Source organism: Patagioenas fasciata, chromosome 1 (assembly GCF_037038585.1).
Source record: "Patagioenas fasciata isolate bPatFas1 chromosome 1, bPatFas1.hap1, whole genome shotgun sequence".
Lineage (NCBI taxonomy): Eukaryota > Metazoa > Chordata > Aves > Columbiformes > Columbidae > Patagioenas > Patagioenas fasciata.
In genome coordinates, this window is record NC_092520.1 from 89,739,170 (window position 1) to 89,811,258 (window position 72,089).

General features: G+C 37.7%; 2 long non-coding RNA genes across 2 annotated transcripts; one reads left to right on the top strand and one right to left on the bottom strand.

Moving 5' to 3' along the window:
• Positions 1-9,394: 9,394 nt before the first annotated feature.
• LOC139828286 (uncharacterized) lies at positions 9,395-44,660 on the bottom strand. Its single transcript, XR_011739728.1, has 3 exons — positions 44,574-44,660; positions 22,691-22,884; positions 9,395-9,712 (listed from the first exon to the last, which is right to left on the bottom strand). It is a non-coding gene; the product is annotated as an uncharacterized lncRNA (long non-coding RNA).
• Positions 32,255-54,791, top strand: LOC139827010 (uncharacterized). The gene is made up of 4 exons (XR_011737187.1): positions 32,255-32,337; positions 32,621-32,766; positions 52,499-52,636; positions 53,558-54,791. It is a non-coding gene; the product is annotated as an uncharacterized lncRNA (long non-coding RNA).
• Positions 54,792-72,089: the final 17,298 nt, after the last annotated feature.

The following is a 72,089-nucleotide window of genomic DNA, read 5'->3' on the forward strand; positions in this document are numbered from 1 at the left end:
AGTTCACATTATAGGATTCAAAACCAGCATCTAGAACAAATTCAGTTAGAAAGATCTCAGATTTCAAACGGACTTGCCATACGTGGACCCTTACTGCACTCACTTGGATTCATTTCTTGAGATTTGTATTTGTAACCAAAACTTTCTTAGTTAATGAATTGCAATCTTGAAAACCACTTAGAAAATGACAATACATTTCAGACAACAAAAAGACGGCTCATATTATTTTTTGGAAAGGCATAAAGAGAATTTAGGAAGATTTAATGCAGATTCAATAATGAAAAGGCATGTCAGATTAAAAAAAAACCTTAATCATGTTAACTCCCTAGAATACAAAAGGATAAATACACTTCATGTATGTCAACTTATAGAAATCCTATGACTTCACAGTAGTGTTCTTGTAACTTAATACATGCTGTATCCCATTTGTAGTTCCTGGAATATGCTTTCTGATACTAATTTTTATTTTGCAGCATACTATGTAAAATCTAAGTAAAAGCTGTAAAAAAGACAATTCATCAAATACAAAAACCACAAGTGTCTAACCTAGCTAAGTCTTGGAAATGGCTGCAATTAGCTGTCTGAATAATGTATAAAATAGTTGAGCTGATTTAGGAATGAAGTGGATATCCAACAGAGGTGATTTTTATTCCCATTTCAAACTTTGACTGTAGAGGTTATGACTAAAAGAGAGAAAAGAAAATTAGAGTGCGAGACTCTCTTTTTACCGGCATCTTCTCTTCTGAGCTGATATTACATTTCTCTCTGATTGTGTCACTTCATACCCTCTTGTGCTCACTTCCACCCACTTAGACAGCTTGCTTATGGGCATTTGACAGCAATAAGAGCAAGTGAACAGGCCACAGAATGAAAAGGAAAGCTGGTCAGAGAGTAGCAGATGGCACAGTTCTGCTTGGTACTGGTATCTCTAAAAAGGGTCATTTAAATACCAGCCTAGAAACAAGGAATCCGATATGATTTTTAGTTCGTTGTCTCTCAATGTTACCAAAAAAGTTGCTTATTACTTTAAAGGAACTGTATTAGAAAACTGAATTTTGTGAAATCAGCCAATTATAAAATGTAGTAGAGGATGGGAAAGTGGTCAATTTACTTGATTTAAACATTTTCCTCTCATGCAAATGCTCACCATTTGGAGAAGTTCTCTTACATTTGCCATCCTAGATGATAGCAAAGCTTTGTCCAAAATTCTTTCTTTTATTCTGACCAATGCATAGGAAAGAACATAGAATGGGTGCACAGGGGTATTTCCTCCCCAGGACTCTCATTCTCTGGCAATTTGTAGCTGGGAGATCACCTAGCACTTCTTTTGCTTAACGACCTCCAGTGGCTTTTTATTCTATTATTCAGTTGCTCTCTGAATCCATTTAAAGTCTTCAGATCCACAAAGAATTCTATAGTTCAGCTAGATAATTTATGAAGACATGTAATATTTTTATTTTGTTTTGATTTGTTTTGTTTGCATTTGAATTGGCCACTTATTAATTTAGGCCAGTTCTCCTATGACAGGCACCTGAACTAAAGCAAGCGGAGTTTTCCACTGAAGACCCTCAAAAGGCAAGTCTGTTGATGGTATAGTGAACTTAATTTGGAACTGATGCTTTACTTTCATGACCAAAACTGAGATACAAACTTATGTCGATGCTTATGTCAGGGAGCCACTGTAGCAGTCGGAATAATTTACCACTTGTTTGCAGTATTCTGGAGCCTGTTAGGGCTGAGAGAAGGGTTTTTATGTGCTACACATTTTCCATATGTGCCAAAGTAAAAAGTAATGTCTGAGCTGCTGATGTACAGTGGCTGAGCAGCCGCCGCAGCATAAAGAGTGGCAGTTTCCTGAAGAACATGTATGCTGATTGCAATGTGTTGTGCTCAAGGAAAGCCAGAATTAATGTAGTTGAAGCATCAGGACTGGTTTTGTGAGGCAACACACATACTGTAATTCCTGGGAGCCTGTCATTGTTAGATTTAATCTCCTGTTCTGTTTTTAGTTTCCTTAAAACTGTCTGGAGAGAGGACTTTCTCAAAACGAATGTCTCTTTACACTTCAGTCAATGTAGAATTCATTTGAACTAGGGCTTATGAGATGATGCTTTAACAGGATTAATGAGCAGTAACTGAATACATGACAGTCACATGCAGAGATATTTTGGGAAAGACTTCGGAAGGACAAGTGTCTCTATTGTCTCTGATTTGAGTGGGGGAAGAGCACAGAAGAGTCAGGTCTATTCCTTTCCTCTCCCTTTTGTACTTTGAGTTTTTGGCAAGTATTCTGGGTTTGGACTTCACACAGGAGAATGGAGTGTTTTCCATACTGATGAAAACACAGAAGGGAAAATTGGTATAGTTCTTCAGGACTGATGGGAAAATGAAGATCAAGAATGTTGTTAAATTATAATATAGACCTAGCAGAAAATGGGGCATGATGGAAAATACTGAGTCTAGCTGAGCTTTCATGAAGGATAACATTTTCTATTATAGGAAATGTAAATCACTGGAAAACATTTTGAAGAACTATCATTTAACATTTTGGGTAGTGGGAAATATCTCTGCTCAAATTATATTCATGATACAATCTCATAAATATGGGAACATAAGTTCCCTTTAAAGTTCTAGCCTTTCTTCAGTGTATCTTTTTTTATTCCCTTATATTGTATTAACTTTTTGTTTGCTTTGAAGAGAAAAACACACTTCTCTTTGTGTTTCCATTCCCCTCCCAATTTTCTTCTTTCAATGAGAAGTTTGACTCAAATATCATCCTCTGTTTTACTCTCCTAAATTTTTCTTCTCTCTCCGTTCTTGTTTCTGGAAACATCAGAGCCTGCTTTCTCACTTCATACAGCCAAATGGCTTTCTTAAACTCAACAGTTCTCAAATCAGCACCTGAACTGTCATTTCTGTTGCTTTTAAATCTCTTGAGCATATATTCTTTTTCATTTATATTGCCTTAGTTTTTGTCAGTCCTTTCCTGCTTGTCCAATATAATTTAGTCTATTATTCTGCTGTTTCCGTCCGTAGATGCAAGGGTTATTGTAACCAAATACCATTAAGCATTTCACACGATCAGCCTGTATGTGCTTTTAGAATGTTTCTTTCACACAGCCAGACTCTACCAAAGACCCTTTATTAGAGGTACTTCAGGCTGTATTTGGTCTAATTTTAGGCAAATACCTGTTCCTTGTATTGGACATACAGAGAATGCAGGCTCCTAAATGTGGGCACATCTCATTTCAAGATCTCAGTGAAGGCAGTGTTACTGTCATACCTACTTTTTTTATTTCCATTTTGATTCTTTCTCATTCTCTCTAGATATTTCTTCAGAATATACACCCGTATGTCCCAATCTTCCATCTCTAATTTATTTTTCTAATTTATTTTCAGCAACAACACTGTCTTCTCAAGTTGTGATCCCATCATTACCCTTGCTGGGTCAATTTTCTATTCCTGAAGTTGGTTTCCTTTTACAGCCTGAAGGCTATATTCAGCTTTGGCAAATTTTATTTCTTTTGACTTTCCAGAGTGGACAGATACTGCCTTCTGTACATGATCTGCTAAGAAATGAGCCATATTTTAGGCTGTTATAGAAATGCAGCTTTCCTGTCAGAGGTGTAAACTTTCGATATGATAGCTCAGTTTATGAAGAAATCTGCTTTCCAAAAAAATGTTCTTCAAAGAAAATTAAAAAGACTAACATTTGTCCTAAATGGAGACATATGGTTCAGATATTCTGATTTAATTCCAATTCAGCTACCGAATGTAGATATCTTTTGTGAGTATACACATTTCTAAATAAGATTCTTTATGAAAAAATTAAACTCTTCTGATGCACTACTTCTCAATTAAAAGGAAAATTTTGTGTACCATTGAAGATACATTTTGATCTGAAAATTAACTAAAAAGAAGACAGGAACCACTAAAATTATAACACTGAGAAATTTGGCAGCAGCAGTTATTGATTCAATTTGTTAGTTTCCTGTCAAACTCATGTTAAGAGAAAGATGAGGTGAAGATGAATAAAACAGATTACCAAAGCAACTCAAATTTCTGTGATCGTTGATGAGAGTAAATGCACAGATCTCTAGTGAAAAGTGACTTTTGAGTCACCTCTTGAGAATGTATACTTTACAATTACATTATTTAGATCAAATTGTTACCATCAAATTAGGTGAAGGTGCTGTTAATGTGGATGTGAGGTTCACACAACACACTACATATCCTAGTCATGAAATATAAGGAGTTTTGTTTTGTTTCCTTTTTCTATAGCTGAAAGCTCTGTGGCTCTATCAGCAAACTAGTTTTCTATTCCCAGCTCTAACCAGTGACTTCTATGAGATTCTGGAAAACTTATTGCTGTTTTTCTAGAATTTCACTACTTGGGAAGAAGGAAGAAAATATTTGCTGCCTTACTACAAAACATAGAATTATCTATGCAGAATGGCAGACAGCTCTGCAAAGATCCTTGAACTAGTGGAAATCTGAGCCAGTAATTCCATGTGATATACTGAATAGCCCTGTGTTACTGGGAGCAGTCTAACTGCTATTATATGGCAATTTGCCAGAGGCTGGCTCTGGACCCCTAACAATCGCGATTTTTATCTTAGATTAAGCATTTTGGTCATGTAGACATTGCATTGTCCCAACATACATGGGCTGTACAAAGCTGTGCTGTAAATTTGGTCTCAGTCTATTACAGGCAAACTCCAAAACTTACACAAAGTCAGTGCATATAGCCTATATATCTGATCCTCCTCTCCCACCCACCCCAGCTGAAACATGTTTTACACTATCCCTGTTACTCCTAATCTTGTCATAGTAACTACTATTATTATATCTTTTAAAAGACAAAACTTACATAATCTCAATTATATGAAACCTACACAGGCTCAGTGGGACCAAATGTTAATCCTCTCAGATCAGAATTACCTGTACATGTTATATGTTTTCAAGGTGAAAAACAAACTTCCAATTGCCTGTTCAGATTTAAATGTATCTCATATAAGACTCCAAATTGCCTGAAATTTTCTCACTAAAAGTTGGGAACATTGTCACCCCACTGTGAGCACAGTTAGATGAAAAAAGCTTAGCTAAAAGCTTAGTAATTACTGTTTCTTTTCCTTTTTTTTTTTTTTTTTTTTTTAATGAAGGCAGTTTTTGCACAAACATGAGCTTAGTGGGACTTACAAATTCATTTAAAACGAGAAAATAAATTTCTAATCGACAAAATGCTGTAGAGTGTGCTTGCTTTTTCTTAGCAGTCACAAAAGTGCACAAGCATTTCAGGCAGCTTGACATCTGTATTACATAAGCAGAGAACAATTCAGCTGCTTGGAGAATATAAAAAACAACTTTGACCTTACACTGGAGTCATGCTTCAAAAGACTGATTATTCATACGAGGAAAATTGCTCAAAACCAACTGCTTGAAAAAATTCTCAGAAAGAAAATACATAGATTGTTCCAAGGCAATAATATAATTATGATACGACAAACTGGATTTTTTTTTTTATTCCTAAGGCTTTTTATTTTTTCACAATAACTGCTAATATTTGAAATATTTTATCTTTCAAAATGTTTCCTTTGTTTATTCAGCATATTTTTTAACTTGCTTGAATGAAGTTCTTCAGGAAGACTGATTGTTGCAAGCCATTGCTGTCTAGCTGCTAATGAAAGAGTTTCAAGCAATGTTACCCCTTGTTACATTAGATCAGAAACCACGAAACTGCAGGGTTGAAGAAGCTTTCTGTTGGTAGAAAATAGTGTAAAAGTGTCCATATGAAAAAAAAAATTGACTCAACAAATTTTCAAAATATTCTTGACATAATGGTAGATGACCTGAAATTCTGAGTTTATTTTCAAGTAACGTTTTGCATCTGAAGGAGGAGGATTAGTTATCTGGTTGAGGAGCTGAGTGGAAGTTCAGGAAATCTGTGTTGAATTCGTAGCACTGCTACTTATTTCCTCCATGATGCTGGGTAGATAGTTCAGGCCCCGTTCCTGAAAACACTTATGCAAAGCCTTAACTTCGCTGCTGTGAGCAGCCCTGGGATTTTTGAGCCTTAGCTAGATAAATCTCTGGATCCAGAACTGTGCTTGGGCTTCTCTACATGAACAAATTGAGCTGTCCTAGCCTTACCAAAGCACTTGAAGCAGCACATCTCCCTAAGTGGATTTGATTGTTAGAGCACACACAAATGAAGAGGGCTTCAGCCTTCCCTTTATTCTCCAAAATGAACCGTGGTGAAAAGCCAGCCTCACATTTCCATAGATCTTTTGTGGACTTTCAGTAAGTGTTTGTTCAGGGCCTAACATGGCAGAACATGCGCTGTCAGCATGGTGTCTGTGCATTAATACAAATAAATGCTGGTTTTTTTTGCTGTAATCAATAGATTAATAAAAACAAGTTTCTTTTTTTGTTTATATCTGCTGATACAAATACCTTGGCACAAATGTAAATGTGGAAGTGAAAGGTCAGATATTCCACCTGACTTTCAAGCCAGCAGACCTAGTGTAACCCTAGTGTAACTATTATGTATGTGCTGAGTTTCTTGCACCTGTTTTGATCTGGATTACTTTATCTAATATGAAGTATATGTATATAAATGCTACTTTTTTTTTTTTTTTTTCCCTCCAGATTGCTACTTCAATAACAGAATCCAGTTCTATATTTTGGGAGTTGCAAGACCCAAGGACTGTCCATCTTCAAGTGGAAGACACATCAAATGGCAAGAATACTTGAGGCCAGGGAATCAACAAACTATAACAGGCCGAGCTCTTTTCAGTAGTGCCCAATGACAGGATAAGGGACAACAGGCACAAACTGTAACATGGAAAGTTCTGTCTCAATATGAAGAGAAACTTCTTTACTCTGAGGGTGCCAGAGCACTGGAACAGGCTGCCCAGAGAGGTTGTGGAGTCTCCTTCTCTGGAGACATTCGAAACCCACCTGAACACATTCCTGTGTGATCTGCTCTGGGTGAACCTGCCTTAGCAGCTGAGTTGGACTGGATGATCTCCAGAGGTCTCTTCCAACTCCAACCATTCTGTGATTCTGTAATACTCCTGAAGTCCATATTTATCTTAACTGTTCTGACCTGTGTCAATGAACTCCTGTAAATCAGTTGAAAATTTTCTGTGATATTTGCTGATAAAAGAAAAAAAAAAGAGAAAACATGTCTGTTGCTTTATCTTATGGTCTTTTTAGTAGCTTTTCTGCTTTATAAGTTCAGCATAATTCCTGTTTTTTGCTGTTTCACGAGTGCCTGCTGAGGTCCTGGGATACAGAGAGGACCATCTTTTTTTTTTAGAGGGCAGCTTCTAGGAACCTGCTGATCATCAAGCTAAGGTTCAGTCCACGAGCAAATCCTGTAATTTGGGTCACAGAATCTAGTTCATAGCCAAGTATTGGGGTTCAATTTTTCTTTAAATACTCATTCATGGTACTATATGGTGGTCTTAATTCCTTCCTAGGAGTATTGTTTTTACATAGTTTATTAACCAAGTCAAACTAAAAAGTTGCTCTCTGTTTGAAATGAGAGGTTCTCAAATTTTTTAGTATTCATTGTGAAGCCAGATACTTCAATTTAAACAGAGTAATAATAATAATAATAATAATAGTAGTAATAATAAAAATCAGTTTTCTCCAAGCTAGCTGTAATTCACCTCAGTGAAAGCATTTCAGACAAAGGTTTTGTCTCAGGCTCCAGCAATCTGGTCACATAGCTCTCGACAGTGACATGCAATTCTCTCACACTCTAAACTGCTTTTAAAAGGTTTGCGCTTTTGATGCGTATCCTAATTTTACAGCATCACAGTTGAATGGGCTTCTCTCCTGACAATGTCAAAGTCTGAGCTATTCTTTTTCTACCTTACATTTTTCAAATAGTTTTTAAAACCAGGGAAGGAATTTCACACCTCCAATCAAAATAAGCCAATCAGCAGAATTGTTTCAATTTCCAGCTCTTAATAAATCACACAGAGTTAAATCAGATTCATGAATTCCAGAGTAGTTATGCATTTATGTTCTCAACTTCCATAACAGAAGTTGCAATCCAATGGGAAAATCTGAACTCTCTAATAGTCATCTGCTGAATTTCATTTCAGGCAGAATTAATTTGTTTATGTCTGCTAGTCTCTCAGTGGAAAAAAGTTAATCTTGATACAATATTAAAAAAGTTAATCTTGATACAATATTAACATAAGCTTATTTCCTCGTTCACTCCCCTTTGTTTTGAGCTAAACAAACAAAAACCTTTAAATTTCCCACCTCTAAACTCACCGCTGTTCTCTATTTATTACGCATCATATCTCCCTATTAACAGAGTTCAAGCAAAGACCATTTAAATATCACAACTATTGACTTATGAAAACAAAATGTAGGACTGTAAATCTTGAGAACTTCTCTCCACCAAGAGAGACTCAGTGTCACCTTGTATGTAAGATCTGTAGCTTGATCACCTGTTTGTGACAGTGATTGTCTCCCCAGTCTGTGTTAGCCCTGCTTCTCATTAACTTGATTATTTAACTTACGCATTTTGATGAGCACTGCTCCTCCTCTCTAAAGGCTGATACTGCTAGGGCCTTTTCCCGAGAGCCAAGAGGAAGGCTGCTCCAGGAGCTCTTTGCCAGGGATGCTGAAAGTGAAGCAATGGGGTCCCACCCTTCCCCTGTGTGGAGTAGGGGGCTGAGGAATCCAGATTGATTTATTCCACAGCTGAGGTCTCCAAGTTCACAGCATAATGTGCTGCAGCCATGTCCCTAAACTGGCTTCCTATCAGACTTTAAAATGAAACATTATGCTTTTTCTCTTCAGTCCTAACTTTGCCAGAAAGGAGTTTTTATTTTAAAAACAAAAGTGTGCGTGTGGGAAGAAATACTGGGGGGAAAAAAAGTCCGTGACCTGATACCTGTGTGTCAGGGACGATTAGAGTCACTGAGGGTTCATAAACATATGTAGAAATTAATTCGACTCCTTCTTGGTTACAAATACCACATTTTCTTTTTCTTCTCTTGATTACAAATGTTGCGTGATTACTTTTAATCCAAAAGCAATAAATTTGTACTGACTGCTTAATCTGATCTGTAAGTTGAGCTTTTGGTTTCATCAATCACAGATTTATTGCATTTTTGAGAGAAAACAGGCAATGTTAAATTCTGCTTGGTTTTAATGTACTGCATCTTTTTCAATTCTTACTTTTACAGTGTTTCTGTTTACTTAAAATTCCTTCTGCAAACAAATTAAAACCAGTAATGATCATCTTTGAAGTTCCAAATCTATTTCTTCAAAATTTCTTTCTTCCCCTCCACCCATTTTTCCACTTGGGGTGCATATATACTACTGAAGACATTTCAAATTCTGCAGCATTAGTTGAATCTCTGAATGTGTTTAAACTCTCTCTGTGCAGTTCTTATATTGGCCAAATTCAACATTTTACTCTGCCAGAAAATGCCAGGTGGTAACAGAATAATTTTAGGTACTTTCTTAACTGTACACCAGATAGCGATAACACAGATAATATCAAACAAGTTTTAACTTGTTTCTAACCCCTGATTCCACATGCTATAGATGCAAAAGGCCATTCATATGAAGTACTTGCCATGTATTGTACAGTATAGAATAGACATCCCCACAAAACCTGGTCCCTGGAGTATCCAGAAAGCACCCTGGTTGAAATTCCCCAATGACAATGGAAAAGTCACTGGAAAAAAAAAAAAAAAAAAAATCTATTGTTAATGTTTTGTGGTTATGATTTGAAGTGAACCATGTCAAGAACTTCACAGTTTTCTTTCACTCAGTAGCCTTAACAGAGCCTCTTTGTTCTCATGTAGGCTACATTTTCAGCTGTGTTCTCCTGCATTTCCAGATGCTAAACCACAATGACCACATTAGATCGTGATACTGAGAAATCCCCTCCTCAGATGTTTAGCTAGAGTTTGCCATGAAACTGGTGTAAGAATGAATACGGAGAATTGAGAAGAGTGCTAACAATCTTCTAGTCATATTTGATGGCTGTTCTCTCATCTAGTGCAGACTCATTAGTAAACAAAGTTGTGGTAGTTTAGGTCATTTCAGCATATGGTCCAGTATCTCCCTCTACATACATCTCCTGTCTAAGGTACCAGTTCTCTGAAGGAAATTAAAGCAGTGAGTGAGATTTCAAGGGATTGTTCTATACTCTTTCAAATGAGTGTGCCATATAATAATATTGTAATTACAGGCTGTATCTTTACTCAAGACTTACATGGCTAGAGGGGTATTTGCAATTTACTTAGCTGTGAAACATCATAGAAAACCATTAAAAACAAACCCATGAAAGCAATCACCTAAAAATAAAGAAAAACAAATCTTTCCTTTCTGCACCCTCCAATAAAAGGAGTGGTTGGAGCTTTCTGCTTCCTGTGGAAATGGATAAAACACAGGTTCCTTCTGTTATAATTTTTCTTGCACATTTCTGGGTCCCGAATTTTTCTTTCCTCAGCAAAATAAGACCTGGAATTATGGCCTCCATGCTGCATTACATGTCTTAAGAAAGAATATTGGAGTGCCTTAGAAACTGTGCTGGAATAAGGTCATCCAAATTGCAATGTCAGAGGGGCTTGCTTATAGCTTGAATATGAGAGTTATCCATTCCAAATGCTCTGGAGAAATATTTTGTTGTTCAGCCCACACTTCCTTCCCCCTCAGCTCCTCCTCCAGCCTTCCTCAGGTTATTTCCAGTTTTCTTTTAATGGAAATTCCTTCTGACCCCAATCTGGTGCTTGAGGAATTCAACCTCTTGCATGTATCAATCATACTAGCCTTTAATCTAGCTTGTGGAGGGCTGGGGAGAGTGGAAAGGAACAAATATGTGGGAGTCAGTAGAATCACAACAGGATCAAAATCCATCCCCAAATGGGAGTAGTTAAAGAGTCTTCTGACTCTGGCAACGGAGACAACTTTTAATATCTTACTGCTTCTTACCTGAGTTGGAGCCAATATTCAGGATCTTCTAGACTCATCAAGTTATGGGTTATAGTTCTGCTTCCAAAGTCTGCCTGGCAATTTCTCCTCAGTGCTCATGTGGTCAAGGTCTCATAGCTAATAAAGGCCTCTGGCTGATCTCTTCTTGAGTATGCATAGTTTGCATGCCTGACTGCATAAGAACTCCTCATGTCTGATCTCCAGCATAGCCAAATAACGTGTCCAGACAGCCAGCCATCAGCACCATCTTGTGGTGCTGGCATCACCAAATCTTTTAGTACTGTCATGGCACAAAAGCTGGATGATGAGTTCTTGAAAAGTCAAACAGGCAATGTCTAAAAATCACACTCTGAATTAAAAACTAACTTTGACCTACAGCCCTATAAATGCTATGTCTCATGATTTCTTTATATAAAACCTCTGATGTATTTCAAAATAATACAAGTTTAGTTATACCAACAAAAAAATACAGTTGGCATTTTTTTGCTTATGGCCATCTAAGCCCTCGTTACATTTAGTTCTGCTGTAACACACTCATTTTTTATTTTTGTGTAATTCCATTATGTGGTTCAGAGGATGTGTATACTACTTGTCATTGTTTTGCATTTAGAAGTCAAAAGCATTGGCCTCACATCAGACCAAGCATGGGATTTGTGAAGTCTTCTGGGATATCAGGTGTTCTGTAGGATATGTATTCTCTAAGCTTAACAGTTTTGTCAGTAAAAAATATTGTGACATTGATGAAGTTTATTCCAATCTTTCAGATCAGCCTCAGGGCATGGAATTGTGAAAATGAAGTACTAAAGAAAAATAATTTGTACCTGTGCTTAGAAGAGGTTTTGTGACACCCCTTCCACAACTTCATACTGATAGCTCCTTTTAGAGGAGGGGATATAGTAGAAAACACATACCAGCACATCACCGAAATCAGACAACAATTTGAGGAGTGGGATTTAACACAAACTTTTTTTTTTTTTAATAGGATAATAGGATTCCTTTTCCTCAAACTACTCAGTATGCCATATGGCAGCTTTGCATTATCATCAGTGCTTAACTAAGTATTCTTGCCAGTTGAGAAGGTGTTAAGATTTTGTAGAGGATTTCCCTACCCAGAGTCATTTGCAAAGAAGCACAATCTTCCGTCTTGCTCTCTGGACCAGCAGTTCACCTGGCCAACTAATTCCCTCACTCTTGCACCTGCTTTGCTCTGTCATAAGGAACTAATATTTATTGAGAAAATAAAAATACCCTTCAAGCTGTTGATTGAGGCGAATTCATAATACCCACTTTAATGAGATATAACTCACAAAACTAGAAATTATATTCATAGAATACACATTACTTTATTCCAGAATAATTAGTGTACTTTCAAAGCAAAGTAATTCTTCTTGGGAAGAATAAGGGAGAGAGAGGTAGTGCAAGCCACTTTTATCCTGTGTTAGAATTCCCCAGCAGCCATTACATGCTGCTCAACAGAGAAAAGAATCTTGGACAAAACCATGCTTTTCTGGGACTCAGAATGAATAAAGTCTTACTGTTAAAGAATCTGGATAAGAACCAGTTAAAAATGAAAAGAAATAAACCACCCAGCCTCCAAATAAATCATACATTGCCCTTACACAAAGACTTCTTATCAACATAGCTGAGCCCCAGCTGTTGCCCAAAATAAGTGCTATTCCTTTATCAATAATCCCAAACCGTAAAACCAACTCCAAACCCTTTTGGAAAAGAAACACATGCATTATGTACAGCTCAGATAATGTACCAGTGCTTAATTTGAGCCAATGCAAGTTTTTGAAGTGTGCACAAAACTAGAGATGCTAACAAAATATGTTGAAGCACTTTCTGTTAGTTTTGAACTGAGTCCATTACCACAGATGTTTCTGCAAGATATTGTTTAATTTTAGTTAAAAATGTAGACAAAAATTTTAATAAACATAGTGACATTAATAAAAACTTTGTGAAAAGTTTTGAGGAAAATTTGTTCTCCCCCTTGTCTCCTCCCACTAAAAGTTGCAATCAAAACAACACTCAACCTATAAATGCATGAAAAAGGCTTGTGTGAAAAGGTTTGATGAATTTTATCAAGGGAGTAAAGTTTGCAGATATATTTTAAGAAATATATTTTCTGTGCAAGGCTAAGACTTGAAGGTAATGGTTCCTCAATGGTATTTTCTCACTCTTCTTGATTCATTGGTAACTTTGCAACTAAAAACTGGTTTCAGTTCTGTCCCACTGAAGAGATTAATTTTCATGGTGTCTCATAGAAATACCTTATTAACTACAGGTTAACATTTAAGGCATGGTAAAACAATATCTCTCAAGAGCTTCTGTCCTCTTCAGGAGTAAGGAGACTGCACAGACACTCAGATTTTAAGAGAAATACCATAATTAATCTCTGGGATACAGGGTACTAACCAGATTGTATTATCTGATCCCATTTTCTAATCACAAGAAGTTGTGATGGGAAGACACAGAAGTTGCTGTGGAAGATACCGAAACAGAACAAAACATGACAAGATATAAAAATAAACTACAATTAAAGGGCTGATGTTAAGTATGAGAAATATATAGAGAATATATATAGTGGAAACACTTCAAGCATTTTATTACCAGAACTGTCCTCTCTTCTTTGGATGGAAGAAAGTAGTGGTTGTGATGGTGGTGAGAGGAAAGAAAATGAAAAATGGAAAGAGAACCTTCTGCAGTAGAATTTATTCATCAAATATTTAAATAACCTATTTGTTCTAACCTTTACCAAGTTATGTTTGAGAGGTGATATTTTTTCTATTGATTATCTTGCGTGTGCTCTTAAAAAATAGATGGATTTTGTATGAGTTACATATTGTTTTGTGAAAATTGCAATTTTTATCGAAGAAATGTCTTTCTTCAAATATATTACTTAATAAAATATCTCAGCTTTCTATAACTCAAAGACCATTGAGTTCCACACTTCTGGTGTGATAAGTACCTTTATTTTCTCCCCAACTTTTAAAGCCTGCTTTCTCAGCATAGCATTCAGTGGACATGTTAACACAGCCAGCCACTTGGTAAAAACCTTACCATTTGATTTGCCAAGAATTTATATAGTCCAATCTGAAGCATTTTTTTTACTGTGTAGTTAAAACAAAGCTGTGCCAAAAGGGAAGTAAGGAAGCTGAAGCTGTGCCTGTGGTTTGGTATTTCAGACTGCCTCACATGTAGGATCTGAAACATGTTATAAAGCAAGTCAGCCCAGCTGTTCTTTCTAAGTGGGCTGGCTCCTCATGACCTGAAGTTAATTCTTGTGTCATCCCTGACAAAGGTTCAGTATATTTGGGAAGACAGTAGAATGATACTCATGGGAAGCAGTTTTAATCTCTACACAACAAAGTAAATATAAACCATGTTGTGGGAAAATGTGATTGCCACAGAAATAATTTTAGCTTTAATGTGCTACCTGGAACAGATGCTCCTTATTTGAAGAATCATCTCCATGGAAAGGTGTCTTCGTGGCTAGGTTGTGCCATAAAAAGACAAGTTTTTCACAACTTAATCTTGAAGAGATAGATATATGAAGAACGCGTGTCAGTATTTATAGACCTGTGCACAGACAGCATCTCCATAAAGTCATAGAATAGTTTGGGTTGGAAGGGACCTTCAAAGGCCATCTAGTTAAACCCTCCTGCAATAAGCAGGTCATCTTCAACTTTATCAGGTTGCTCAGAGCCCCATCCAGCCCGGCCTTGACAGGGCATCCACCACCTCTCTGGGTCAGTGTTTCACCACCCTCATTGTAAAACACTTCTTCCTCCTCTCTAGCCTGAATATCACAGTATCACACAGTATCACAGTATGTTTGGGATTGGAAGGGACCTCAAAAGATCATCTAGTCCAATCCCCCTGCTGGAGCAGGAACGCCTAGGTGAGGTCGCACAGGAATGTATCCAGGCAGGCTTTGAATGTCTCCAGGGAAGGAGACTCCACAACCTCCCTGGGTAGCCTGTTCCAGTGCTCTGTTACCCTCACTGAGAAGAAGTTCTTTCTCAAATTTAAGTGGAACCTCTTGTGTTCCAACTTGATCCCATTGCCCCTTGTCCTATTATTGTTTGCCACTGAGAAGAGCCTGACTCCATCCTCGTGGCACTCACCCTTTATATATTTATAAACATTAATAAGGTCACCCCTCAGTCTCCTCCAAACTAAAGAGCCCCAGCTCCCTCAGCCTTTCTTCATAAGGGAGATGCTCCACTCCCTTAATCATCTTTGTTGCCCTACGCTGGACCCTCTCCAGCAGTTCCCTGTCCTTCTTGAACTGAGGGGCCCAGAACTGGACACAATATTCCAGATGGGGTCTCACCAGGGCGGAGTAGAGGGGAAGGAGGACCTCTCTCGATCTACTGACCACCCCCCTTGTAATACACCCAAGGATGCCATTAGCCTTCCTGGCCACAAGGGCACAGTTCTGGCTCATGGTCATCCTGTTGTCCACCAGGACCCCCAGGTCCCTTTCCCCTACACTGCTCTCTAATAGGTCATGCCCCAACCTACACTGGAACTTGGGATTGTTCCTGCCCAGATGCAGGACTCTACACTTTCCCTTGTTAAATTTCATCAGGTAATCCCCCGCCCAACTCTCCAGCCTGTCCAGGTCCCGCTGGATGGCAGCACAGCCTTCCGGCGTGTCAGCCACTCCTCCCAGCTTAGTGTCATCAGCAAACTTGCCGATAGTACACTCAATTCCCTCGTCTAAATCATTAATGAATATATTGAATAATATTGGCCCCAGTACTGACCCCTGAGGCACTCCACTAGATACTGGCCTCCAACTGGACTCCGCACCATTGACCACCACTCTCTGGCTTCTCTCTTTAAGCCAGTTTGCAACCCACCTCACTACTCTATTGTCTAGACCACACCTCCTCAATTTAGCTGTGAGGATGCTGTGAGGGACTGTGTCAAAGGCTTTACTGAAGTCAAGGTAGACCACATCCACCGCTCTGCCATCATCCATCCACCTTGTTACATCCCCTCCTTCAGTCTAAAACAATTCCCCCTTGTCCTAACACAAGAGACCCTGCTGAAAGTCTGTCCCCATCTTTCTTATAAGCTCCTTTTAAGTACTGAAAGCCTGCAACAAGGTCTCCCTGGAGCCTTCTCTTCTCCAGGTTGAACAATCATAATTTTCTCATAGGAGAGATGCTCCAACCCTCTGGTCATCTTGGTGGCCTTCTCTGACCTCTCTCCAACAGGTCCCAAGTGTTTTTTCTGGCAGTGTAAACATGGTGAGAATCATATCCTTCATTCAGAAAAAAGGCTTCTAAAGGAAGGAAAATTTATATTAAAAAAATAGCATCCTGTTACATGAATGCATGTGGGAGAGAGAAAGGACTTGGAAGTATCCTACTGAACATGCCCTGATATGTACACAAAATGGTAATGTAAAACTTACATGCAGAGTATTGGAGTGTCTACTTCCCTCACTCTGTTACAGGATTTTGCAGATTAACAGTTCTGGCCTAAAATATAAGCAAGATTTTATAAATTTTACAACACAAGTTTGCAGAGTTACACAAGCTCATCAACAAGCAGTAGCTAGGAACCTTAAGAAAGGCATTAAAAAAGCAGCTTTGTGTCACTTTTCGTGTGTGATGGCTGGCTGGGTGAGCATGTGGGGTGATGTGCTATAACGGATTCATTCTCTTTTTCACTTCAGGGGACAGGTCTGAGAGCAGTTGCCCCAGAGTCATCTATCTTTTATATTTCTTAGTCAATGCAACGGCTTATTCACTGTATGCCTACAAAATAGGCTGTGACAGCGCTTGCAGTCACCTTGCTTCAGTCTGCTGTATTTCCTGCTGTCCTCTTGCTGCTATAAAATGTGTCCTTGCCTGGTGCTGTGACACAAGCAGCCAAAAGTCTGTCTGCGATGCATATTATTTTGCTGTCCTCAGCCCAGGCTGTGTGTGTCTTAGCAACTGTTATGCTTCAAGTCTCAGAATTCTTGCGCTCGGAATTTTTTACCCAAATTCTTATCTCACTGATGCTTGTTTTATACCAATGTAACTCAACCGAGTTACCCTCATGATGGGATGAAATACTCTCTGGCTTTGATTGTCTGCCTGCTTCTCAAAAGCTGAAGTTAGGCAGTGAACCCAGCTGCAAGTGAACTGACAGAAGCCCCTGATGAGAGTGGTATGAGCACTTCTGATACCGTTTCAAATTTAATAAAAAGGTCACAGGAGTGAGCGTTCCTTCTAACGTTATGTTCCCAGTGAAGATTATTCACTAGCTATTTGCTCAGGTCTGAACTATTTATTACTGCACAACACAGTGCCATCATTTCTGGAGGTGTCGTTCATTACCCACTGTTCATTTGAACAAGACAGAAATATTTCTGTTCTCTGCCATCGTGCCTGGAAGTGTCATTAGCCAACACAGCATCACCCAGTGAGTTGGACCATGTGGCTGTACCGCAGTGGTGTTCCTGGATGCACCGTTCTCATTCTCACTTCTCTGGGCGACCACGGATGACAGCAAAGCCAACCATTTAAAAAGCTCACCAGCAGTAAACCCACACCTTTGCTCCTGGCTACAGTTTCCTAAATCCTGTGCAGGCTGCCTGAAAATGAAATTCACGCAACTCCCCTTCCCCTTTCATTACTTTTTCATAAAGTGGTTTCACTACTTTTGGTGCAGTATGCAGCAGAGTAATGACTCACATCTCTTAGTTTCAGGAAGAGTTAGATTTGCTCAGTTTTTGACAGTTTCGGTTTCTCCCACAATGGTAACACTGTACTGAAATACACTCGGATAGCTCTAAATATTATGGTACAGGATTACATAATAAGTGATATTCTTCTCATTTTATTATTCCATAGTTAAGCTTATAATGTCAGCAGTAGTAATTTAGTTAGCACAAAATACTTTGTTGCTGCAGCAATGAATTCAAACATAACCACTTTGGATAACTCACAAACAAAACTGTGCCACCTGTCTTTACTACATTAGATGTAAATCTTTAATGATGTCATAATATTTTTGAATCATTCCATATCTTCATTTACTTCCAGAGCTACTATCCTCTCAAAAATCCTTTATTATAAGTATATATGCACATACAAACACACAATGGGTGAACATTTTGACTGAAAAATCCAGGACAACAAGCACAAATTTAACTTTGTTGTTTGGTCTAGTACAGAAGGCCAACGACTCACTGAAACAGGTAATACCCATTTTGAAAAGTGTTTCAAAGAAACTTACTTGTAATAGGAGGGCTGCTACCTGGTGAATATTATTTTGTCCAAGCCCTGCTGATTTTCTTGGTAGAGTTATATAATGTTTTCTAGGCATAAACCCAGCAGAGACAGATTTAAAAAAAAATGCTGGAGAAATTCTCAAAGACATCTCCACTAACAACATGCCTCTCATGTCTAGTAGCATGCACAGTCACTTAAATGGGGCCTACAAAACCTCTTGAGAATGCACTTATATTTTAGCAAGGGTAAATACTGATTAACATCACAGCCAAGTTTCAAACATCTACCCCCCAGGGTGGTTTTATTATGCAGCTAGTATAGAATGACTGTAAATGATATGCATTTCCCTGTTGATAATGAAAATGAAAGTTTAAATGTGGTCAGTTTAAATTCTTCCTGCCAAACTAATGTCGATTCATTTGAAGAAGCCCCCTCCATGCCGTAGCCAGCATCCTTTGTCAGTCAGAAACCTTGACTTACCTGGTGTTCGCCACAGCTGGATACTATGCTGAAATGCTTGGGATGAATCGAGGGACTGTTCAGATGTTACCTTGTTGTATCAGCTTAGAACCCCCAGACCCCATTTGCTGGCATGAGAGTGAGAAGGATTTTGTGAGAGGAGGTGGGGTGCAATCAGTGGGAGCAAGAGCTTCCTTTAAGGTCAGCTATGAATATGCATTTTGGTGTTCTAGCTCTATGATTGGTCCTCTCCAGATGGACTCTTAGTTTGTGTAATTTGCTTTTGACATTACCTGACTGAGAGTAACTATCATGATTCTGCACACATACACATTCTCTCTCCCTTCTTCCTGAAGGAAAGGTAAGGCTTGAGTGTCCCCTATGGCTATGTCTAGACAGGCCAACTTGTTCAGCCTTATGTTTTTTCCTGTCCTATAAAAAGACTTATGAGTTCTTCTTCTTTTTTTTTTTCTGTTTTTCTTTAAAGAAGCCCCTGGACAAGAAGAAAGAATAAGAATAAGAATAAGAATAAGAATAAGAAGAAGAAGAAGAAGAAGAAGAAGAAGGAGTGCCCCATCCCCTAAGACCCTTGATTTTTTACTTCCATAGTAATGCAACAACTATATTCCAAAAGCTATTCTTTACTCTGCCCCGAATCACTACCTAGCTCTTAATAAATACATCTTTATGTAGAAAATTTAACATGTTTAATGTCAGATTTGGCTGAAAAAGGCTAGTTTTATACATCCTTGATGTCTTTTAAAAGTTGTTATTAGTGTATCTATTGTTTTCTTCGTCCTAAAACGGGGATAAATACCTCTTGCCTTCTTTCACCTTTGTCTTGCAGGGCTCCTCTAAGAAGGTTCCTGATGTTTCCTGAGCAAATGTAAAGCGTTTGCTTTCACAGTTCCTAGTACCAGCCTACAGAATTCTGTTTCCCTTCAGTCAGAGGATTTCTTGATTAATTATTATATTGCTGCTTTTGATGATAATTTCTTCATCACAGGATATTACGTATTAATGGATGAAGAAAGGTGTTGAAAGTTGTCTAACTCACATAAGCATTTTCAAGAGTGAATCCAACCACTTTAAGCAGCCAGACTCTAGAGATCTGGCCTTAAGGGCAAGATTTTATGAAGTTAAGATGTATCCCTCTCCATACATAAGTTAGTTTCTGCCACCCAGCTCAGTACTCAGAGCTGCCTGTCTCAGTATAAGTAGCTGTGCCCTTAGTCATAAATGATTTCAGGTTACTCTACAGCTTTTTAAATTGGGCAACCAAAAATGGAGATAAGTGAAGAAGTAAAATATACACTGAACGACCGAGATTTTCAGAAGCATCACCATCTGTGCACTTATGCAGTGTTCATCATCCTTGTATCAATCATCAGCTGTGAAATGGTGTACTGACTCATTCTCTCTTGGGTGGTTTTTCTTTTTTGTAGGAAAAGCAGAGCTAACCCTCAATTTCAAGTTGCTTTTCAAATAGAACAGATGGTACTACAGAGCAGACTGCAGTACCAATGAATAAGAAGTCCTGTGGGCAAGCCCTTTTGAGTGGTGGACTTGAGCTTCAATGGATAGTATTATTTCATTTACAAGCAACTACACTTTTCAGCAGATTGATTCTTGTGAATCTGTAAAACCTACTGCTTGAAAAATATACAAACCAAATACTTTCTCCCCCCGCCACATTTTAAAGGGAACAGTTTCTCCTGGCCATAACTTACAACTTTCCTCCTTAGTAACTTACTCTGCCTTCAGATGTAATATTAACTGTGTAGAACCATAAAGAGCAATAGTAGTCAAATAGCAAACAGGATTTTTGGAGACTACTGCTAATTTAAAACCTACAGTATCTGGTGCCTATTCAGTTGTTGCTGAATTTTATCTCAAACTGGTGAATTGTTTTTGGTTTTGTCTTTGTTCTCATAAATGCACCACACCAGCTCTCTCTCTCAGCTGAAATTGTATAGCATGCACAACTTGCACAGAGGCCTCACTTCACCCTCACCAACTTGCTCCTTGGTTATGGAAAATGTAGCTTGAACATGCTGCCTTTTAGGTAGTACCAAGTTTTTGTTGTTCCAGGTTGGAACTTGTGCAAAAAATGAAAGTGTACTAATCTTTAAGTTCACATTTTGCACTAGAGAAATATGTTATTTCCATGTACAGAGTGGGAAAGCATAGGAACAGAAAAGTATAAAAACCCAGATTGAATTATGATGAGATTTATTTTTTGTAAAATATTCATATTTATGGATGTGCAGATATCATCCTCCATTCTGGTCTTCAGCCTAAGAAAGAAGACTGAGCCATGAGGGAGAACTACTTCTAATAGAAAATTGATGCAGCTCAACTGAAAGAGATCCAAATGATGGATAATAATATACGCATGCAACCTGGGAAGTGCTGGGCAGGCCTTTAGCATACAAAAATGTGCAAGGAGGTGAAAGAGTGCTTCTTACTCAGCTCTTGTTTTGACTACAAATTGCAAAAAAGGCAGGTGTGGTTTTGCTGCACACCCTAGTAGGTATCTGTGGAGATATCAACACAGGCATAAAATGGTTATATTCTTGGCACAGCCCCCTGACATACCGGCCCGAGGACCTATAGGGAATGATTTATTCTCTTTTGGAGTCAAAGTTTCCTCTCTGTTTGCTCTGCTAGAGCTTGGCTTTCCTGTGTCTTCTGAAAGACTGATTATGATGTCTCCAAGAGAGAACATTGTTTAGTAAGGGAAAATAATCTGAAAGTCATTAGTAATAGCTTAGTCTCTACTGAATTACAATTTTGACTGTCTATTTTCATGAGAAATACTAACACATGAAAGTAAAAATCCCTAATCTCATTCAGGAATCTACAGTTCAAGTAAAAAAACCCAAGGAGCTGGATTTTCACCTGGGGTTTTAGATGTCATGGGTAGAAGTAGTAGCTGTAGAAGAATCATGGTTATCCATGATTGAATCTTCATAAAGAGAGAAATCCAGGTAGCCGATCTAGAAAGTCAAGGATTGGGTGTTTTTTTCCCCCCATTTAAGTGTGGCACAATGTTAATGGAATAAGAATTTGCAGTCCTGTAACAGTTTACAGCTTCTAAACTGAGTCTCATAACTTTGCAAATGTCTGTGAGTGGCAGTGTGTTACAAACTCTACTCCATTCAGTTTTTCTGTATACAGTATGGAAGTCCTACTAGTGACATTTTAGGGCACATTCCAGCAGCTTAGCAAAGACTGAAGAAGAGATCGAATAATGGTAGAAGAAAAAGCTGGAGGGAATCCAAATTTACCTTTTACAACCTCACTTTGGTATAAAAACTGTTAAGAGAGTGGGTGATTGCACTGTGAGACTTGTAGAATATAATATGTAAGGTACCGATATGTTATGAAAGAGCTGGTTTTGAACAACTTTCTGAGGTTTTCCCTTATTGAAGTCTGTGCTTTGTCATTGCAAAAGGAGAGGTGGGGACAGCATTATGTGTGCTCTTTCACTTTGTGTATCCCTGGTTAACTCTTTCCTGAAACACAGGCTAGGTGCCAGAATTTTTCAGGAAGCATGTGAAACTTAATGTCTCACAAAGTTTAAACATGGTGTGAATGGTCCCTAACCGACTTTAAAAGAGATGCTATCAAACAATTTCTAAATAAACAAGCTTTGTGTATCACAGTGGACCCACTGTAAGCGGTAGATGAGATAGCTAGTATTAATAGCATCTGCTACAGCTGTGCTGGGTGGGAGAAGTACAAATAGGGGAGCATGCGGCCAAAGGAAGAACAGCTGTTTCATTCATAGTAATACAAGAGAAAAGGTGGAAATACAGGGCTGGCACCATAGGCTGTTCTTTTCTCTCTTCTTCCTGCTCCTTCTACCTCACCCTTCAGTGCCCTTGTAGGATGCCTTGGAGGAAAAGGGATTTTTGCTGCTGCTAAGCAGTTTGGATTGCCCCTTCATTGCTTCTTTCCCTGTCCCCACAATATCAATGGGGGTGGCAAATAGCCAGAAGGTGGCATGTTACCTGAGAAGACATAGCTGGAAGTTGTCAGGAGTGTCACGTCCTTTTTGGCCCAACACCCGTGATAGGAATGAGTGTGCCCCTCAATGAATTGCGCCATGCCATGCCATGCAACAGTGGAGTCTCCCTTGTGGGTAAGTGGGTCAGAGAGCCAGGCACAGCCAGAGCTCTGTGGGCAGCATCAGGGTGGTCCAGAGCTGTGTGAGAAAGATGACGGGAATGACAGGCAGCTACAGGAAAATGAGCAACACAGTCACAACCTATAATGCCTGATTGATTTCTGCATATTCCTAGATCCTGCAGTTGCTCAGTATTTTAACCTCTTCCTTGCACAAATGCAGAACAAAAATCCCTGCCCTCTTCAGTACATTTCTTTCCTCCTTTGGGCCAAGTAGAACAGAAGCACAGAAACCAATGGTATGCTTAAAATATGATGTTCATCAGATAGCTTTAAATTTATACAAGAGCTCATGTCCCTGGGAGAACCTAGTCAAGAAATTAGCAATTTTCCACATTTGCAATTCACCAGGGATCAATTAAAAGACTATTATACTATTTACTGATGGTGCAAGATGAAAACAGCTAACATGTCCAAGGGAACTTCTTATAAGATCCTAATTGAACTTAATGTGAAAAGACATTTGACAAATGCTGTTAGATGTAAGACACATTTAGCACTTGTCAAGAGTTGTATTTCTGATTGAACCAATTTATAAGCTAGAGCATTCCTCAGTCTGTATTGATATAAATGAGACTGAGTGCAGTGGCTTTGGCAAGGCTTGAGAGCACTGGATACATCGAGCAGGCTGGCTTCATAGGATTCACATTAACCTACATTAAATGTATGAAGAAATCACTAAATGTGCAGCCATAGTCTGGGTTGAGATGAATTTTAAAGGAGCTCTGGTCTCTTTAGCATTTGAAAATACAGGATATTTTCTGTGAAATAAACAGAATATTTTCTGAATATAGACTAAATGGACATGAGAATGCGAAATTTGAAAAGTTAATGCATAGGGGTGGAGACAGACTTGACCTTGCTTTGAAAGTATTCAGGCATATAAGGATATGATGACAACCAATGGGAGAACTAGTCATGTGCTAAATTTAAGGGACAGAAGTGTTTTGAAAAATCACAGTGTGTGTAAAGAAGAAAGGTCCTGTAGACAAGATGCTACCCAGGTTTTCATCTTTCCTAGGATTATTTCAGCCACAATAAATGTTATTCTCTTCAATCTGTGAAAGGACAGTTCCATTTTTTGTACTTTTATGCCTCATCTCCAATTTAAATAATGACACTAGTGGGTACCATAACCTTAGACTTTTATTTCTTCGTTAATAATTCCTCGGGGGGAGCAGATGAAGTTTTCCATCTAACTGAGCTGCATCATGAACCTTCCATCTTGCTCTAAATTAAATCACATTTAAATATTGGACCTATAGATCTTTTGAGATGAGGCTACTGTTCAGACCCTTGTTTTCAAACCGTTCCTGCCACACTCTAGATAACTTTGTTTTCAAAACCATTGCAAGTCTCATACACTTATGTATGGATCAACCAACTTCAGTGCATCTGCAGAACCCTTCTAATTCCCTCACAACAGGGAACCTCAGCTCAGGATTAGTTTTTTTCCAAGGAAAAATTGGAAGCAGACAAAATTTGGCCATGTTCTTTTGTTTTCAATTTGAGACTACAATTTCATCTGTGTTACTAGCCAGGGCTACAGGCATCTTAACAGACATGTAGCAAGGTTTCTATTTTATGGTTAGTACTGTTCATATAAAGTTAGGATCTGTGAAGCAGTAAGGTTAAGAAAACAAGTGGGTGAGAAAGATTGGACAGGACAGATTGTAAGAAAAAAGGACTGAAGAAAATAGAAACTTATTTGGAGAAAGATAGTTAAAGTTTTAAGTAAACGCTAACATCAACATAAATAGCATTTAATGGTAAATTATAATAGCACTTGAGTACGGAAGGGAGAAGTGCCTGGAGACTCAGATGCAGATAGCAAGGCTGTATGAATGTGAGTGTATGGACAGACCCTCTGACTTATGGACTCTCCTTTTTGCTGCTGATCATCATTAGCTTCTTCTCCCCTGGAATTATTTCTTGCATGTTTTTTTCCAACATTAAAATTACAGTTAAGCACATATTATGAACAAACTTCAAACCTCAGCTAGATTCAGAAAGTTTTCTTTCACTTTGTTTTGATTGGAAACCCACAATACAAACATCTTATTTATATAAAGATGCCTCCTACCAAGGCTAGAACGGCAGCTTCCTTGTCAAGCGTGACCAGAGTGTATACAAATTTGTCTTTGGGTCTATGTCACACCACCGAGTATGACACAGGCTCACTGTGATGACAGTCTGAGGCCACACAACTGTTTACATCACTCTAATTAAGGCCAGGCTTTTTTTCAAAGAGCAGCATAGGGTACAGAAAGACTACGTGAACGTTGTCTTATTTTAAAATATTCTTGAACATAAACAGGAAACCAAAACTATAGTAAATTCAAATTGTAATTTAGAACAAAAATCAGGAAAAGCTATAAGCTAAACCACAAGTAGATAAAAACAAAAGTAAATGCTGTTTCTAGTCATATAGTCTTAGATTCCCCGGCTATATACACACTGTCATTTATAACAGGGCATTGAACTGTGAGCTCCTGTCCTCTGTTTACCACTCTGTCTAATATGGCTGTATCCATCCTATCTAGGAAAAAAGGACAATGTGAGATTCATGTGGTCACCATCATAAGGGAGGGAGACATTGCTTACAACAGTTACTTGCTCCAAGTTAGAGACAATTGACAGTGTGAAGGGGGGCATGAAATGTCAGAGTTTGGGCTCAAGCATGAGACTGAGCCATGAATTAACAAGGGAAAAGTCTTCTGGTCCTGACTTTTGTACCCTTAGTGTAAATCAGCTGTTCTCCACTGAGCTGTTTCTGAGGCAGAGTTCATGACACTGAGTAACTCCACCAGCCTGTCAGCCCAGCAGCAAGCTGCTGCTCCTACCTTGTAACTTCTTGCAGAGGAGCAGTCACTAAACTGAGATGCTGTCACATCTGTCTGAATTATCTCCTGTTTTGAAATCTATTCAGCACAAAAAGGTGGGTAGAGAGAGGGAGTAAGTGACAACTCTGATCCTACAGCAGGAGTTGCTGTGGTCTTGGCTTTGAAGTAAGATTCAACAAACTCCATGACTGTCTTAGAGATCTGTCAAGATCTTCCTCAAAATGCTGTCAAGCTGTTTCATCTTTCAAAACAGAAAAGGTGGATTTTGACCATATCCTTATGTCACCACGTCTCCAGTGCATTTGTAAATGTGACTAAACTAAAGAGCAGTTGCACTCTCTTTTTTGGAGATTTTACGGGCACTTATTTAGCACAACTGGTACAACCCTTATGCCTCTCCAATGCCAGCTCAAGTAACTGAGATCTACACAGAAAAATGAATTAAATTTACCATATAATTTCTTCCATTGTATGGAAAGATTTTGCATTTCCAAAGCAAAAATAGTTATATGTGCCATTCTGTCTCTAGAGCAAGGTGTGATTGCCACAAGCCCTACTGCAAAGAGGGCTCCTGTCCAGCCAACTACAAAACAGAGGCCCCAATATAGCTACTCTGCTTGCATATTTTAAAGTTATATCCAAAGGTCCCATTTTTTCTGTTTTTCTCTGTGCTAAAATACCTCCAGTTTCTCTCCCATCACAACGATCTCCTGCGTTTATATGCCCAGCTTCCACAGCAGGCAGGACAAAGGGGTCTGTTATAAATGCAAGCCTAGCTGGAGCTTGCTCACAGCCCTCACACCTACATTTCTTCCATAAATCCCAGTCAAATCTCTATTCTAAGAGGCAATTGCTGAGTTGGCTGCTGGCCCTGGAAACCACAGTTTCAAATAAAATGCAATAGTGGAGAAAGGAAAACTACTTTTCTTCTTAAGAACAACAAAACAAAACTAACTACTGCAGAGAAAAAAAAAAAAAAAAGGAAGGATTTTAGGTAATGGTAATAAAAATGAGTTCAAATTTAAACTGGAGTGAGAAAACCCTTCTGGTGGGGCAAGAGCCTCAAGCAGCATAAAGTGTGAATGTTCCTTGAAGTTAATGGATCCATGACCATTTAGTCCAGAGGTAGATCAATGTCTGTTTTCAGGAGATTCACCTCCATACATGTGAGCTGCAGTGTTGGGGGCAAGTCCTTACACTGCAGCTTCCCCCTCACAGCTTCTTGTTTTGATTGATTTAGCAGCCACCTGGGCTAACTGGCAGAAACAGAATGAGAAACGTTTAATTAACATCATAGGAAAAGCTCCAAGCGTGCTTGGAAATAGCAGGGATAAGGTTAACATGTCAGTAAATATTTAATAGATTTACAGTCCTTTCAATTTAGACTTTTATTGACTAGACACATAAGTATATCCCTGTGCTACCTTAAATCCATTTATAGTTGCTTGTTTTTTTAAATCAAAGATATGGATAACGGCTAACAGGAGACCACTAATTTCATGCTTGGAGGTATGAGATGCTCAGGGGTTCAGCAACCCACAGTTGTATCATCTCAGAGTGTTTTACCAGCTGTTTACTATCTAGGCCTGGAAAGAATCCCTGATATGCAGCCTCTATGTCATGCTATGTAAACGTATCTGATGAACAGAATAAAAACAGCAAAGAAAGTGGTGTAAAAGAAAGTGTTTGTGAAAGATGACAGAATTACCACCTTGTTGGTAGAAAAAATTAAACTGTTGAACTGAATCATGAATATGAATCACCAAATCCATATCAAAGCAGCATTTGAGATGGAAGTAATTGAGAAGTTTGAATTGTACCTGACAGCTTCTCCTAAAAAAACACACTACCTTTCTAAAATCTCTTCAATACCTTTTCAGCTATTCTAAATTGAAACAAAACCAAAACCCCAAAACCCAGCTTTTTGACCTGAAAGAGATGTCTTAGAGTGTGAACAGCTCTTGCTCGGAAAGCCAGTATTTTGTTAGTCTGTATTTCCACCTAATTGTATAATCTTTACTGTTAATCAGAAATATCAAGTTTTGCATTAAATATTTGTTATGGACCTAGCATAAAATTTAGAAAATTAATTATTCAATAGCAGCAATCAAAAAAAGAAAGAATGTGGCAATGTTACAGAAGACTGAAACATTTTTTGTGGCATGTTAGATGAATATTGACCAAACAGCCATTGTAGATTATTTTAGGCATACAAAGTACTGAAATAGTTAATCAGTGCTCAATGCTGAGGAGAACAAATTCTGTAAAAGAAAAATTTTTCTGGGTTAAATATGAAATGAGTCTTAACGTCATTCTTATCAGATTCCAGTGCCTGCAGGAACAGCTATAGCTTGCTCTAAGGAAAAACACTTGGACATGGCATACCAACACCTACTTTTATGATGCCTTTTCCTGAGGAAAAGTTAAATCAGTTCACTCCATAAAGTCAGCTGAAAGGTATACAAATTATCATTGTGCATATGGAGTGTATGTGAAATGAAATATGAAATCAATCTGCTAGTGGAATGGAAAAGCAGACATTGTAGGAACTCTAGGAATAAAACACTGGAATTGCTCAGATTGTTTTCTAACTGATACAACCGAAGGATGCCTCAGTCTTTCAAATAACTCGTGTTCGGCCTCTGGAAAGACTCTCAAAGATGACTTTTGTTCATAATAAAGCTGGCCACAATAATAATAATACATATCTTGGAAATATAAAAAAGTGAGGCTTCTCTGCGAATTTGCGAACTCTATTTAGAAATAATTTCTGATGTTTCCTTAAATCCTTCATGGAAGGAACTACTTCATGAAACTAACTCTGGCATTTTAGGCACCAAGATCTGGAGATCATAGAATCACAGAGTGGTTAGAAGGGACCTTAAAGATCACCTACTTCCACCCCCATGCCATGGGCTGGGACACCTTCAATGAGACCAGGTTTCTCAAAACCCCATCCAAATTGCCTTTGAACATTACTAGTGATGAGGCATCCACAATTTATCTGGGCAGTCTGTTCCAGTGCCTCAGCACCCTCAGGGTGAAGAATTTCTCCATTATATCTAATCTGAATCTACACTCCTTCAGTTTAAAGCCATTACCCCTTGTCCTATCACTACATGCCCTTGTAAAATGTCCCTTTTTAGCTTTTGTGTAGGTCTTCTTTGGGTACTGGAAGAATGCTCTAGGGTCTTCCTGGAGCCATCTCTTTTCCAGATGGAATAACCCCAACTCTCTTAGCCTGTCTTCATAGGACAGGTGCCTACACCCTCTCTTCATCTTCGTGGCCCTCCTCTGGACTTGTTCCAACAGGTCCATGTCATTCTCATGTTGGGGGCCCATGAGCTGAATGCAATACCGCAAGTGGGGGTCTCATGAGAGTGGAGTAGAGGGGGAGAATCACCTCCCTTGACCTGCTGGCCACGCTTCTTTTGATGCATCCCAAGATAGAGTTGTCTTTCTGGGCTACTTGTGCACATTGCTGGCTCAAGGTGAGCTTCTCATCAACCAACACCTCCAAGTCCTTTTCCTCAGGGCTTTTCTCAATCCGTTCTTTGCCCAGCCTGTGTTTGTACTTGGGATTCCCACAACCATTTGGAGGACCTTGCACTTGGTCTTGTTGAACTTCATGGTGTTTGCACAGGCCCAACTCTCAAGCCTGTCGAGGTCCCTTTGGATGGCATCACTTCCTTCCAGTGTGTTGGCTGCACCACACATATTCATGTCATGGGGAAACTTGCTAAGTGAGCACTCAGTCCAACTCTCCATGTTGCCGACAGAGATGTTAAACAGTGCTTGTCCCAATACCAATGCCTGAGGAACACCACTCATCATCGGTTTCCACTTGGACATTGAGCCATTGTTCACAGGTATTTGAGTGTGAATATCCAGCCAATTCCTTATCCACCAAGTGGTCTGTCCATTGGATCCATATTTTTCTGTTTTAGAGACAAGGATTTCATGTGGGACAGTGTCAAATGCTTTGCAGAAGTCCAGGTGGATGATGTCAGTTGCTCTTCCCTTATGCACCAACACTGCAGGAGTTACTGCATGGATGTAGAAACTGTTGTTTCTTGTTTCCTTGAAGTGGCTCAGCAGTTTGATGTGGGGAAATTACATCCAGGTTCTAACATGGAAGCGATGTTTTGGATTCACAATTATGGTTATATCAGAAATCACTGCTGGGTTAGTTCAGGCAACAAAGCAACAAAGTCACATTTGTTTCTGTATTGTATAGGGCTTTTTATAACTCTTGATACTTTTACTAGCTTTTACTGGTGTATGCTTGTATGCTTCATCCTGGTGAGACAGTTTTATGTTTTTCTTGATTAAAGAACAAGACTCTTTTTTTTTTTTTTTTTTTGAGAAATGAAGAACTGTGAGCTCTGACCTGACAACTTAAGTGAGATTTAATGTTTAAATACCTTTGTCAATGGACTCTAGTTCTGCTGCCAAGGCAGTGATCTTCTTTGCAAGGGCCAAATGAGAACTCAAATTGGATAAATTCTCAAAGAACTACAACACTGAAGAAGCTTTTCCTTTTCCAGAAGGAATAACAAAGGTATCTTTTATTCGATGTTCAAAAAACCAGAGCTGTGGGAAGAGGAGGGGGAGTATGAGCAGAACAAGAGATTCCAGCAGTTTGACTGACCATTAGTTAGAGGAAGAAAGAAACCGCAGCCTTGCGGGTGAGTTCAAAGCAGCATCTGACAATGTCCAGGCTGTTCAAACGGGCTTGCAGTGCTTTAAGGGATTTTCTGATATTCTCATGAGAGTTCTTTTTTGCACCTTAAGTTATTGGTGAAAAAAATACACAAATGTGGAGTATTTTAAAGCTAAAAAAACAGTGCCTGGACTGTGGCCTATAGGTACCGATGTGTCCTAAAAAGCCCTTGGTGAAATAGAGAGCTTGCTAGTGAAATATGACGCTGGCTTTTCCGTGTTTCCAACTGGAAAAATGGACTACTGGGCCTAAAAAATACATGAAAACCTCCCTGATATTACATTTCTGTAGGAGTTCTCCATGAAGGATGTTACCTGATCATTAGTGAGAAGGGGATGAGTACTTGAATATGACTTGAAGCAACCACTGCACTAAGGTGCTGTTTGGACTCTAACAACTTGTCCTGAAGCATCATTCCAAGGAAAAGGAAAAAAAAAAACAGTACAAACATTTGATAGATGGGTGACTCATTTGTTGTTTTGTTTCTTCTGTTCTTATGACTTGAAACAACCATAACTGCAATCTTCTTGATAAGCATTAAAGCAGATCTTAATTTTGCTCCTTTAGGTATCTCCAGATTTCCAGATCTGGAAAGAGGCTTTAAAGCTTTGTCTCCAAGCTGTATGAAGGCCTTATGCATAGGAAGTAGATCTAATACATGGCATTAATTGGCCAGTAATCCAGAGTTCGAAGTCATCTAATGCATGTGCATATATGACATCACAGGCTGTCGCATAGAAGTTGATCCAAATATCAAAGAATCATTAGGAAAGCAAGTGTTGTTCAACAAATTATTCCATTTTGGTTTGGAAATGTTGGATATGCTGATTTAAAGCTCTCATACAGTGAGGTATAGTTACAAATTTGTTTTCTAAATTTACTAAGTTGACGATTAAGTAAACGTGCATCTGGTCAAAATTTTTAGCTCAGGAGCAACATTTTCCTCTGAAGTGAACTGGAAGAGAAACTTTCATAAAGGATTATGCCATTTCAGTAAATACCACAGGAAATTTCAACTGATTTTTTTTTTTTTTTAGGAAAAAAAGGTAATTTCCCCCCTTATTTAATAAAAAAGTTCAATCAGAAATATCAAGAAGTTTCTGAATGGGATATTTGTGAAGTACTAAATACATCCAATGAATGCGTATATCTGTATGTGTGTGTCTATGTGAGTAAAGGCTTGTTCTGAACAAGAGTATAGGGCTCACTTTCAGGATAATATGTTTTCATTTCTCAGAGTGTGAAAACAATGAAATAAACACCTTTTTCAATGTAAGCAAGCACTATATATTTTCTTCCAGCTTCACATGTGCTACGTATTTTAACACTGTGTCTTGAAATATGCCATATGTTTAGGAATACACAGAAAAACTGCAAATAAAAATCTGAAATTTTCTAATATTAAGTAGGTCTGAAATTTATCATTTCTATATGCTAAACAATTGCTATCTTCACAGTTATAACTTTTTGATAGTATCAAATTTATTCTAAGGTATTCAGTAATAAAGAAGAGGCACTGTTTTTTAAAATTTCTGGTGCCGTATCATGTCTTTCAGCATTTTTTTAAATGTACATAATATTTTGATGAGCTATCCAGTATTTCTAGATTATATCTGTTCATTCTTTCATGTTTATTTCTTTGTTGGTTAATTATGAATAGCTTTTGTCTTTTTGATTTTGCTTTTTCCCTTGCATCAAGCAGAATCTTTGCACACTGTGTCATAAGTGGAACTGGTAAAACATTCTTGTGCTGAGCGCGCTTGATTCCTAACCCACTAATTTAAGGGTGGAACTATTTCTGGAAATGTTATGAGCCTGTGTGCTGAAGAACCTCTTATTCTGTGAGTGCAAAGGCACTAATATTTTGATACAAATCGTCTGTGCTCAGATGTTTTCCATACACTTGGTGAGTTGGCTTTATTACAATTCTTCTAAAAAATATGTATGTCTTACTACGTTTGCATGTTGATTTTGACATCCAGTTTTCAAATGCAGTCAGGGAGAAGTCCATAAAAATGCTTTATCTTTTTATATCTTATTCGAGGATGGATGCTACCTATTTCTTAAGCTTGTAAATAGTACAAGTGTCCCTTTTTCTGTCACTTGAAGTCATTCGAAGGGAAAGAACAAAGCAGTGGGAAAATTTGGAATCTGTGAAGCAGCGTGTGTTATTTTTTTGTCTCTTCCAGGACTGAAACAAAACAGCACAATTTTAGAAAGAAATGATGCTACTGACTGTTGGAGAGGAAATACCCAAGGACACAGGGGCAGTTCACTGAACAGACACTCTCTCTGCAACGAGAAGAGGAAGGAGAAATGGAGACAGATACTGCAGGTAGAGTATTCCTAAAAAAAATTGACAATGTTTGCTGCTGTCAAATTGCTTGTTATGTAGAAGGCTTTTCATTACTCTCATCCTACTCCAACATGGTTCAGGAAGGAAGAGATGGTGGCTGGGCAGAATAGAATTCAGTTAACAAAAACAAGTGTAAGGAGTCTTCGGACAATATTTCACCTTGTTTACATTAGGACTGAAAAACTAGATTCTCAGAAAAAAACCACCTTTAAAGTTTTATATAATGTGAGATAAGGGACAGGGACACAGCAATGTTGGTAAAATAGTTGAACAGCACAGCCTGCTCTCAGTTATTTTCTGGCTCTGCTTCATATCTGGACATTATCCTTTATATCTTGGCTTTCCACATTTTATATGAGGATTTAATGCTTGTGAAAGGTGTTAGACTGACAGCCAAAGAAACAGAGAAATAACCTCAAATAGTACATGCATCACACCCTTCATAAAAATATCGCAGCACACTGTAAAATTAAATTAGAATCCTTGTTTTGCCCATAGATCAAATACACCACAAGGCAGAGGAATGCAGGGGATTTTTTCTCTGTTACTCTGTAAAAAGTGCTTCAACACCAACTCACAAGGTTTCCTCAAAGGCTGTGGCTAATCCCATCCCATTCCATCTTCAGACCTCTTTAATTAGCTTGAAAAAAATTATGTATGGTCATAGCCAGTACAAGCTATGCTGGTGTTTTCTGTCATGTAAACTTCCAATGGGAATTGGTCTGTACCAGTTTTTTCCCTCAAAGCTGGAGAATCATCCAAATGGAAGCACAAAGTATGCCTGATTCAAAGTTTGCTGCATTTGAACCAGAGATCTAAAAGGGGGATAAGCCCCACAGTGGATAACTGGGGGCTTAATCTGAAGAATCAGAGTCAGGTTGACTCTGAGAAAAATATTTAGACAATTTTTATATTCTTCAGAACTTCAGACATAATTATAAGAGAACAGTAACATGAGCAAACAATACTTTGTTTTGTTTTTGTTATTTTTCTAGAAGAACAATTCAAGGTAATGCACAACACTTCACTTTACACTGAAAAAACATAGGTGGATAGGATAAACAGGATTAAAACAATGTAATCATCAGATTCCAGTGACTATCACTACAGGGAAGGAACAGGCTACAGCTTAGTAACTGCCCAGAATAAAACATGTATGCTCCTATTGAAACCTTTACACTCCTATTTTTGTTTATAGACTTTAAATATATTTTTGTGCCTCGTATACTCTGGCAATACTCTCGTAGGGAGGTAAAGAAGTTAGAAACCTTAAAGCCTGCTGTGGTCTAACCCTAACCAGAAACACAAGTTTTTGCACTAATATCCTTGCCAATTCTCACCCGGTGTCTCACCCACCTTTTCTTGGAACAAGGTTTTATATCCTCAAATTCCTTGGACCCCAATCAGTCAGACCACAGACTGGGACAGAGCATGGAAACAGCATTTCTCACCTTCATCTAGAAGCTCCCCAGGGCAAAGAGAGACCAAAATGTTTTGATGGCACTGCTTGGCCTTGCACTGACCTTTCGTTCCAGCCCATTGCTATTGACTCAGCTGTGGATTCTCCTTTGGCCCAACAGGAACCACCAGTGGCTGAAACTCCTTCTTGCTCTTGGGAGGACCCAAAGAGCGAGAGCTGAGCCTTGGATCACTCAGTCCCCCAGAGCTCTCAGCTGCTATGACTGAGGTGGACTCAGTCCCTAGTTGTCCTTTCTTCCAACACTGGATGTTTTGTGTGCTTGAAGAGGGACTCTGAGACGGTAACTTGCACTCATTCCTGCCATGTCGTTTATGCTAGACCAAGATATACCAGATCCAGATATATTAAACTTTGTATTTTTCCCAATGGCTGTCTGACATTTGTCACTGAGTTTAATCTATGAAGACTCTCATCAATCTAATTAAAATTAAAGTGACATTCTTCAGCAGGAAGAAGTCTTCTAGATGACTGTTTGGTTGACTGTTTGACATTTGAAGGCAGATATCGCTTTAGCTGCTGTCCAAAAGGTTTCTTGATTCTCTCATTAGTGAGTTTAGAAGTGAAATATTAAATATACATCACTGAGTAAAAGCATTTTTCTCTTTTGACATAGAACAAACACCACTGACTTAAACAGAAATGGGTATTTATTGCCTCTGTACTTTTAATTTAGACTATCTCAGTGCAATCATGGCCTCAGAGTCCCTGCCAGTGAACACCACTATTACTTGCTGAATTGCTTAAATTAATGAAAGAAGTCATATTCTTTGAAGGGGAAGAAGAAAAAAAAATGAAAGCAAATAGTTCTCTGTGAAGAAATATTAATTGTTTGATTGTAAAGAAAAGCTTCGGCTTTCGTTTTATTAGGAATCTTTTTAATTTTCTCCTGACTTCTTTTCACTAGAAAAGATGGGTAAGAAACCAGGAAGAAGAAAAGGAAAAAAACGGGGAATGAAACAAAATAAAAGTGTTTTGTTTATATCTAACTGCATATATATTATTCAGTTGTAGAAATATGAAATGTCAGACAAGAACATTATAAATGTACAGAAAGGCTTTTCGAAAAAAAAAACATTGAAAATGTTTTGTTTAGCTCTACAAAAAATTGTGTGATTCCAGGGCATATATCAACTATAAGGAACAGCATATCTAGACAGTATCAAAAGATACACATGTATCTACTGAAACAAGTGAAGTGGGTGTGTTCAATGTGTACTTACAGAGTAACCCATCTGGAGAGACAACAGTGTTGTCAATGTGGCTAACCAAAGTACAGGATTTTGTCAATAAAATGACAGCTACTTCCATGTATTTATTAAATCAACATATTCATGCTCTTCAGTCTTGATGCATCTTGTCTAATTGACACAGCAATTAGACAAGATGCCGATGATGATTTAAAAAATATGGAATCCATTATCTCATGTCTTACGAGATGCAGAATGGCCTGTTTAATCTGGTTATTACCCAATGAACTAAATTTTTGTTAAATCCATCCAAGATGCAAATGGCTTTTTCACATGAGCTCAAAATTATTTTACTATTGAAAGCAGGCAACCTAATTCCCAGTGAAGGGAGTGGTCTGGAAAGCAACATGGAAACAAGCCTTTCCCTTTTGGGGAGCCAGTGATCACATTCTCCTAATAAAAAGAGACATGTAGTTGTGGTGAAAAAGACATTTAATAAAAGAAAGTTGCTTCAGTGTTGCTCTGTATATATTTTGATCTTGGAATTTCACACTGACCTGTTATAAACCAAAATACAAGAGATATCTTTTTTCTTTATGAAAAAAAAAAATCATTAACAAGTCAGCTACATCAGCTATGCTACTGTATATCAGCACATAGTTTCCATTCCTGGAAACAGTACTCTGAATATAGGTAAGCACATGTACAGGTAGTTAGCCAGACCAGAGATACAGCTAGAGATCTGTATTTGTAGATGTCAGTCTTCTAAGGTTATACATACCCTAAATTTTGTTTAGGAAACACCACTGATGTGAGAGGGATGGCTAGTGTACCTAAAAGTAAAACACACATGAAATGTTAGTTCTAATTTTTTCTAAACAATGTATTTTCCAGTTTAAGGCTAGAAGTATGCCAAAATAATGGGAATAGATTAGGAAGAAGTCTCATTTCAGTTGTAATGAATATTATATAAGAAATACAAAATACTGAATGGAAAGCATTGTTGGTGCCTTTCCAGTTGTATTCAGTGACAAGGAAGGAGATGACATTTCTCCCACCAAATGGTTAAAATTAAGCAATATTAAAAGAAAAAATAGATAGGAAGATAAAAAAATTAACTACCAACCAAACAAAAAAATAGAAAAATGCCACTCATTACTGTAGCTATAAAATGTGTAGTTGTCTAGGGCAAATCACAGGAAAATCAATAACCATTATTAACATAGGAGCCATGAATTTTAAATATGCCAAGAAAACAAAAGAAAACAAAACACAAAATATAATAGACAATCCTATTTTATATAGAGCCCAGGAAATGCAGGCCAAATCCCCCTGAAGGAGAGAAAGCAGTATAGCATTTGCGTCTGCAGCACCGGCTTTCCATTCTGACCAAAGCTGCCAAAAGCATGAGATAGCAGATGATACCAGGACTTCTCACAATGTAAAGTCATATTTAATTAAAGAAGATACTTAGTTGCAAAAATAAGTTAACATGATTAAACATTTTATGGATCCTAAACTTGTAAATGAAATGATATGAGCTAAAGTACTTCAGTTCAATTTTTAATCCATCAGTTACTATCCTATTGTTATGTTAGATAGCTTTGTTGAAACTGTAGTAAAAGGCCATTTTAAATAATTTAAATGTTACAGGTTCTGATGGAGGAAAGAAAACAGACAAAAGAGTTATCAAAAGAAAAAAAACCTGTCATGGTTGCTGTCTTCTATCTTGTTCCTTTGCAATTATTTAAGCCAGAGAAATATAGATGTGAAAGATCAGATTAACCCTGACTTTAAAAAAGTCAAATGGATGAGCTAAAAAATCCAACTCAGATCCTTGCTTTCGTATTTCGAAGAGATTAATAAAATTTTTCAGCTACAGATACTGTAGTTTCTCTTTTCTCCCTTATATTTGGAAGAGTTGATTTAGCAAATTCTCACTTTTTTTTCCTTAGGCTGGTAGAATTAATTTTAAGCATGTGCTAAAATATTTTGCTACATTAGGGTTAAACATAGTAGTACTTTTAACAAATCATTGAAAGAAAAACAAAAAGACGTTTCCAAGACACAGCTTGAGCAATCCCAATACATGCAGAGTACATTGCTGGAAAGCTAAAGGCTTAAATTTCTGTTGGGTAGGGACTCATAAAGTAAGAGCATCAGTGATAAGGAATTTAGTTCCTTTGTGAATTAGTGTTAATAATTACATGGCATGCCAATGTACAGCCAGTATGGTGGAATTTGTCAGGTTCTGTAAGAAAGATGTCGTATCAGAAAATAAAATCCACTTATAAAGATTAACACCACCTATTTATCATAAGTAGGTGATGCATAAATCAGATAGCATAGAAGGGAGCTATAATACATTTTTCAAAACTGAGTTATGCTTTGGAGAAAATCCACTGTCTAGTCCCAACAGTTGAAACATGTTTTAGCAGGTCAGTAGTTTATAGATATGTATTTGGTCCCTTTCAGAATAACATATTTTTCCTTCTTACCTCTATTACTGCAAATAAAAAAAAAAGACTTTAAAATAGCCATGATTTATTAAAGTGATAAAGGGAAATGCTCCTTGGTGTTGTCTTCCCTTCATCTACTGTGTCAGGAGAGCCTGGGGTGGAGATGAACTTTCAGGAGGGATGGATCATTTCCCATCCCTGCTGTCCTCTCAGAGGGGAGGGAGGCGTGCTCTGCTCCATGCTTCCAGGCTTTGCGCAGAAGGACAGGGCTGAACAGGTTGGCAGAAGAACAGTTTACTGCTTAATGTTCCTTTCAAAACATTTTGTCTTTGCCTGCGTACAAAAGCTGTCCATAAAATATGCTCATACATCAGTTCACTATATAAAAAATCTGGATCTGGAGAACCTTGAAAACACAGAATTTGTAGTGGTTTTGCAGCATGGAGATAAGTAGCAGAGGAAATATTAAACACTCATTTCTGTCCATTTTTTTGCACATGTTTCGAAGGTGGGTGGCAAGGACTGAGGTCAGCAGTTAAGTGACCACACAAACACATTTACTTGTAGAAAATGTTCAGCAGGGTAATTTCACCATCAGTTTGTGTAGCGCAGGAAAAAAATAATCCACCCCACTGTATTTCTCTCACTCCTCACAAATTACTTATAATATCCTGAAACAAGTGTCAAAATTGAAGCTATAACATAAAATATCACAAAGTTGTGTGATTTCAGTCCTAGAAAGTTAAGTTATACTAAATGGCACTTTATGAACAAACTTGCCACAGAGAAAAAAAGAAAAGCAGATTTCTGTTGATCTGCTGAATTTTTCAGATTAATAGATTTTTGTACTGGCAATAACAAATGAGAAGAATTTGCTTTTATCAATGATCAGACTATCCATTATAATGTCTACTTATGTCAAATTTCTGTTACTGGCAAATAGTTGTTTTCCTTGTAAAACAATTTGATTCTTTCACTGTTTTCCTCTATTTTGAGAAAAAAAATATAAAAGAACATTTTCTTAGCTCAACAACACTGAACACTTACTTGGCCCTTGCAAGTTAGTGTGAGGTATTGTTAACACCTGCTGCAAAATGATGAAATGGGTGATACTGAGGTGCGGACTGAATATAATGCTTGCATGTGAGTATGTGGTGATTAGACAGCCACGTGATTCTGCTGATAAACTGTGGACAAGAACAAATCTGATTCCAGGCAAGGACCTGAAAATGTTGTTCCCTGACATACTCTTACATATTACATGTACAAAAGGCAGTTATCCAAAACTTCTCTAGTTCATCTAAAACACTTCAGGACAAGGTAATTGGAGAATTGTTATCTGGGCACTATACCAAATTCTGGTTGGGTGAGAAATTTTCCTTCTTACTTATACAAACTGCAGTTTCATTGAAAAAGATTCTTTCTGTAATGTGGAAGCCTATGCTTAAATGGCAAACCAGGTTTTAAAAAATGTAATAAGGATGGTTTACTTAACCTTTTATCTTCATGGCATTAAAATGTAATGTCTGAATTTTGAACAGGTGATTTGGGCACCATCAGTTTTGTGTTTCTTAGCTTTCCCAGGAGCGGTTGGAGCTCAACTTCTAAGGCTTCAGGGCAGCGAATGTAAAGGAGATCATAAAACATGAAAATTTGTGTTACAGCTTTGATGTTACAACAGCAAAAGTTGCTGAAATGTTCTGTTTCCCTGTTTGCACCAGATTCTTACAGAGCTCCTTCCAACACATTCTGTGCATCTGTCAGCTATGGGAGAGGGTGTGAAGACAAGACTTAGGCAAGGAGATGTGTACAGCTGAGCCCTGGTTTTCTCAATCAACAAAGCCCTTTTATTTGAAAATCTGCAGACTTTGTAATATAAATTACATATTATAGATGCTGCTGAGAAATTTGGGAGGTCTGGCTCCAGGTGTGGCAGAGGACACTGTATTTGACCAAACTGCTGCTCTTTGACCAATACAACCATTCTCTTGGGTTGCTTTCTGGCAGCTATTGGAGAGGCTGCAGCTTCGGCACGTGGGGCTCAGAGCTGTTTGTGGAAGCACTCCAAGGGACAGAAAGACCCATACTATTGCAGTGGACATATCAGCAGGTGGATGCTGAATGCATGAGCCATGAAGCATTCAGACCTGGCTTTGGCGGGGGGATTGGAAGCAGTGCAGCAGTCATCCTGAACTCTGACGTAAGTTTCACACAGTCATGTCAGCTCACATGAACACTAAATTATCTACCTCAGAGACCCTTCAGTGTTGTCCAAAGATACGCACGAGCTTTTGCTAAGTGTTTAAAGGCTATCAGATGGGCATAGAGAAAGGGTTTGGACCACTGGAATGCATCTCCTTGATCTGTTAAACTCTGTGGTATGCCAGCTGTGAAGGACTTGTATAATCATAGCCTCATTATTTTATTGACTCCAGGGAGAAGAAAACTTTTCCTTTACCAGGAGTTAATTAGCAGGGCCAAAATCACTACCTGAGTCTTTCCACTGGAACCTTCTGCATGGTTCCTGCCTCCCACTGCACACAACTCAGCACCTCACCGAGCCTCATCAGTAATTCATACTTCATTTCTGGAAATGTTCCATGCATTTTATGGGGTGCAGTGATTTAAAAGTAAACAACAATTTAGTAAGAAGATACGGTAGAGCACTGAGAACCCAAATGTCTTAGTGTACTGCTTTTAAGTGTTAGAGAGAATTCTGAAAGGTTTTAGTATTGTTTACAGATTATGTCAGCCTCCTGCATGGAGGAGTTCAATGGCTGCAGCATCACCCACTCTGTGACTGCTTTGCAATGAAAGGAAATGCTTACCATCATTGTTTTTTTTTTTTTTTTTTCTTTCCAGAATAACTGCATTGGATTGACAGGTAGAGATGGGATGTCTGTTAATCACATTGTGTGTGCCTCAGTATCTCAGAAAGAACTGTTTGAGAGAAAGCTGAAACTTTTTGCAACCAGCTTTAATCTCAGAATAGCTGTACTTTTCTCAAGATGATTAAGTCTTCCTTAGTTCCTTGCATTTTCCTGTTCTCCTTGTAATCCAGTTGGAATGGTTGGAGCAGGTTCATGGCTCCTCGAAGTTGATCTGACTGGATTTGTTTGCTGAAAAGGTTCCTCAGGATTTTCACACAGAGCTTCATCCCAGGACTACTAAATGTTTTGGTCATGCTTATTATCTCATCCACTCCCTCTGAGACGGCTGAGTGCCTGCAGGCAAGGGTTTTGCTGTGGATGTTGAAAAGCCCTCATAAAGCTGTACAATACTGCAGCAGCATCCAGACTGTCTGGAAAGGCTAAAGAGCAACTTCTATGTTTTATATTTTCAGGTTTATAATTAAATATTAATAAAATGACTAGACTGAAAGGTAAAAGAAGGGAAATGTCATTCACTGGTGCACCCCAGTGAAGCTGGGAATACTGAAATCACAGCATATGTTTTCTCTCTTCTTAAAGACAGTAGATTATTACAAGCAGATTTTATTGTGGTCTATAATTCTGATTTTCTACTTTTGAGTATGCCAAACAACATTTTTTGTTTTGTTCAAACAGCAATCAAGAGTGGTATGTTATCAAGCCGCAGTGCTGTGACCTTTGGATTTAAAATGAATATTTTAGCTACTTGGAGCCAACACATATATTAAATTCTAAGGTTGGAGGAAGGATGAAAAACAGAGGACATGCATTTTAAGATGTCTTGCAACCCTGAAGCTCAGTTCTTCATTTCTCCTCAAGATTTATTGATTTTGGTGGATGACTACAGATTTTACAGGGATGTTATAGCAAGGGCATTCCATTTATTTTGGTAAACATCCAGACAGCTAAATTTCTAAACAGCTGTCTGGAACTGGATGAACACATGGACTCAACGTGCCTTAAAATAAAGAAATAATAGTGATTTTAATCTTGTTTCTTCCAGTATACGTATGGTATAAATAAACTTTTTTTTTTTTCGTTTTTACATACATGGAGCAGAAAGAAACCAGGTATGAAGCATTTTTCTGAAAGAAAATATTAAGTCCTACTTTCAGTAGAATCAAATGCTTCAGTTTACTAATTAATTTATTTCCCAAGAGAATGCTTAACAATGCTGAAGAACTTTAATACAAAATGTCTAATATTTTTTTCTTCCTTTTAATTTTTTTTTTAAATGAACGACAATGACAAAAAACCAAAAATCAAAAAACCCCACTCTGAAACAAATCTTGATTCTTAAACATGCTGTAACTTGACATTGGCTCTGCTTTTTTTCAGCCTCTTTCCTTATTGCAAAAGAAGAAAAAATTAACATCCATTGTTTTCCAAATACAATCTATTGATTTAACTGCATTAGGTGAAGGCCAGACATCTCATTAGGTTAGGTACATGGCATTCTTTCTTCTGTTGTCCGTGGAAGCAATATAACTAGGAAATACTACTTTAATCAGTATAAAGTCTCCAATTCTTAATATCCTGATAACATTAAAGGTGAGTGAAGCACTGAAAATTTTCAAACTATCAGAAAATGATGAATAATTGAAAGGAAACAGAGATCAGTGCACTTTTAAACATTGAGCAAGTAGCTGAATTCCAGGGCCACATGTACTATCTTAAAGGTAGATTGAAATGGACTTTGAACCAAACAGAATGAGGCAGTTATTTAACAAGTATTTTTGGTGGTGGGATGGGCATATACAGTCACTATCTGTTTAACTCTTGCTATCTATGTTGTGCCAGCATAATAATTTCTCTTTTTTTGAGCGGGAGGGAAGGAGGAGATAGACTGAACTATATTTCAATCAGATTAGTTTCCCATTACATCCCTCTGTGTACTAGTACAAGCATTTGCCACAGAATAATCTAAGGGATAATACTGGCAAGAATACATGGCTAGAAAAAGAGGAAATTGCTTAAACAGGACTCCAAGAACCACAAAAAAATCAGGCTGGTAAAGGCTTTACAGATTCCAGTACCAACACTCCTGATTTGAGCTGTGCTACTATTAAAAATATACCCCAAAACTTCACATTAAATCTAGTCTTACGAGTATGGCTGACTGCATCTCTCTGTGAAGGTTGACAGCTATCTACTCTATTACACACAGACACATTCGAAGAATAAAGTCAAAATCATTATAACAACATAACCAAAATACTGGTTCACACTGTAGTGAATATAGAGAAAGGCACCACCCAAAGCCTGATTTTGAGGATCTGAGGTTTAAATGGCCACATGTAGTTGCTTATTAAAAGGCACGTATTAAAAGGTTACATCTTGTAGCCATTCGCAAAATTCCCGAGACTTTGACAGTGTTCCTAAATTACGTACAATGTACAAACCAAGCTATGTAATTCCCGACTACAGTTTTGTTGTTGTTTCTGATGATAGGAAAATAAACCCCCTCTACAATACAGAGGGACATAGGCCTACAATGAGAGATGAGCAAGAAGACAGCTTAGTCAAAATCATACAGATTCTTCTAAGTATAGTAGTGAAGTTTAGGCAACTAACTAATCCTTCTGGCTTAAACATGGTTTTGCAGTATTTCTGTGTGCATCATAATATCTTTTGTTGTGTTTCCCTGTGCTGACTGTTGAGACTAGTCAACAAAGAAATGTTTCGGTTAGTGTCAATTGTGATAGGGGTTTTGGGAAACGTGATTATTAATAAGTATTTATGTGAGCCTGTGTGTGTAGATTCACTCCTTGTAATGAGAAAATCTGATTTTCATATCTGAAGCAAAATTTTGTGTGTTTTTTTATCTGATTTTACTTTAAGACTGAAATCTGTGGATGTGAAAGTTAAATGTTTGGAAATTAAAATACAGCTGTCTCTACTATAATCACAGAACTGTATAAAGGAATATTTCCATTAATTCCTGATCTGCCTGTTTTGACAGAAGCTCAGTTGTCTGATAAGGCAATGAGACAAATTAAATCCTGCTCCAGGCAGTACACAGACCACATGACTCAAAAAGAGAAATTAAAAACTGTTGAACATCTGTTATTACTGCGAATTTAATCTGTAGAACAACTTCATTATTTTACTTCACATATTTAACTTTATTATTGAGGAAAAAGAGCATCTTGTGGTTAGAACATTGCTTTTTGGGAAAAAAAAATCTCTTCTTTATTCTTCTATCTGCCATTGATTCCTGAGTGACTTTATACAAATACATTAGTCTCTTTGTACCTTAGCTTTCCCATCAGCAAAATGGGAATATTATTGCTGCTTGCTTCATGAGGTGCTGGGAATATTAATTAGTTTCAAATTTTCCTCATCTGGAAATGGCACAAACTACTTCTCTCTCTGAAAGGACTTCGATACTAATGAATTAAGAGTACTGTATGTGGAGCTAAACATTATTAAGTTTTTGATGGCAGAGAGAATAGTCATAGGAGAAGCTTCGAATCTGACAGAAATCATATCATACATTTCACTGGCATCAATAGTGTGTCTTTTAACTATATTTGGCCACAAACTTACTTTAAATAATGCAAATAATACGAAATGTCTTAGCTTTATTGAATGTTTTCAACGTGGATTATCACAATCTATGACATATTGGAACGTAATTTCTGCAGTATTGCATGTGGTTTACTTTTCTCAATAAAGGATATTCATAACGAATACTAATAGTGGCACAATACAGAGAAATTTAACATACCTCTCAAGAATTCTGTTGTCTAGTTTACTCCACATACACAGAGTTGGTTGTCTGCAGTCTTGATCACACAAAGCTCCAAGGGAGACTCACTGAGGAACAAAGCATATTAACAGTGGTGCTCTGTATTGATGTCAGAGCGTGCTCTACTGTTTTTGCACAGTGCTCAGCCAAGCTGAGTTGATACGCCATTTAAAGTTGGCACTAGTTGAGGTGTTTCTGCACCAGGTGCCATTGCATGTTGTAGACAAGTACCCCAAGTACTCCATGGCAAGGAGGAGCAAAGCAATGCAGTTGCAATGGGATGAGAAGGAAGAAAAATTTTTGAGCTGAAAACGCACAGAATCTTTTAATGGCTAATTAAAGTCATTAAACACCATCCCCACTATACTCAAAATGCATACAAATATGCTGCTTTTTTGACACGTTTCCTTTGAGTGCAAACTTGAGCTAGAGCTGAGGAGCACCCTTCAGAGGATTCTTACAGAGGTAGAATGCACTCTTTCAGTGCAGTTAAATGGAGTTAAGCTATGACTCCATCCAGCATAGAAAATATTTATTCCCATTTTGTAGCATAGAATTATTGTAGAGTGAATCCACCCATAGGTACCAATCAAAAAATGAAACTATCTGGTAGAAAAAAAAAAAAAAAAAAGAAGACATTCCAAAGGTGTAAAGGGAACCAAACAAGGCATAAGTATGAAAGAAAGAAAAAAAAGTAAAATTTAGGAAGTGGTATAAAAATAATAATGTGCAATTGTAACATGAAGGGAGAAAAAGTCTTCAATCTTGATGGAGAGTACAAATTTAATGTACTACCTTATTGACTACATTTGTTTGAATTGACTTGATATGATCAAATCCAACTACATTTCAGCTCTGTGTTACACATGGTATGGACATGCTATCAAAACAATGTGAATGCCAATAAAGGGAAATCTGGTTTGGAAGATGGGAGACACTGATGCTTTGCAGAAACAAAGACCATGATTAATCAGAATCACAGCAAGCAGATTTAAATAATCTGTCCAGTAAAACATACAATGATGATACATAATTTATATATAATCTAAAGAAAGGGTAAGCTATAAATGATATTGCAAAATAGCAGATATGGATATTCACAGAAGAGACCACTTTCTACTCCATGTATTTGCCCTGTAATCACTAGGACATAGTTGTCCAAATGAAACCAGTAGAAAGGCTACTGATTTCCTTTGTAGTTTACCTTAATAGATATATACCGTCTTTCTCAAATTACAACTCTGCAGAATATTATATAGAATTTCATAATGAATGGTGTCATCAGCTGGAGAATACAGGAGCACAGAGGATAACATTTCTGGAACAAATCATCATCCTCAAAGGATGGGTAAAGCCTTATGATGAGTCTACAGTGCATTTAGGTTTTAGTGCTGCTTTCAAAAGGAAACCTACAGTGAACTCCTTGTTTCAAATGAATTAACTACCCTCTCACAGTCTTTTATTTTTTTTTCCAAAATGTAGACATGAATCAGACTCTGGAGGTGTAATAAAGAACTAGCAACTTTTTCTTCCTTCCTACCCTCTGGCCCCAATCTCTGTTTTCTTTTTTTGATATTCTCAGAACTTCAGTCACCATAAGGACATTTCTGTATTAACAGAACTTTTGACAATAAGCAATATCTCACATCGTGCTTCTTTACTAACCATCTCAGCCACTTGCAAGCAGAACTAAATTATATCCTCTGTCTCAGCAAGAACCAGATACTTTCCATTCCTACCTCCCCACTGAATGAAATGAAATGTTTCCTAGTCAGTGAAAAAAAACGTAGATGTAAGCATTTATACTGTACCTATAAAAACATTTACCATCTGAACTATATAATAATTGATTTTCACTGTATCTCCATAAATCCCTGTGATTTCTGTGAACTTGTTTTATGAAACATAATTAAAGTGATCATCCCTTTTCAATGGCTACACTCACAATTTTTCTTTTTATGAGCTTTTAAGGAGTCTGGTAATTATTTAGCCATCCATAAGAGTGATAGCTGATCCAAAATAAAATAGAAGGAAAAAGACCAGCTATTTCAGGAAGACTTAAAAGCTTTTTCAACTTAATTCCTGATATATTAGCTGCTAAATTACCAAAACCTGCTACAATAAAAAGACGGAGGTGCAGAAAAAGCATTCTTTATGTGACATGCTGTGACATTCTTGTCAGAGCCTACTTTGTCCACAGTTTCTTGACCATTCAAAGCCTCTGGTGTCTCACTTATCCACATCTGTTCTGAAGTCAGTTTTCTTTCTACTCTTGTACTCTTTATATCACACAAGCCCATTTGAAAGCAGTCCTTTATTTTCAATCCTGATGTCCCCACCACTGTGTTATAACAGTGACTTCTCCGTTGGCAGCTAATGGAGCACACCTCCACCAGACATACCAACTCTGATGCTAAATTGACGTTGGGCATCTCTTGCTAAAGCAATGAACAGTAATAGCTTAATATCTTAAAATCTTTACAGCTTTAGCAGGAAAGAATAATCTTTATTTTTTCTAAGACAACCTAAAAACAGTAGTGCTGGTGCTTTACCTGTATGCATAGTTAAATTTACTGACAAATTATAAGAGGAGTTGCTTGTTAGCCATGCTAATTTATTTTTTTGTGGAGGGCTTTGCTCAGTTGTGTACAGGAAATCAACACAGACAGACACAGAATCCAGTCTCTGCTTTTGCAGGCATTCCAAAATCAATCAGGAAGGCTGCACTCATTGCTTCTTTATCTTTCTCCTCTCACGTGATTCAAAATGATGCCTGTATTTTGCCACACAATGTACAGGAGCTGGTTAGCCATGGTGGCCTGTTCCTTCAGCATCTGCTCCTTTGGGAGCACTCTGTAGTGAAAGTAGCTAGAGCAGACCAGTTTTTAACCTATTGACATTAGGAACCGTTTCTCCCTCTCTCGATACTGTGTCGGGAACCCTTCAGAGCCAGCGAGCGTGTTGGGAGGATGAACAGGACTCTGGAAGAGCACAAGAAGGGCTGTAGCTTTGACTGATTGAACCTACCCAGACACTCACATGTCCTGGAACTTTAGTGAAAGTGGGTTTTGGCTAAGAGATGTATCTCTGTGCTTTTTGCCTGTGTATGAATTAGCAGAGGTCTGCCTTGTATTGATACTTTATTTACTCCGGGAAATAAAAGTAAAAAGCATTTGTTAAAAAGGTAATATATTCTAGGATTTGAGACAATTTCTGACCCAGTTTTATTCTAACACAATATAAAGTTGCCCTGCTAGCAAATGACTAGCTGTGGTAAGAATGGCCAATTTTTTCTATACACTGGAAAAAGTAACTGTATATCTTAGAAAAACAATATTTATGCAATTAAATATCTTTTTCTTTCTATCAGAAGTGTTCATGTATCTTAATTTGTTTCTTCAGGAATTACAAAGTACAATTCTCTAGACTGGCCTCCGCTCTTCAGCTTATGTTGTACTATTTTGATACTGCAGCTATGAATCTTCTTCATTGGTGTTTATGTCCAGGAGTGTTTCAGGCTAATCTTCAGCTATGACCGAAACTCTGGAAATATTTCACTGGACAATAAACCTTTTCCTTTACTTCTTAACTGTAGTGTTTCACTAAAATATGTTAGTGAAACATGTTCAAATTCTCAGTGTATGCTATTGTTTATTCCCAAACAGTTAAGATCATGGCTTTTAGAATAAATATTATGGAAATTTTTCTGACCATCCATTAAAGAGGTGAAGATGAGTAAAGAAATATCAGCTAAGAGATACTGTGGACTAAATTTCAAATACCAGAGTCAGTTATTCCCTTTTAGAGAAACTTCTGCTACAAACATACAAGATGAAATTAAAGAAATTGGTGATGACGATAAATTTCACCACATGGAAAAATAAAACCCGATAAAAATTCAATGTAAATTCTTTCTGATGTAGACTCCAGACAGACATTACTGTTCAGTGGATGCCACATCAAAGATATAGAAACAGCTTTCCTTCCATTAAAACTTTTTTAGATCTATGAAACCACTTATTTCCCCCCTAAATTGAAGCATTTTAGTGTCATCCAAAATCCTTTCTGGAGGCACAGACATTTTCTGTGTTTGTTCAACATTTTTGTAGTTCAGATTAAGTATTGCCACCCATTGTATGTCACAGTATATAATAACATATTCCTCTCTCAGATTTCACTTTCTGCACATTCTTCTCTGAAGCGAATCTGTCTTAACATAATTAACTCAAAAAGAGAGTTAGTACAGAGGCAAGTTATATAAAGGAGTGGTTGGTTATTAAAGATGACAGACAAGTCCTGATACATGTGCTTCCAAGCAGCAACTCTACATAAAATCTTGTATAATTATAATAACACAGGGTTGTATCATCCATAGCTATCCATCACTCAAAAATATTTTAACTGTGTCATCAACTTAAAATGACAATGACACCTATTTTCAACCCTGTGCAATATATTCGGTATTGCACATGAAAAAGAAGCATTTGGGCACTTCCAAAAGACGATTACGTTACCCCAACTGAATTTTCACCTCACAGGAAAAAAAAAATCCCCTTTGCCAGATTACTGCAGAATACATCTTTAACCAGCCATCAAATTAAACACACACTATCAAATTTTACTTCAAGTTCCTCAGAATGTCCCCAGCTCAAACCCAGCTAACTGCTGTTCACCTCCTGGAAAAGAGTTACTCTTTTTCCTCAAATGTCTTTGCCATGAATCACAGGTGGATATTCACAACTGCTATTTGTTTTGAAATCAGAGAGTGTTTCTCTACTAAGCTCTATGTGAAGTAGTTCAAATAGTCGCTAATATGAACAACATGTAAGCTAATTTGCTACTCCAGGCCTGACCCTTAAGTTACCAGGGCTTCACAGCTGTAGGAAACCTAGCGTACTTTGGGGTTGGCTAAATAAATCAGTTTAAACACATCATCATTATTTATTTGATGTTCTCTCTTATTTTCCTCATTATACATTTTAAACACAAAGTTAAAGACCAGTCAACAAAAATTTGTAGGATGTGGGCCTGACTGCTTGTATGTACCGTTTGTAGTTGTAGGCTAAATAGAATCCCTACTGAATACCCTCAAACAAAAAAATGGAGAAAGAAAAATCTCTGTAGGCACGAGGCAGGCATGAGAAACAACATTACTGAAGTAGTAGACAGAAAAAAAAAGTCCAAACCAAACCCCAAGAAAGTGATCTGTTGTGTTTTAAACCTGAGGGCAATTAATTCATTAGAACAATTTTACTAAGGACATGGTTCTTTAACACTTGAAATGTTAAGACCAGAATATATTTCTGCAACACATGTTTTTTATCTCAGCTAAACATACTGTAGAGTTCACATGAAGTGAGTTTATCACCCTTTTTGTCTCAAAGATCACATTCTTTGACCTTCCTGGCCATAATATTTCTATAGTTTTAAGTACAATTTTCTTTAAAAGGACACAAGTCTCTTAACTAAAATTTTATTTGGTAGTTTTTGTAGCTTTCTGCACAATACACTTTCTGACAAAACCATTATACCCATAAGGAAATTCGGATATACTTTTCAGTCCACTTTACAATTTAGAAAGCTAATTTTATCATTATTTAGATACCTAATGAGGGGCGTTTGAATCACTTATGCTCATTGCTTATTAATCACTAAAGAGGCTGGAGATTTTTTTTTTTTTAAAGATGGCCTATGAAGGGACAAAAGTTTAAGCCCATGCAACTGCCCCAATCGTTCAAAAAGACTGGTTGCATTTAAATCCCTTGCTTTACACTCCTATCTACATACAGGTAAAATCCTTTATGTTTTTCTCTTCATAGTTTTCATGATACTATGCTGAAGAAATCAAAGAGGAGTAGAACTTCTGGGTCACAGTAGGATGAAAAAAGGTAGCAACTGGTGTTGCCCATTTCCAAATAATGTTTTCCTGGCAAAAGATTTGTCTCTCTTTCTCAGTACACTTCATATTTTCTCTGTCTTGCCAGAAATAAAAACAAATACACCTGGTATGGAAAAACTTGTGTATAAATACAGGAAAAAGGGATACCCCTTGGCAGTTCAAGAGGAAGGTCAGACTGAGGCTAAATAAACAGGATACTTTTCTCTTCCACTCAAAACATCAATTCCTAAGTATGTTATGCCTTAATAAAATTAAAGAGTGAATTCTGTATTAGTCCCTAAATACCCTAATTTTAGAAAATCTCATTTCTCCTGGGCTTCTCATCAGTTCCTCCAGCTGATGCACTACAAATGAAACCAACCTTCTAGGAAGTTCTTGTCAGTGTTTTTACTCATGCTATTTAGTTTTCAAAATTTGACTGTTTCCTTAATTACCAAAACAACGTGAATCACAGCCTTTTAAAAGAAATGTTCCCTTCCTCTTGGTTGGAGCCGGAAAGAAGCAAACTTTTAAAATATGATCTGCAAGTATCTGGACATTATAAGACAAAGGAGAATAGTTTACAAATTCATATTTTAGAAATCTGTAATTTAAGTTATTGTTAATTGCTGAGATCTGGATCATGATGTCTGCATGGTCAGTGTTGGTGACACACAGAGTAGGTTAAATCTGGTGCTGGGTCTGGCTTTCTACATAGCAGCCTGTACAGTGCCTTGGTTTGGATTTGTGACTAAAACAATGTTAGCACACCAGTGTTTTGGCATCAAGTTTTTCTCGCTTTCTCACCCTGCTCCTGCAGTTAGTGGGCTGTAGTCTGGGGATGGAAAAAGAGTTTGGTAGCAGACACAGGCAGGGTAGCCAATGTGAGCTGACCAAAGACATGTTCCATACCATACGATACCATGCTCAGAAATAAAAGCTCAAGGAAAGGAGGAGGAAGCAGAGATATTTGTGGTATTGGTGTTTGTCTTCCCAAGCAACCACTACATGTGCTGAGGCCCTGCTTTCTGTGAAATGGCCAAACATCTGCCTGTCAATGGGAAGCAGTGAATAAATTGCTCTCTGCTTTGCTTACATACTCAGGTTTTACTTCATCTGTTAAAGTGTCTTTCTCTTGACCCATGAGTTTCTCGCTTTTGATATTCCTATTCTGTCCACCTTTCCAGTAGGGCGTGGGAGAGGAGTGAGCGAGCAGCTGTGTGGGTGCTTGGCTGCTGGTCAGAGTCAACCCGCCACGGCGCCCACTTTGATTTAGCTGTCTCCTCAAACTGACTTTATCCAAAGTCTCACTATTCTATTGGTTATTTTCACTTTCCCTAAATCAGGTTGATTTACGAACAATTGTTGCACTGAATCAAACCTACCCTCTCAGGTAGGGTCTGAAAACTACCTGCAAAGTCACAGACCTGCTACCATTTCAGGTGTGTCCTGCAACACGGTTGTCCTCTTATGGCCCAAGTTGCATTGCATGTTCCTTATTCGCTTAGAGGGAGTACACAGGGAAGCAATGGGTTTCCAGCTCTTACAAGATACTACTTGCATTGTAAATTTAGTCATCTTCTCAAAACTACTCTGTACAAATTTTGTCCCCTGTCCTAACCAAATGTTGCTTTTTGGAAATCTCTTTTACGATAACATTAAATTACAGTTGTTTAAATTTGAGAAATAAAAGTGTGTGACTGTATCAATCAAATTCAATTTCTGTTAAGGACAGTTTATGAGCAGTAAGGTTTTACTAAATCTTAAAGAGCTATTCCTGAAATTATTCAGTGTCTTTGAACTCTTTTTTTTTTTTTTTTAAATCGTATTTGCTATGTCCTTTTAATACTTAAATATAGAGAATACTGCATAAAATGCTTATATATATTTTCTACTGTATATTCAAAATGTACAAATATATGCGAAAGAGAAGGATATAAATATTAGTAATACAAGGAAACTCCTAAACAAGAATGGATAGAAAGAAAATGGTTTAATGTCTTTTGTTCATTTTTTTTTTTTTCAGTTTCTTCCTTTGATCATATTACACATACAGACATACTGCACTGCACTCTTTGGTTTGATGCATTCTAAACTTTGAGGACCTAAGAGCCTGGAAAATGGAAAAAGAAGTGATTTACTGACATGACTTCAGTGTTCTTAGGTCAGTTCATCATGTTGCTGGATTTTCTCTTGCTTTTCTGTGTAGATATGCAGCGTTCAAATTTGTGACAAGTAACATTTAATAACTTGCATCTGTCTGCTTTTGCTAATCTAGAAGGTTGTTGCACCAGTTTGGCTAACAACCCCAGTGGTCTAAGCCACTGAAAACATTCTTAGTATTTTGTTTATCACGATAAAGAGAAGCTTTATGCAAACCATGATATGTATTTTTTGATTTCTGACATCAACACTTCTGTCATGATCCGTGTGGCAGCAGGCAACTTCAGTCTCACACTGCAGTCCAGCTATATTAACCTTCTTGGTCAAGCTCATACCACCCTTTCATTAATCATTAGCTCCCTAAGCAGATCCAACTCTTAAAATGAGAAACATGGTGAAAAGAATGTCATTTTGAACTAGGAGGAAAAGTTAGGAAGCATTACAATCACATACTTAATCATCATGGAGGTTTCAGTAGAAAATATGGAAAGAAGACCACAGGCTGCACAATTGCAGGAAACTAAGAAATGCAAGGGGATCTTTCACAGTAATTAGAACAAATGGGACTCATTTATCATTGAATTTCCCTTCTAAGTTAAGGGCTTACACGTGTATAACTGAAATTACTTGGTATCTCAGGTCTATTATCCTATGTAAGCTATAAAACTATGTTTTTTCTGACTTGGTAATAGTTGTGACTTTGCTCTCTATCTTGCTGATCTGATAGAAAAAGTCACATGAACAAGGCAAATGTTTCAGAGGAAGCACATACCAAAATGTGTAGTTGTTCTTTCATTAGTTATACTGAATTGGACTCTTTTGGAACATGTTTGTTCTATTTCTCTGCCTTGCCTCCTAAATCAATGGAATGGAAACAGACACTGTTTTCATTTTGTGACATCTTGTGTTTTTCATGTTTCAGAAACCAGCAAACAACTTATGGCTGAAGAGTGCTGACATGCAGTAATTGCTCAATAGAGACACTTTTGATGTGGAGAGAATCTGCTTTTTAAGGCAGTGGGAGAAAGACAGTGCAAATACCACTTGTGCTTGGTGGGTTTTCTAGTGGTTGGCTACCTACTGGACATTGCCGACACCATCAAAGCCACTGAGACCCGCTAGTCACTTTCCCAGAGAAATACAGGCAATCGACACCTACTTTTCACAATAATCTTCTGAGGTGGGGTTTAACTCAGGAAAAGTTGCTTAAGGAAATAGTGGTCAGCTTGGTGGAAATACCAGCCTTCTTACGCACATCAAACAACCTTAGTAAATCTAGAGGGACCTTCTTTTTTGTGGGAACATGCTTTCTTCTATGCTGAGCTTATTAGAGAATTAAAGCCAAAGAACATAAACCTTTATTTACCACAGGGTGCAGCTCCAAGGGCAGCGCCATCTAAGTTAGCGGAGCTGGTTTTCATATGAGAGTTCTTAAAAGTGAATATTTGTCAAAACTCTCCTGGTTTTGAATGAGCTCTGTCAATCAGAACTCCTTTGGCTTCAACCAATACAAGCAGGAACTGCTCTATTGCCATCAGTAAAACTTGTAGCTATGCGTAAGACACAAGAATAAAGTTTGGAAAGTACAAATACAAAATTCTAAACACTGTTTAGGAGAAAAAAATCCAAACCCTCACATATAGTAATCAAATATAAATCAGCATTTAATAATATAGGACACTTTTGCAGGTGGTGCCAGATACAGTCTTTCAAAAGTACATTAACTTGATTTTTCCCATCTGACACAGTACTCTTGCCCTCTTCACTCTATCAGTTGATTAAACATAAAAATGAGAGAAAATTAAAATCTACTGTAACCTGAAACACATCTGCAACTGATGTGACACTGAAACAGTTAGAAAGATAGTCTCATATTTTTTTTAGACATAGTTTTGAATGATATCTTGTTCTGCTAGCTCTATTTATGAAAATAATAGGATAAACTAGGTGAGGAATGGTGATTTAGTGCATTACCTTTAAAGCATACATTGAGAGAGCTGAAAAAACTAGAATACTTCTCGATAGTACTATTATACTGAACAAAAATCAGATTGAAAATGAATTACATATTTCTTCATATGGAAAAATAATTTGGTGGTAAACAAGCATGGATATAGTCTGTTTTTTGACAGCAGTGTCCTTTTCGATATAACAGAAACAGACTTCGTTGAGATTTTCTCTTGTTTAAAAAAGAAAGCCATATGGATTTCGGCACTGCATCTTATATGTTACTTCATATGTATTTGGACATTATTCTGTCATCCTTATTTTTTCTAATTGTATCATTCTGAATATGCATCTTAATTAGTAACAAACAATATGATTGAATACAAAATGCCTGAGTGTGATTTGTTTTAGATAATACTCATATTGATTTCTTAATGAGATTTAAGGCTATACTTACTTGTTTTGTAGATCTGGACTTTGAATTAGATGTTAACTCCAAGAAAAAGGTCTACCTAAAAGTAACCTTGCTAAAACAGAGACTGTACTAAGTTTGTGGTGACTTGTCTGTGTGCTGTTTATATCCTGTGGCTTTCTACTCACATAAGCCTTTGGGAAAGGAAACTCCAATCTGACAGACAAAAGTTAAAAGTGCTGAGGAACCATGCGCTAATGGCTAAGTTAGTTTTCAGTTACATACTCCGCAAACCCACGTTTTCCTTTTACAATATGTATCATATGGCTATCAAATGTACTTATTGTCTTTTTTGACAACTGCAAGAATGGCTGGGTGCTGGATGATCTTACAGGAGGCAGGGAACTTGGGATACAGCATTCACTTGTGCAAAAAGGTGCCTTCTTGGAAACTATCACAGCAATGCCTTGAATCTGCAAACATTACCACTTAAAAAAATCAAGACGTGACACTTCAGCTAAAGAAAGGCAACACAATACTGGAGCTGGTGCTCCTATCTTTTGTTCATCCACATGGGATAAGTAGCATCTGGCCTTTTGCCTTCAAAGAAGTCAAAATATTCCTAGTATATCTTTAAAAAGTTTCAGGATCAAAGGAAAGTCAAATCCAATGTGGTTTAAAGGTTGTGAAACTCTGGTACATCTTTGGGGTTCACAGAACTTGTTTTAGCTTGAGAAATATTTTTCCTTTAATTAAAACCCATATTTCCCAGTCAGGGTGATTCAATTTTATATTCAGCTAAAGTGAGAGAGTGCTATGTGTTAGCATAATCTAAAACACACACAACTGAATGGGAACAGAAAACTGGATGCTAAAAATGTCTTCAGACATAAAAAAGCAAATTACTCATTAGTAAGAAAAGTGAAAGAGCAACTAAAAAGGCAGAACAAGACTAGACTACTCTTGCAACAAAATAATGAAGCAGAAGTGTGAAGTCATTAACTTCCCTTAATAAGCAGTGTTGCCATATTTGGGTGCTGATGTTCAACTAGAGGAAAACGTCAGAGAGTTTTATAGACCCATATAAGTTCACATCTGCTGAAAGTCTCTTCTGAAAACACAGCTAATTTCTCACATTTTTATTTTTGGGAGGAGGCGAGTGAGTAGATTTCAGAGGGGAAAAAAAAAAGTGGAAGAAGGGATTAACTCATGAAGTTAAACAGGCAATGGCATGCTTAAGTTACACTCAACTGAACTGGAGCAATGTCATAAATTAAGAAAAAGGGAGAAACTAGTCAGAATATTCTTACTCAGAGATGTAACCAGTTGTGGCATACTGTCCTCAGATTCGCTCCAAGAGCTGAAACAGCAGTTACCTGCTCCACTTGAAACTTCCTGCTAACATGTATCATTCCATGGACCTCACACTAGACTCAACTAACTTCATTGGTCTCCTTTTACAGAAAGAACAGAAGTAGGATATGATTCCTGGCTAATGTCACCAAAAAATATTCTCATATGTATGGCAAATTTTTTATTTACTTTACCTGGATAACTGATATCTAAGTGAAGTATGATAGGGAAACATTCTTTTTTAGAAATGTGAAGAATTAAGAAGAGGAGATTTGCAACTGATCTGATTTATAACTTAAAAAAACCCCATAATCTGAGTCAACTGGAAGCTTTTGGCTTTAATTTGCCCGCCATGGGAAGCAGAGATTATCAATAAATATAACGATAAATGACAGATCAAATGACCCCTAACAGCACTCAAGGCTACCTCTAGAGATAGAAAAAGTATTCTGAAGATGACAACTAAATTGCTTTTAACAGGTTAGAGAAATCCACCTGGAGTGATAGATCTCTCACTGGTAAAAGTCAGTTTAAGAGGGAGTGAGAGGAGAAAATTCAAAGAGATGTCCAGTCATGAAAATGTGAGTGTGGAAAACAACTGGGAAAACTTTTGGCATGATTCTGTGGCTTTATAGCTGTACTGACAAAACACTTAATATCTGGCTAGATAGATTTGCATTTGGCAGTCCAAAAAAATGTGCTGTAATAAGATTCAGATAGGAGAAGGACAAAAACCTTAACTATTCTAGATATACTGCTACACATTTAAGTTTAAGCTGACCTTGAACCAGAGAAACAAATAGGCAGAAAACTGCCTTTATTACTGAAAATTTACCTTGGACACTGCCTTGGGAAGTGTTCTTAAGAGTATCCTGTAGGGTACTTCACTTTAATGTTTTAAAAACTTTTTGTTGGCCCAACAGACCACTGTTAGCTCTGAGCATTTCTTGCAGAACACACTGTACTCTTACCACCATTTTTACTTCTTCATGAGTTTCAGAGTAGGAATTATCCATAAAGGTTTGCAAACTACAGCTGAGACAGTGTTTGGGAGTCTTTGTTTTGTTTCACCAGTGCCTGTGGCAATTCTCACAGTTGCTCCTTTCTAAACCAAAGAGGACATCATGGAGTAAAATGATAATGTCTGTACTACTGGAGTAAAGTACCCTTTTTTCACCATCTTCCCTTCTATTGCCAAACCACTAAGCTGTATTTTAAAAACTTATTTAGAAATCTGAATCTGGATGGAGATGGAAAAGTAAAGTCAATCTTAGGTAAGGAAACAGCATTTGAGTTACTTAACTTGTGCTGGGTTCACCCTTATTTGTTATTATTAAATTAACTCAAAGCTGAAAAGAAGAGGAAAGCTATAATCAGTCACTCTTAACTCAGACTTGAAAACTGTAGCCAAAGATTTTTAATATTCCAGATTCCTTTACCTAATTGTAACCCCACATTGACAACTACACTTCAAGAAATGCCAAGAACTTGCTTTTATAGCAAAACTGCTAATAGATTTTGAGACTTTTTTTTTTTTACTGTTATATATTCATTTTAAGAAGTGAAAATGTCTCAGCTCAGATTTCCAGTGGTATAGTGTCTTAGAACGAATCACAGCACCTTTCAGTATTAAGGCGTGATTACTCCTGCAACACAAATGGTTGATTTTTAAGTTTTTTCTAGGCACCATGAAACAACATCCCCACGGCTGGGTGCAAAACTTGCTATAAAAGTTTGGTTGCCAACTGGCTGCTTGGTATCTTGTTTCTAGGGGCACGGGAACTGTAGGCTAGCTTAGTTTTCATCCCTATCCTCTCCTCCAAGGTCATTATGAACAAGATTTTCAATGTTATCTATCATCACTTACATGGGGGAAACTGAATCTATTTCCTTTTTATAAGAATTACTGTTGTACTGAAGGCCTTGCACTAGAGAAGAAGGTAAGTAGGCCTTATCCAATAGAGTCCTGTTCATGGCTGTGTTATTCACTGTTTCTTAGCTCTGAAGAATCAACTTCTTCATGCAGAGTTGTTATTTATGGTCAACACATAACATTTTATCTCTTCTGAAAAGTCGACTTAGATTTGTCAAAGTGCTCAGCTGTTCTGTAAATATTTATGTTTCTTGTAACGGTAATGGTCACAGACATGGAATATGCAACACACATCTACAATATTTTGTTTTGACATGCCATTCCAGTGGAGATATTAAGTGATAGAACTTGCTTGACACAGCATAATTAGTAATCTTGCTCATATATTTTGCTTCTCTTTACTGCTAAGAAAGCTAACAGTGCAAAACCAATTATTTTTCTAGAAGTAATAACAACTCTAAATCCAGGGTTTCTCATCATCTGTGCTGTACAAGGATAATGTGGTAGTTCCACAATTGTTTTCCTGCTGGGATCTTATATTGGCTGGATGCCTGATTGTTTCTCTCTAGTTGTTTGAGTATGTGTAGATTTACATTTTTTAAAAAGGAGAAAAAAGAAAAGGAAGTGACTACTCAATTTCAAAGCTTAAGGCCAGATGTTGTCAGGTCCCATTCGGGTACTTCTGCAGGGCCTAGTTGAAGGCAGTGCAAAGTGTTTTCCTGACTCACATTGCCTTGTGAATGCGCTCACTAGGATCATATTCTTTACTCCCTCTAGAAATGTTCATCTGCTCCAATTTAGCACCAGCCCTAGTCTTCCAATGTGGGAAGCAGCTGGGTGGAGGTTCAGTTGTGTCTGTGCCTCTATGCTGGCTAGTACTGTTAGGAGAGACTGACCCTGTGTTTTAGCATTTTAAAAGTAAATAGAAGCAGAAACACATTGTGAAGTTGCTTGTAGTTCTGGAAGTAATTATTTCAGGCATGTTACTACAACGAGAGTCCTCTCTGTCACCCCCACTTCCCTAACACAATGTAACAATGAAGTCCAAGGTGTTAAAGAAAGTCCAAACTTTACTGAAAATTTGGTCAAAAACTCAGCAGCCTTGGGAGAAAAGATTGCTGTGAAACACTTCTTAATTACTTTCTTGATACTGTTGTTTATAAGGGGGCAAAAGAGACCCTTATGTCACAGAATAAAGAAGATATATTCTCCTGAAAAAACATGCATGTAGTGAACATTTTAGGGTCTGTGTTTGCATATACAGTTAATGATGGATGCAGTCCTGATCTGAAGCAGACAGTTCTTTTTGGGTGCTCTGGGCTCCCTATTTTTTCCTCTGGTAAGTATTTACCTCTAAGTGGAAGATTCTTTGCATGTGAGAATAATTGCTTGCAAATGCAGTTGAAAATGTAACTTTGAATACATAGATGCAAAAAACAAAGACTTTGTTCATGTCAAGAATCTGCTGAATACTGTATTATCCATCTGCCCATGTGTAATTTAATCTGGCACCATTTCCAGTGATGTCATGCCTGGAATGTCCAGCCCTGTGGAGAGGTACTTGCTGGGATAGAACTGCTGCGTGAGGCAGAGAGATTAGCAGATATGGTAACTCAGTCTTGGAATGGAGTTCACATCAAGTTGCATGTTTGAGTAAAGACAGTTTCTGTTCCTTAAGCCATGTAGTTTTTGAGTGGGCATATGTTCAAAAGGCAGGTAGGTGATGAAATCTATAGCCAGTTCTTTTGGCTGAATATCGTAATTTTAAGGAGAAAGTATTCCATTAAGTTATTTCATTTCATGTTATTTCTAGGCAGCTGGCCTTCCAAATGTGGGATAAGGAGTGTATGGCAAAATCTATTCCACATTGATAAAATTCTGCTGCATTTTGAGTCTTCTCTCACTAGAGTTAAGAAAAGCTGTGGTCAGTTTTAACACCACATGTAGCTAGGTGGCACAGTCATCACTCAAGAGATAATGAGTGATGGTGATGGCTGGCTTCTTATTAGTCAGGATCTCCCTATTAAATGATGGTCCTGCTGCAACGGGTTTTGACCATCTTCAATGCAATAAGCTTTGTAAAGAAGTTTTCATATGTTAAATTGTTGGGGCTACAGTTTCACGAGAGTTCTGGTATCTTTACTAGCACTGCCGAATACTTTGTTTTGTGAGCTTACCTATTAATCATAGAATCATAGAATGGTTTGGGTTGGAAGGGACCTTAAATATGATCTAGTTCCAATCCCCCTGCCATGGGCAGGAACACCTTCCACTAGGCCAGGTTGCTCAAAGCCCCATTCAACCTGGCCTTGAACACTTCCAGGGATGGGGATCAATAACTACTCTGGTCAACCTGTTCTGGTGCCTCAACACCCCCAGGGTGAAGAATTTCTCCATTATATCGAACCTAAATCTACACTCTTTCAGTTTAAAGCCATTACCCCTTGTCCTGTCACTACACATCTTTGTAAAATGTCCCTCTTAATTTTCCTGTAGGCCTCTTTATGTATTGGACTGCTGCTTTAAGGTCTTCCTGGACCCTTCTCTTCTCCAGACTGAACAACCCCAACTCTCTTAGCCCGTCTTCATAGAAGAGGTGCTCCAGCCCCCTGGTAATTTTTGTGGCTCTCTTCTCGACTTGCTATTAAGGGCAAAAAAACCAAAGCAGCTAGATAAATCAAATACTGCACACACACACAAAAAGCATTTTTCTGTTGCTTCTCTCTCCAGTTCTAATGGGGCATTCATGCTTCCCACACTTTGGCTTTTGTAAATAATAACCACTACTTCTTTCTTATGTGGGAGCAACATCGGCAAAGTGTTTCTCCTTTAAGGTAGGAAACTACTAAATTTGTCCACTCAAACCACCCAGAACTCTAGGTTCTTTTAATACAATATTATCAACTCAATGTAATTTATCCAGCTTGCTGAATGGAACTCACTATTTGCCAAGGCAACTTCTGCTGTGCCCAAAACCTAAAACTGTAAAGGAGGTGAAATAAGAAACTTTCTATGAGCTTTTTTTTTTTCTTTTTTCCTTTTTCTTTTTCTGTAAGAAACTTTCACACTTGAACTTGAAAAATTATTCTATTTTGATGAAGACCTCTACAGAATAACATTGTATTTGAAAGTGCTTTCCACATAAGAAGTTCTCAAAGGCTTGCTTTTAACCAAGACATAAGGATTCAGCACACTTTGCCCTCTAATTTAGGTTCTGAGTGGAAGATACCCCAACTCCTGTCTGGCCTACATTCCCAGGTTCATTTTCATAGCCTTTGACGTGTGTAGTGCAAAGAGACAAGCTGAGGCACAGTTCTTGTCTCAGGTCTTTAAAAGCACTTCTGCCTCCATACAGACAAAACCAAAGTTTCATTCATAGGTCAATCTTCCAAACGCAAGACCTCACACTGAAACTATCAAAAAATATTGATTTGTAGTGAGTGCAGCAACAGGACAGCCTCAGTTAAAAGCTCCCTTTGCAGTTTTTGTCCAAAGGCTTCATAGATGCAGTTATCCAGTGGGCTGAAATTCCAAATTTCCTGCACTATTTGACAATTATGAAGCAAACTGATAGTAATTATTGATTCACACAGACTCCCAGACCTCAAAGTCTGTAACTTACACTGGATGATGAAGCATAATTGTCGTGATAGTAAAACAGATCAATATCTCCACTCATCAGTTAACCTGCCTTCAATAGTAAATGATGGTAAATAATCTAGAAAACAACATGAAAAGCACTGAAAAATACTTAAGTAGTTATATTATACAATAGTAATATGCTTCGTCTTTACTTCACCTGATCATTGTTCAACCTCTGGATGCTCTGCTAGCTCATCCTTGATTATATGGAAGCAGTAGATACGTCTACTCTACATGCAAATATCCAGTTGCCATGCAAGTAGACTTGTAAACCCAAGTTAGCATTAATTTAACCTCCAGGTTCTCAGGTATAAAGGCATAAAACTTCTAAGTGCTGTCTTGTCGAAAAATTAGGTCAAGGACACACCTGACATGTCCTTTACCTCAGAAGGAGCATAAATGGAAGTTGTTAATGTAATTACATTTAAATTCAGTTGAGAACTGCAAAAGCCTCATTGTCTATCTCTTTATCTATTGTTTAGAAAAAAGGACCATCAACAAATTATATTGGAATTCCTATGTATTACATATAAAAGCAATGATTTCCAATGACTTTCTGCTAAATAAAGAAGAAATTTAAAATCTTAGACTTACATTAAGTAGGATTGTTTATCACAACCGGAATGGAAGTGGACAATCTGAATATATTTCTATAAAAGCTCCACCAGATAGTGTAAAGATTTTTTTTTTTTTTAATAAAAATTGGACTTCCTCTAGAAAATAATTCTTTTTTTTTTTTTTTTTCTTCACATTTGCAGCTGGAATTTGAAGCTACAATTCAGGATTACCTCTAAATGCTTGGATAAGTAAAAGAAATCTACCCAAGAACAGCTGAAGGATCAGCTAAAGTGTATGTACTTTTGGATGCTGTCCAGGCATTAGGAAGAACCTTTGTAGACTGGATTCAGCTGTTCTGGATTCCCTTAAGATGTCAGTGCTAAGCAGTTGATTTGTAACCTAGAAGCCAATGAAGAGTACAGTCCATTAGAAAACATCTGATTTCTCATCAACATCACATTTTCAAGTGGTTCTGCAGTGATCATAATGTAAACATTGTCTTTTGTAAAACTTTCTAAGAACACAAATTTAGGAAAATGTACATTTATGTGTTAGAAATAGATGTTAATTATGATCACTGTAGAACCTTTTCAAGCCATGACCTTTTTCTTGTTCAATATTGAGAATGAAACCACTTGCTTCATTCCCATTCCCCACATTTTGGATTGCATTGTAAAGACCAGAATCTGGAGTCCTGGTTACTCCTGAAGTACTAGCACTGAGTGAATTTCCTAGTCCATGTTTTTCTTGGAGAATATTGGGAAAAATATTGTTTTTCAGATTATATTCGAGATAAAACAGCATCTGGAGACCTGCTTTGGAAACTTGAGACAGTGCAGCATTGTCCCAGCCATATTGGATTTCCTGGACTCCCTGTCAGAAGTGATAACTTGTAAAAGACCTATGCCAACAAAAATCGAAAGATGAACAGAACTCATCCACAGTCTCCCAGGATCATGCATCTGCTTGAAAAGTGAAATATTCCATACCAATGAGCACCACCAGAACCAAGTGGTACCTCATTCCTGACTCACAATCACTGAACTAGCTAACAAGGTTTTACCACAACCAAACAGCTATTTGAAATCATTATGGATAATAAAAAATCTGATGCAGCATGCACTTCAAACACTCGCAGTTACATGGTTGTCGATGACCATAGAACACAAAATGCAGAGGGTTTAAATCTGTTCCTTCTTTATACAACAATGTTTGCTTTCCATATGTTTTAAAGAGACAAACTTTACTGGTAAACATTTGTTTCTTGCGTAGTTACAGACAAAATAATGAGTTAGGAAAGAATAAAGAATGAATTCAACTTTGCTTTCTGTAAAGACTCCCATATTAAGTATAGTTGGATTAGAAAAAGATGGCAAATGATATTGAATATTGAATGCAATATGGGGATTTAGTTATATACCTCTGAGTTGTTAGTTCATTCTGCTGATAGAATATTTTAATATAGAATACTATGAAGGCAAAAAAACATTAAGTCAATTTCATTTTTTGAGATTTGAATTCCTGAATGCAAGGAAAGACTTTTGTTTGCCGGTATATTAACAAAGCACTCACACCTAAGAGAACACATTGAATTCTAATCAATATTTAAAGGTGATCCAAATAATTTGGTTTTGATGGGCTGTATTTTTTATTTTGTTTTCGGTAAAACTCTAAGTGAATCTGTAGGTCACAGTAAATTCTTAAGTTACAACAAAAGTGACTTCTTGTTGACTGGATGTTAGCAAATATGATGCCTATTTACAAGAAAGGATAGAAGGGAGACCCAGGGAGCTACAGGCCTATCAGCTTGACCTCAGCACTGGGAAAGTCTATGGTTCAGATCATCTTGAGTGTCATCACGTGGCATGTGCAGGACAATGATGCACTCAGGTGAAATCAGCATGGGTTTATGAAAGTCAGGTCATGCTTGACTAAGCTGATCTCCTTCTGTGACAAGGTGATGTGCCTGGTGGATGAGGGAAAGGCTGTGGATGTTGTCTACCTAGACTTTGGTAAAACCTTTGACACCATTTCCCACAGCATTCTCCTGGAGAAGCTGTAGCTCGTGGATTGGATGGTCATGAGCTTTGCTGGGTAAAGAACTGGCTGGATGGCCTGGCCTGAAGAGCTGTGGTGAATGGAGTTAATCCAGTTGGTGGCCGGCCACAAGTGGTGTTCTGCAGGGCTCAGTATTTGGGCCAGATCTGTTTAATATAATTTTTAATGACCTGAACGAAGGGATTGAGTGCATTCTCGGTAAGTTTGCAGGCAACGCTAAGCTTGGTGAGAGTGTTGGTGTGCTCAAGGGTAGGAAGGCTTTACAGAGGCATATGGACTGGCTGGATCAATGGGCTAAAGCCAGTTGTATAAGGATGAAAAAGGTCAAGTGCCAGGTCCTGCACTTGGGTCACAACAACCTTGTGCAACAATACAGGCTTGGGGAAGAATGACTGGAAAGCTGCCTGGTGGAAAAAGACCTGTGAGTGTTGGTTGGCAGCTGGCTGAACATGAGCTAGCAGTGTGCCCAGATAGCCAAGAAGGCCAACAGCGTCCTGGTTTGTATCACGAACAGTGTGACCAACAGGACTAGGGAAGTGATTGTTCCCCTGTATTTGGCACTGGTGAAGCCACACCTCGAATACTGTGTTCAGTTTTGGGATCCTCGCTAAAGGAAAGACATTGAGGTGCTGGAGAGAGTGCAGAGAAGGGCAATGAAGCTGATGAGGGGCCTGGAGAACAAGTCTGATGAGGAGCAGCTGAGGAACTGGGGCTGTTCAGCCTGGGGAAAAGGAGGCTGAGGGGACACCTTTTATCACTGTCTATAACTACCTGAAAGGAGGTTGTAGTGAGGAGAGTGTCAGTCTCTTCTTCCAGGTAACAAGTGACAGGATGAGAGAAAATGGCCTCAAATGGCACCAGGGGAGGTTTAGATAGGATATTAGGAAAAATTTCTTCAGGGAAAGGGTTGTCAGGCATTGCAATAGGCTGCCCAGGGAAGTGGTCACCATCCCTGGAGATGATTAGAAGACATGTAGATGTGGTGCTTGGGGACACGGTTTAGAGGTGGACTTGCCAGTGTTAGGTTAATGATTGGACTCACTGATCTTAAAGGTCTTTTCCAACCTAAATGATTCTATGACTCTTTGATTCTGATTTTGCCAAGAAGCATGCTCAGTCAGTGCTGGCACGATATGTAATTTAGAAAAGACATGCAGGAAGGATATCTACTTTGTCATTCCAATTCTGTAAGTCTTTGCTGCTCACTTACTGACATGTGCTCTAGTCTAGCAAAATGTTGACCAATTCAGAAACTTAATGCATCCCTGAGAATACACTGTGTTCTTCTTGAGGCCTTATTTTCAATCAGAATGAGTGTGTTCATTCGTCTTATCTGCTCCTGCATGAAGTGGTAGAATGAATAGAGTGAGATCAGTGAAAACTTTTCAAATGTGTGGAGAAACTCGCACTTGCACTTCTGTTGTGCTAATTCTTTAGTTTCTATACCATTTCTCCAGCAAAATTTTAAACATGCCAGCATTATGTATCATCATGTAAGAACACAAGATGCTCCAACATTTCTATCCAGAAAATTCTAGTGATCATAAATTTGTACACAGAACTGAAAAAAACAATTTCTCATTTTTAAAAACTGTACAGAAATACAACAGCCAACATTTCTTAGAAAATTGATTGTGAATCCTTATAATATAATTGTCAATGTATTGTGTTATGATACAAATCCTGCTGTCATAACAGGAACCATATAGAGATATAGAAGAATTAAATATTTGAATATTTAAAAAACAAAATCTGTGAAAAGAGTTAATATTAAGATTTAAACAATACAACATTAAAGGAATTTCCAAGAAGAGTTTTTTAATTCAAGCCAACAATGTTAAACATCATACAAAACATGACAATATTTTGCATAGTGGTTTAGAGATGTGTCAGTTTTGAAGACTATTTCTAAAACATCTCCCTCCAGATAGATGTCTGAAGAGGAAGTCCTTTCAGTACAACAGTGACAGGCTATGGAAATTCAAATTGTTTTCAAAAGGAATAATTCTGCTCTAAGACATAAACTAATGATTTTTTAAGGACTGGTTTATTTTCTTTTAAGGATAGATAATACTTTCTCTTCAGTGGAATTACATTCTTCAGGTGTCTGGCAGAGTTACCAGTGTTCAAGATCCTTTCAATTGCTCCTGATAAATAAGCAATACTACCATAAATGATGGGACAGAGCAGAAAAAGGCAAGGCAATTGGTTTGGTTTTCCCCACAGGTCTAGACAAAAATTTTGACATCCAAAATAATAATAACATCTTTCTTTACTACTCTTTATAATTTAGCTGAAGGTGATTTTTGAGGTCATTATACCATTATGCTGCATGTCTTGTGAAGGCAGGTACCACTTGTGGTACAAATTGAACTTGGACAAGCACTTTACTAAGGAAACTTTAATATGATAATGAGATAATTTACTCTGAGTTTTGACTGGCATTTTAAAATGTCTGCACATGTGGAAATATCTATGTATAATGTAGACATATCCATATATGCTAACTCAACACATTCTTTGCTAGACTCTACACCAGTCCTACTGGATTAGTAGGAATCACAGAGATACCAAAAAACTAAACACTTGATTATTAGAGCTGAGTTAAAGCACAATCTGATGAGTTAACTGTAAGGATTTAGCCCCAGGGAATTCAAGGACTTCCTGGGTGCCAGAAGTTTTCATCCAGATAATTAACATTATTTTAATTTACAACACCAAGAACTAAAGAGAAAAATAGTATCCAAATGGCACAAGTGCAAAAAATTTCATTTTGCTTTCCAGATCAAGTCAATGAAAATGTCCAGCCATCAACCCTATAGGACATTTCAGTTTTTTTTTTTTTTTTTCAGTTTTTGTTTTGTTTTGTTTTGTTTTGTTTGTTTTTAATGTTGTACAGTTGAAAATACAGAGTGCTGCCTTTAGCAAGAAAAGGGAGAAAAGAAAAAGCTCTTGCTAGCAGATGCTTAAGTTTGAGAAGTCTTCTGGAATGCTTAAGTAGATAAGAGCAGTGACAGACATGTGCCTGATATTTATAATTTTCCTCTTTTATGTGGTAACTTTTGACTTTGTAACATTTGAATTAGTTACTGTGAAATGGATTCAGATGTTGCAAAAATGCACCAAATTTTCCAGAGCATAAAAATAATTGTCTCTAGCATAGAAAACTGCTATTTTTGTTACACAAAATAAATCAAAATCAGTATTAGCCTAGCAAGAAATAAAATTCTGGTCATAAATATTATATTCCCTTTGTTAGATTTTATACTGTGATTTGTACAAGATGTTCAAACAACAACAACTGCCCAAAGTTTGAAAATCCTTCACATGTAAATGACTTTACTCAACAGTGAAAAAAGCCTTCGGAACGAATTTAGAGTGATCTACTGCGCTGAGACTTAATTCCACTCAGTGTAAGGGAGGAAATCTGATGTCACTTGCATAGTTTCTACTCTGCATAATATTTCAGTGGGTTAGAGAATATCTCTATTATCCTATCTTGCAGGCAATAAGTGTTCCACTGATTAGTTCATTCAACAGAAAGGTCTACTGACCATGGAAGTCCAGAAAGAAAATAAAACTCTCAGCTTCCATGAACTGTCAGCTGAAGACCTAAGTGGAATGCATAATTTGTTTCCCAAAGTAATATGAGACTTTGTTTCTTTTTTAAACATCCAATTCATGTTGAAAAACTGATTTGTTCTGCAGTAAGGAGACATTTCCTCTAGGATGGGAGTCACCAGGGACACACAGGGATCAGTAGCAGTTGCATTAATAGTCTTAGTCACTCACATTAGACATGAAAAGTTAGCAGTGGAGAGTTTGTGAAGAAAAGAAGTAGCTATGCCTTTTTCCTAATCTTTAAGGTCTTTTATCTGGTTTACTCTGTGCTATAAATGACATACTTCAGTTCTCTGTTTTAAGGTCAGCCAGAAACCTCTCTCCATTAATCAGTTTTGTAACATATAATGCTTCTGCTCAAACTCTCAAATCAACCTCAAAAAAGAGCAAAATACTAAAATAAGATGCCTAAAAACCTTTGAGCCTTGTAAAGATCTTGTACAGAACAAAAAGTCTTTCACAACCTTTTCAACTATAGGACTGACCCTGTCCCATAAGCATAGAAATTCCCTTAAAGCAGGGCTGGTTCAGAAAAGTCAGAGTGTTCCACAAAGTGCATATGTGAACCAGTCTGTATAGTTGTGCTTAACTCACACCAGGTAAATGAAAAAGTGTTCATGGAGAGAAGTCCCTTGAGACTAAATAGGTTAAGGGTGCAAGAAATAAGACTGTAAGAACTGAGAATTCTTGTTTGGTTCAGAGCTGCTTGATGAGATACGGACCACTGTTTCCTTGAACACCAGCAAAGCTGTGCTTAAAAGGAGACATCTTGATTTACTAAGTGTTAAAAATTAGAAACTCCAGAGTTCAGTAATCAGAAAACATCAGGTGTATCACATCTTCAGACTCTTGCTGGAGCATACTGTCAGCCTCCTATCACCTGCTGGTGTCAAGTCCCTTCCTTTGGTAGGACCTTCTACAAAGAAGTAGATTTGACATCAAAAGCAGAAATGCCCCTCCACCAATATGCATACACAATTCCTTCACACTCCTCCTCTCCTAGTGATGCAGTCATGTAAACTTTAGCTGTTCTCTTTCCCAGAGAGAAGGAACTTCTACCTCCTATCGGTTTCTCCATCAAGATTCAGGATGACAGGTCACATAAATTTAATGAATAGTCCTGCTCAGCTTAAGTTCTAACATCACTATATATCAAACTCTAATTTGAATGGCATGCCTACAAGATCTTTGCAGGCCATTGCAAGTTTTTTCTGCCCATACCCAGACCCAGCCAAAAGCCATGTAGCTGTGATTAACTCCGTGCAAAGACTAAGATAAGAATTTCTCGAGTGTGAAGTGCATTAGCTTAGAGATGGTGTTGTTTAACACAAACGTGTGTCTTCAATTTGCCTACAAAAGCCTGCATTAGATAGAACTTGCACAGATATTTCTTTTAAGATCTTAGTCAAACTGGATTATTCTAAGTTTTAAATAATGGAAAAATTGATGTGATTTTTATGATTTTGACTTACAAGTTTCCATAGGTGGCACTTGGAAATACTTCGGTTAATCCTTGTGTTTGTAGGCCAGTTATTCATCTTGGTACATGTACTTCTGGCTGTCTTCTGAGTGGCCTTTTAAATGCTATGGCCTTCTGAATCTTGGAAGAACAGTAAAAGTATGTCAACTTCAACAGGAGAAGAGACGCAAGCTCAGAAATCTTCTGGCTGCTGAGGGGTTTCTTTCTTTGATCTGATTTTCCCAAACCTAAGCTCCGACTGCTGGAGAAATTCACTCACATTCTTTACATTCAAGGTGGAGTTTAAGCAAGCCATCAATTTTTACTGGAGATAGCTAATCTGCACCTACATGTATAGTTTACCATCCCTGATTGAAGCAAGTAAAAGAATAGGCCTACTAGCCTGTTATTGCAGGTCAAATAAAGTCTTAACAGCTTGGAGGAGCTGTCAGTAGACAAAAATAATTACAGTGCTTAAGAAAACAGACTATACTGGCCTAAAACTCATCTTCCTGTTTTCATGGTTTTTCCCCACTGGCTTTGTACAAATCTATTAGAAGAAAATTCATTTCATATAGACTAAGTGGTGGCTGAAGGTGCAGTGGAGATTACTGTCTATAAGCAAAAAAAAAAAAAAAAAAAAGAAAAAGTAAAAACTGAAGAAGAAACCTGATTACATTTCAAGCAAAGCACCTTCATTTCCAGCAGGATCTCTGCTGTTTCTCACAGTTTTGGAAAGGTTTTCTGATGACAGAATGGATTGTTTTTCCTGTTGCACTATTTCCTTCAGTCTGTCTACAAGGAGTTGTTGAAATAGATTTAAATGTGCAAATGGTGTTTTGAATAGAGTCTGGAAACTGTAACACATCAGAAACAACAAAGAAAAAGCTCTTTAAAATGGGAAAGAATGCAAGACATGGCAAGCAACTGTGCCAGTTGTGAGAAGAACTGAAAAGCTCCTTCTGGTGTTTGGTGCAGCAAAAAAATAAGTCCTTTCTAGAACTTCTGTAGATATTTATGCTCACTAATAATTGTATGTCGCTCATTCAGGTATTTTCAGTGACAATGGTACACAGGTACATAGTTCACATGCCTTCAAGTACACTAAGAGGTTTCCCAGAAGACAAACACCAGTCTTGAACACCAAAACCCTCTATGACTTAATTCAACTGCTACACACTTTCAGATTGACATCTTCTCTCCTTGAATATATTGATTATTCATCTTAGCAAGTTGTGATATTTTCAAAATCACTAAGACCTTCAAAAATGTCTAACCAATATGACTACTAGGTAATTCACTAATACCTGTAACAAAGTATTACAGGATAAATCCACTCTCCATGTCCCTCCAAAAACCTCTTGAATCAACTACAAAAAGTTATGCAGCTATGCTGGAAATTTAATGGTTTTGACTCTTCCAACAGCAACAGCTCCTGCCTAAAATGTGTCTGCACAGCTTCTGTGTCCGATTAGACTTGTTCCTTTCCTAGCTTACACATCAGCTGCCTTGAAAAACACATTACAGAAACTTCATGTCTAAGGTCCAAAGTAGTTACTGGAGGTCAACATTATTTCTCTTCTGCCATCTGGATGCATGATAAGACTTCCATCTCTTAGGTTGTCTGGATATGGAGAAAGGTCAGACTTCCTTGTACTATTTCCTAATAGCTTTGTGGATAACATAAACACTTTTCTATACTTATTTATTTAATGCCTTCCCATAGAGAAAGTAAACAAGTAATTCTCATCCAAGTTCATGAAGCTCTAGAAAATCAGACTGAGAATTAATTTATCTGAGACAGCCAGGAACACTGAGACTGGCACCTCTGGCTTCTGTAATGAGGGGAAAAAGCTGAGCGTATCATCAAAGAAGTCTTCAGGGGACTCTGAGGTCCCTGTAACTGAGGATCAACTGACTACTCACATGGCCTAGTTTCCTCATGGAAGTACTTAACATTATGTACTGAAAATCAGAGCTTGTAGACAACAAAGGATTGGGTACACAACACTCAGTATAGAAGGTCTGCCTGGAGAACTAAAATCCTAGCCAGAACATCATTCCTTAGATCCTCACAAAGAAGAATAGAGAGAGGAGAAAGTGAGGAGCTATGTGATGAAAATTAGAAGCATCAGTATGTTTAAATAAAGACAAAGGCACAACCAGTTCCCTCACCAGCCCTGTCCTCACTACAGATATGGTGGCAGGAATTTCCGCTAAGCTAAAGAAAGCAATTACATTTGCCACAAGGGGACACTCAATTGTTTCAATGTAATTGCTCTTTGTTGCTGTACAGTGCTGATAAAGTAACTGTTACATAATAATTAACAAATGTTAATACCATTTACCATAAACAACCGTAGCAAGGACTCAGCTCTGACAGAAAGCCTGTTAGGACACTCTGCATTGCCATGTCTGGCTGTTGGAGAAGGCTGCCCTGAAAATGCACACAGACTCTGAGACACTGTTCTTCGTAACTGCTGCAGTCGGGATGTTCTTCACGTCCTTTGAAGCCCTTGGTTACACAGCAT